Here is a 72,089-nt window from a genome sequence, read left to right on the forward strand (position 1 = left end):
CCATAAAACTCCACTCCCTGTGGGAACTAATGGGATTCAAGCAAGCATTCTCCTGGGGTGTGTTTTAGGGTGAGCACACAAGCATGTTTAGATTGGGAGCAAAGTGATGAGCCAAGCTATATATAGCAGAATATTGAGATTACAACAACATAGTAGCAAATGCTATAAATGAGATGGGCATTCCATTGCCTAACAGTTTCCACTGTAACCTTCAGAACAGATAGTTGTATGTGACCTGCTGCAAGCAGGTCTAAAACCTCCAAGATCCAGTTGTTTTCTAACTTGTCATTTTGGGTCAGATAGCCTTTTCAATGCAACTTGGACTCACTGAAGCACTCTGTTTTAGGAATGTGGTTTTAGCATTCCTAACACTCTTAATCAGTAAGTCAGATATGGTCAGACATAAGGGTTAGCTATGTAGTAATTTTAGTTTTCCTAACTGGCTTTACTCAGCTCCCTCATTTATAAAGAGAGGCAGACAATTTTAAAATTGTCTACACCATATAAATAAGTAGCAGAGGACATAAGAAATGGTAAACAACTCTTTCCTATTTTTTTCCCTTTCGATACAAACAAATATAGGTCAAGGATTTGTCAAGCTATTTTTGACATACCTTACAAAATGCCTGTTGCCAATTGGCTAGGAAAGGACAGCAAGCTATCTTTGGCAGGGTTATTTGCACAGACAAAGTTGCATATTGGGCTAAATACCAGCTGTTTGTGTGTTAGAACTGCAGTGGCTAAAGATGACATTTTATAGAGAATATATTAAACACAGATTGAAATGAACTCTGGTACCCGGGGGTAATTACTCCTATTTTATACCATGTGCACTTGGAACACTGCCATAACAATATCACTAAATCAACCAGATCTTGCCTGGCTGGAGCTCTTCAGTATGTTCATTCTACACTCCCCACTAGAAATGGGACTGAAGCACTTTAGGTCATTACGGCAGGGCTTCTGCATGACTGCAGTAAGTAAGGCAGAACAGCTCCTGAAATCAAGAGTTTTTCTGTATAGCCAAGAAAATGGAGCTTACTGTTGAAAAATGGTCTTCTTGAGTTTTCTGGCTTAGCCCACGGGTTTGATGCCAGAGCAGAGAGCTGGGTCTTAGAAAAGCCAGCTGTCAGGAGCAACTTTGTTTCTGTGCAAGAGGCATCCTTCCACCTTCTCTCTACTTCCAGACTTGACAGAGCATCAGTTTGTGACCTTCTTGGAACCAGTCAGTCAACCAACCTTCATGGGAGGGAGCAAAGGATAGTGATGGTAGCTTCTATGCAAGTAGATGCCTAGCTAGCCCACCCCAACACAGGCCAGGATTTCTATCAAGAGCACAAGGAACAGTACACATATCTTTGCCAGCACAGGTCCCTTACAGACTTGAGAGTTAAGGCATCTATTTCCATCTAGCCTGGTGAGTCACTTAACAGCCAAGTTGCAATGCTTGCAGGATCCCAAATACCTTGGGCTAGGCTTTCCCTGCTGAGTGGGAGTAGAGAGGGTTTAATATTCTCCCACGGCACGTTAAGTGGAGAGGGAAACAAAGATCCCATGTGGACTGATGTATAGCCAAGGCTAATTGCAAAGAAAGAAGCCCATTCTCAGATGGTGGAAGGACAAGGTGACAGACATGTATGAGCGCCCTCTATTATGCATAATTTTCTCATATCCTTCCTGAAACAGCCTTCCCCCCACATGACTTATTCATTACCCTAATGTGAATGGATATTCCCCTACAGCAGTAACTGCTGATGTGCTGCTTTAGTTACATGAAGTGGGTGAAGAGTCTTGGGCAACAAGGATTGTTATCCTGTTAGAAGAGCAGAGAACTTCACACCCTCCTTTGCTGGAACATTATACATCACAGCAGTTTTGGTGCAATTGTTGTAAGAGACACATGGGAGCTAGTCATTACTTCCTCAGTAGGAGCACTCTTCCCCAATACAAGTTAGGCAAGGCTGGGAACAAGAAAACTGACTGGCTTAGTTTCCGCTTTCCTACCCACAAATAAGCTTGATTTCAAGTCTAAAGCATGTGATCAGTTTGATTGTCTGTAGTGTAGCCTCTTTAGGGCTTGGGGGGGGGGGGGGGAAGAAGTCTATTCTATTGGAAAATGTATGTGTGACACTTACTAAAGTCTTTTGTTTAATCTGTTTTATTACCTGTGCAGACTGATTTTTCCTGCCATTTAGAAACCTGCATTTTTATTGCAGAGGAGTTTGAGGTGCAGGTAGTGAAACAGTAACCTTATAGCATGCAGGGTTGTCACATTTACACTGAAAGTACAATTATAGCGGCTGGATTTGAAGAGTAACCCATTCTATATCAGCTACCTTCCAACAGCAGCAATAGATTGTCAGTTTTATGCTGAAAAGTAGTGCATCTCTGGAGCCATACTAGAAACAGGACATTTTGGTCCCTCCTCCTATGCCTAAACACCTGTTGGTAATTTAAAAGCAAGTACTTGCCAGAACTGCATTTAAGAGATTACAAATAATCCCTTTCCTTTACATCTACAGACCCTTTAAATTGAGGTTCTCTGGTTTAGGTGCTTGCACTGCAAATTTTCACCATAGCAGCATGTTAGGAGCTTTATTCCCTGCAATTGTTTCAGCTCCTTAAAGTATCATAGCTCTTGCTGGAGAAAGCCTAATTTGGATCTTGGCAGGTATATAAAAACACATTTTTATAGTTTTAAGTCTTTGTGTTACTAGTTTAAAATCTTACAGGTTTTTGGCACTTGTTTAAAAGTAGAATTCTTCTTTCCATCTCCCTTCCCCCATGAACTACATTAGTTACCTACATTTCATCTGATATTTATGCCAATAGTAAATTAATGGGAACTGTCCCAACCACCACAAAGTAGGATTATAGCAACTAACTACAGTTTCTTTTCAGGCCTTCTTTCCTTCCTCCCACTGCTTAAGCAAGGTCACAAGCCATGACATCCTACAAGCAGCAATGGTCAATCAATCAATATACCATATGAACCAGGGGTCCCACTCTAAAGCCTTTCTTCACACAAGTAATCCTGATGAAGTCAGTATCATTGCTCTCCTAAGCTTGTCAAGTCACATATGGAACAGGTCTGATGGGACAGCTACAGAAGACATCTTTATATTGTAGTAGTGCATTTCCTTCTATGGGATATCTGATTTTCTTAAAACAAAAACAAACAAAAAAGACCAACTTTGTTTTAGGATTCAGTGTTTGTGATGGCTTTCACTAAAAAGTGAGATTGAGTTTGTTCACCACCCTAGATTTGGTCTAGTAACCGCTGATAGCAAGACTGCTATACTTCTGTATCTGTTAAAAGGATACTAGCTTAAAATAAAAGGGAATGTAAGAATTATTAGCTTTCATTTAGGATCAATAACTGACAGATTGTTCTCCTGCTAGGAAACCCTTTGGTTGTGTAGGAGAAGCTGAGCCGCCATCTGCAGTAGTATGAAGTGTAACACATGCTTCTAGAAGAGTGTATCCAAGTTAACATCGGCTCTAATAGTTTCCTCTTCATGTTCATTAGAGGACCGCTCTCGTGGGAGTATATGGGAAATATTTATGTAGAGTTCCTGATGAACAACTGAAAAAAGGCTTTTTTTTTAAAACCTATGGCATTTTTCTGTAGGTGGGATATACAAGTTAGAGCCATGGTTGCACAACAGCAGAGTGCTAGAATAGATGAAGTGGGTGGGGAGGAGGGGGCATGGGGAAGAAAGACCTATAGTACTCTTACCAGCGAGGTTGTGAATTTGAGCTTGCCTATACCATTAGCCATCTTAAATGGCCCTTTAGCAGAAGTGCTGCTATTGATGGTTTGAATGCTTAAAGCCAACTCCCTTCAGCCTTCCCACATATGGCTGGCAGTTGCACATGCAGCTGTAGGGTTTTCCTACTCCAACATGCTCCTGGTTTGAAGGAGGCAGTGGTGTGTACTGTGTTCTGTTCTTGACTACTAGAGTGTGTAGAAGTGATGGAGAGGCAGTGCTCCAAGATGCACTGAATGACTTACAGCAGAAGATGTTCTGCTAGTTCTTTTGGTAGCTTCCAGTAGTTGAGTTTCACCTTCACTTAGTTCTGCTTAGTTTACATAGCTTCACTTTTGGGAAAGACCCATGAAAGACTGCATCACAGTATTAAGCTAGGCTGCCTCTTACAGGACAACTGAAGTACAGTAAAGGACACAAGTCTAGGCACTTCTTGAAGCCTGTGACTAAGTTTGTTCCCAAGATGAGAATGGACAAACAAATCCATCTAAACTTTGTATAGCAGAAAGACCGGAGGAATAAGAAGTTTAGGGCACTGTGTTCATAACATAAAGTTAATGTCACACGGGGCTTGCAAGACACACTCTGCAAGGGGTGGAAGAACTGTCAGATACTTGTATTTTCCTCATTCACCCCTCAGCACATCTACAGTGGGAAGGTACAGTGTAAGTATTCTTAGTCCAAAGTGCTCTGAACCTACTACAGTGCAGGCAATGTAGAGGGGAGGGCAGTGATCAAATGCCTAGTCTAGCTTGACAGTTGCTAGTTTGGTACCATCACTGTTGGTAGATACAACTCCCCCTGCCAAAAAAATATCAAGACTACAACCACTGTACACCAGTTTTACATTTATAATTGGACTTTTATAATATTCATGATTAGCACAAAGTTCATAACCATAAGTTATACATTGTTATCTAATTTCAGTACATAAAACATTAATGATATATGTATTTGAAGAGTGGCACAAAGTAATACAGCCCTGTTGGCATTCTCAAAGAAAAAAGGTGTGCGGTGGATGCGCCATTTATACTACTACAGCACAGCAAAACCAAGGAGTTGCCGAACCCTGTCAGATCAGATGACACTGCCTCTAGTTGCCAGTCAGGGTCAGGAATTTGAGTCAGCCCAACATGGTGGAGCAGAAAACCTTGACTCCAGCATCAGAGTTAATAAAGGTGCAAAACCAGGATTATATCCCTCTCCACTACCTCAAATATTTCAGCAATATATCCCTCCCCGATCCGGACACTGCACTCTGAATCATTGTTACCTTAGCATATGCTCATAGTACTTTGGCAGCCTCCCCACACACATTCCTGCTGCGTTCAACTTGCCATACATATAGCCGAGATTTCCTTTTGTACCATTTAATGTCAATGAGTAACATGCTCTCCCCTCTTGTTAAACAAAAAAGCATCTGGGAAGTTTGCTCGCTCTCTGGTATGATCAGATTTATTCTCTTTCAGTAATTAAGTCTCAAACCTACTCCATAAGGTACAGAACAGGCTCAATCTGCCCCCCACCCCCCCAAATAACTTTCTGCAAAAAATTTCCCCAATATTCCTCCAAACAATTTGCAGAGTACTTTAAGAAATATTTGAAAGCCCATTCTCCTGTTTGCATACAACGTTGCAAATAAAGTGGGGTAGTCAGATTTAAGCAAACTTCTAACAGTCCACCAGTAAGAAGATGCTGAACTCAATTCTGAACATCCATGCTACCTACTTAGTAGCTTCAGCTACAGTACTTTAAAGCTTTAACGACTTGGTGCCAGGTGATTCCCCAGCACAACCACTGCCGGCAATGGGTTTGCAGCAAGGAATATGCACTCCCTCTTCCCCCTGGCCTCAAGCAGTTATTGCTATATTCTGAGTTTTAGATAAATAGTGCCTCAACTTCAGTCAAGAGTCTTGCAACATAATTAACAAAAGCTGCCTTTGAGGTTGAAATGTAACCGGACAATAGCAATAAATAACGGTAACAGGTATCCTCTGGAAATCTCCTCACTGAGTGGGACAGCAAGTATTCAACCAACCGAGGGGTCATCTGTGCCTTTAGGACCATTGTAAACTTCTCCAAGAAGTTAGCGGGACAGGAAGGGAGGGGAAAAAAAAAAAACAAAACAAAAAAAACCCACACAGACTGTAGATCTGTCAAAGAGCTAGTTACATATTGAAACCATAAACAGGCGGCTGGGTGAATCCTGGAGCTGTGTATCCATACTGGAAGTTGGCCTGGGGAGGTACTGCACTGGGGCCTGCTGTTAACATTAGCTGCTGGCCTGGAAAGGGAAGAAGGAATTTGTTTAAACAAAGCTTTGCAAATGGCTGAAATAAAAAGTGATGAGGTGGTGTTAAACTGCCAGCATTTAGAATGGCTATCTAGCTGGTTAACAAGCATGTTTGTATTTTAATATAAACTATGGGAGAACCTAAACTACACCTCTTTCACTGAGGAGAGAGGATAGCCTATTTTGTTCACATCATTGTATCTAGCTTTTGCTGCCAGACAGATTTAAGAGCAATTCACAGTATCGAAAGCTGGGTGAAGTTTTGACTAAAAACTCAAACCCACCCCCCGCCCCACAAAACAAAAAACCTTAATGACACCAAAATGTTTCATGAATATGTCCATTTGTTCATTTAGAAAAAGCCTACAAGAATTCCAAAAAAACCCCAAAAGTGTTTTGTTTCAACATTTCAGAAGGAAATGTTTAAAAATGGAAAAACCAAACAAAAAGTTTCAAAATTTGCTTTTTAAAATAAAATTAAAATGTTTATTCTGATTGAGCATTTTTAAAGCATCTTGTTTTGGGTCAAAGTGTTGTTAGACCTGAAAAGAATTTTGGGTTTTTGAAATTGCCAATGTAATGAAAAATCCACTATCTGCCCACCTCTGACAGGACAAGGTGATATAGAAAGTGTGGGTGGAAAAAAAAAAAAAAAAGGATCCATTGAGCTTGAGACAGCTACATAGCCTCCCAATAAAACAGATTAACATTGATTCCTTGAAACAAACAATGGATATGGTTAGGATTCATGCATGGTCAAAATTTTGACCAAAGCAATTCAAGCTATTGAATTTCCAGCAGCTTGTGTACATGTAATAAATCCACAGATTGCAAATGCATCTTATGAACCAATAGCACACATGCCTCATGCAGACAATCAACTCAGGGATAACCTTTCCATTAGAGAGTGGACCACAGAGTCATGTATTTCTCTGCCTCAGAGCTGCTGCAAGATGTGCTAGTGAGCAGAATCTGCCTGGTCACAAAACAATCTATGAAGCAGCCTTCTGCAGAGTCCATTGTGAAAGAGACCTTCCATTTACCTGCTCAACACAAGGTCTTTCTAAGACAGGCCATTAAAAAAAAAAAAAAAAAAAAAATCCATTCACTGCTTGATTTGTTAAGTGGAAAGGCAGACTTCCAATCTTTGAAAGGTAGCAAGGTATCAGACAGGAAGTACAAGGAGGAATGTGTTTCTTCTGGAAATCCAGAAGAGACTCTGGTAACCCAAAAGCTCCTTCTCCTCCCTTCCCCCACCACTGAAAGACTTGGGATTTATGATTTGTCTAAGGGAGTGGTACAGTAAAGGAGGAATAAGCCAAGTTGGATTGTTTCAGCTAAAGACTGCTACTCATTCAAATGTTTAAAATTTAAGTGTTGCACAAAACTTTCAAGCATATTAATAAGTATAACTGGTTATACTTATCCAGGATAAGGGCCTCAAGTAGTGATCACTAGCTGGGAGAAGACAAACTGCTTCATTGACTAGAGGTGGAGGATATCCATACTACAGATAGTCACTTTCCTGTGGCCTATTTAAAGCCCAACATGGTGAGCCCTAACTGATAAGATTATCTTGCTAGAAATAAAAAAAAATAATAATTAAAAAAAAAATACACCAAGTCTTTCACCTACCAAATACTATTGGAGTGGGTTCAGCTACTTGTTCCTCTTCTTTCCTTAGGCTTTCAGAAGCATCAAGTTTATCCACCTATGTTATAAAGTGAACAGGAGAAGTGTATGAAGGCCTTGCCTAAGAGTCATGTCCTCTTAGTGGTATGTCTCATACCAAATGCTTCAAGTATTTAAGTGTTGCCCTTGCAAGTCTGATTTTGAAGCCATAGAACATATTTGTGTGTTCCAAGTTGTCCAAAACCCAAAAGGAGAGGGGAGACTAATTCTGAAATAAGCATCAATTTTTGCTTAGCTGGATACAAAGAGGTCCACTACCTGAAATACAAGTGTAATACTTAGCACTTGCTCTCCATCCATTGATAACATTATGTCCTACAACACAAGCTGCCAATTTCCATTTCAGAGCTTCAGGGTCAAGTCTGCATGAAGAACTGTTTGGCAGACAGCTACTACCTAACCACATCTTCAATAAGAAATTCTGAAAACACATGCCTACAGTATGTTTGACTCTGGAAACCATACATACCAGACAGCATGAAACATGGTTTGACTACTAATCAATGTTGTATCCTATGTAAAGTGAATAGATCTAAAACAGCAAATAGTAAGCTCTGTTCACTCGTACTGGCACACCAGATAAGGTCAGCTAACTTTTAGTAATGGGCTACAGAGCCAGTACTATAGGTATATTGCTTTAAAATATTTTCACTTTAATTTAGAGGTAGTATGAGTTTATTTTCTACTAGATAGTAATGCAAGCTCCTGGGACTTCAACGGGAAGATAGTTTGAGGAGGTCCTATAGGGGGAATTGGCTGAAGCTAAGGGTATAGCTCAAATTGTTTATTTTGCTCTATACACACCTAGTTTAGTCTTTGATATCTTAGGCCTGGTCTACACGTGTGGGGGGGGAGGGGAGGGGGGGAGGAGAAGAGACGGGACTGCCACCGCTCCCCCGTTGACTCCGCTTCCGCCTCTTGCTGCAGTGGAGTACAGGAGTCGATGGCAGAGCGATCAGGGATTGATTTATCGCGTCTACACTAGATGTGATAAATCAATCCCTGATAGATCGATCACTACCCGCCGATCTGGTGGCTAGTGTAGACGCACCCTTAGACAGCCACTACTTATCACCACAATACAACTGCTAGCACTAAAATCCCTAGCTATGAATTAAATGGCCTGGTCAGTTAGCACCCATGCCCCCCCAAAATTTGATGCCTACTGAAGTATCACACCTTCAGAGTTTCCAACTCTCTGGACTGAAAAAGGACCTTTGTTAAATAAGATAGAGGCTTACAACTTTAGTGTAGTCCATAGCATAACTAACATCTATCCAAAAATAGGGCATACTACTCCCTCTAGAGGGAAGCAGCAACAGTGTTCAGCCTACATGACAGGAAGTACAGAACATATCAAATTTAAGTAAAGGAAGCCCATTTTCGAATTCCAGACTAAATTAGTTTCACTGCACATCAGACTCATCATGCATATTTCACTTTAGGAAAAAAAATTCTAGTATTTAGTAGATATTGTCACCTGTAAATCCAGCCAGTTTAAAGTTAGTATCTAAAGCTCATTTTTTATTTGAGAAATCCACTGCCCCACTCTTATATGCAAGTGGCTTAGACTTAGATTTATTTGAAGCTACTGTATTGTGCTGAAATTCTGAAGATTCTGCATACAGGATCAGTCCAAAGCAGTTTCTGAGCATGCAGACAAGAGCGTCTGCTGGGAAGCTTTATCTTGCCAAGTCAGGGGCCATCACTTCTCCAAAGATGTCATACTACTTTGTATGTAAGCTGCTAGACTTGTTTACATGTAGACTGTGGGTAAGGCAGAACACTTGGGAGTATCAGTTATCTAGAGATTTCCTCCCTCTTCACAACTGATCCTGCGACCTTGTGGTTTACTATGCTGCAAGGTTCTGATAATGGGCTATCTGCTACAAAAAAGAATATGTAGTACACCAGACAGGAGTTAAGGATGATGGACTCAAGGCAAAAAATGCAGTTATTTCTTTTTTGAATCATTAGCCCAAATGCTTGTTAACAGTGTTCTTCAGTGAATAGTTTTCCCCAGCTGAAAGTGAGCTAAGTCTGGCTGGATTCTCAAGTTGTGTGCAAGAAGCGGTCTTTCTACAGCATTAGAAGTTAATAGGAAACAGAGTTAGACAAAAAGCTAGATTATGCTGCTCTTCTGGCGGAAGCTACAGCTAGGTTCTAGTAACAGAATCCTAGGAGATATATATTAAGGGACACAAATGAACACAAAGTTTAAAATCAGAGACTGTCACCTTATTAAACAGCCCATCAACCTGCAAGAAAGTTCAGAAGGGAATACTTATCAAGTGACTATTCAAAAAACAAATCTGAAGCAAAAAACCGTATCTAAACATTGGGACAATAAAGGCAAGAGTATTTAGTGCTAAGAGAAAATCATTTGGTCACTATTTTACAGTGCACAAGTTATGTCTAATCATGTACATTACAGCTTACTTAGAATTGCAGACAGCTAATTATTTTGGCAGATTACTTGGTAATTAAACAGCATATACAGATTTACCATATATAACCTGCTATGGTTTAAGACATGCCATTTACATGATAAATGCAACTCCTCCACCAGTACATAGTATTTGCCATGTACTTAAATCATGAATTTCTATGCGTGTACAGTATTTGCATATTTGTGCACTGTAAAGTAAATCGTTACCCATGTTAAGGAGGTAGAAAAGTGACTTCCACCTTGTTGTGACTGTATCTACAGGAAAGTAGCACTTTTCTTCTAGCTTTACATTTGTGATAAGTCAGTTTTGTTTGATGCTGTGGGATTTAGCAGCTCCAGATTTGCAGACAGATGGTTAAAACTACTATGGGCAAGATCCCCCCCACAGCTTGTGTAAGTCAGCATAGCTCTATTGAAGTGGTGCAACTATGAGTTGCATCAGCTGAGGATCTTGCCCTAAGGAGATAACACGAACACAACTTCAGGCTTTAACAGTAGCTCCTTCCCCCTCCTGACATTGGTCACACAAACATGACCTGAACTACTGAATGTCTCAGTAAATACTGATGCTACAATTTCAGCAAAATGCAGAAAGCTTAAAAGATTAGCAATGAAACATTTAAAATAGGAATCCACTGTGTATATATGTATTAGCCTGACAAAGGTTCTGTAGTCCCATAGGTCTACAACTATGGAGTCTATGCATATGTATTCCCATAGCTGCTGATGTGGGAGGGCTTCAGAAGGCTAGCTGCTTCACAAAGTACTGTCCCCCACTATTCCCATGAAGAGTGCTAGTTATGTCTCAGGCAAGATGACTGTGGCCTCCTAAAATTAAATTGGTAAAAGGCAGAGGAATGGTAAGAGACATCACATCTTGAAAGCTCATGAGCCCAAGTTTTAGAGAAAAAGAAAAAAAAAAAAAAGTTTTTATGTATAAACTGGAAGGCAAAAGCATGACAGTTACCTAAGGAGTCAAATGGTTAGAGTACCATAGAGAAATAGACTGCCCTTGTATTCAAGAAAGCAGCATGCACAGTATTAGCCCTTTTTGCTTGGAGTCTAGATTCACCAGTTCCCAGAAGAACAGATAGCAGCTAGAGAAACAGTTCAGTCTTTTCAGCAATTAACAGTTATAGCCTCTAAGCATCAGGTTTAATTGTGATTGGTTCATTGTTATGTACTATGTAGCATGTTCACTGAGGTGTGCTGAAGTTTATGTACCTCCACCTCAAACTGGTATTTCTGGAACAGAGGTTCAGTATCTCAACAATCCATGAGCACGGTCTTACCTAGCTCAGTTTGGACAATGCTAAACATGTGCAAGAATCTAGTACAAAGTAGCGAGTCTTTCAACAGAAGCAATACTCACTTTGGTAAGGTACTCCCTCATCACCTGGATGAAATAAGGCATTGCAAAGTCCATGATGTTATGCCTCCATGCCAGCTCAAGGACCACATCTGGGTGCAGCAAGTCATAGCATGCGAAGAGAGATGCTGCAAAACACTCCTGTTTGCCTTCCTCCAGGAACCACTGGAGCAGTTTCTCTGCCAGCTCTGCATCTTTGGACTCTGCAGCATACTGCATGGCATCCTACAAGTGAAATGCCACATACTTTAAGAGTTACCACCTGGCCCCTTCAAACTATTTATTTTTCCCCCTTAGTGAATTCTGCAGACAGGTTTCCCCCAAGCGAGGTAGTTTGGCTGATCCTAAGGCAGGAGAATGCCAAATGCTGCAAAGCCAAATGTAATTGGTTTCCGAGTATTTTTAAATTGAGGCCACTGGTTCCGTGCACTAGTGGTCATAACGCCTGCAGTAATTATCTATCATCAGCTTATGTCAGTTAAACTAAAGCAGTGGCTCAACTTTTCCAGACTACTGTACTCCTTTCAGGAGGCTATTTTGTGAAACATGAGGGTATGCAAGACTTCACTTAAGTACTTGCTTACAAAACAAAAACAAAACCAAACACACCCACCCACAAATACACAAGTGTCACAGCACACTATTACTGAAAAATTGCTCATTTTTAATCATAAAAATGATTGGAATATATATTGAACTTATTTTTCAGGGTATAGTATATAGAGCAGCATAAACAAGTCATTTTCTGTATGAAATTTTAGTTTGTACTGACTTGTCTAGTGCTTTTTATGTAGCCTGTTGCAAAAAGAGGCAAAAATATCAAGATGAGTTATGTACCCTGGAAGACCTCTGCATACCCCCAGGGTTACATGTATCCCTGGTTGAGAACCACTGAACTAAAGCATTTACAGGAGAAGCCAAGAATGGACAGCACAGCTTCTGCACGTATTCCATGACTATACAAAAGCATTAGAGTGTCATGGAGATGCTCTATTCTACCTAGAATAGGATCATAGAATGCGCTTATAGATTAGCTAAAGAGTTATTGTCTATCAGTATTCATTTTAAAATCAGATTTGGTTTGTCAGCTTGACCTTTCAGTTAATGGGATTTAGAACAATAAAATACCAGTTGCTGGCATTAAAGGAAGCCAGTCAGATGAGATTAAAAGACTTCCTCCAAGAACTACAAATGAGGTCTCTGTCCAAAACAGATGGTGTTTGGGTGAGAGCAAAGGTGTTTTAAAAAAGCAGTAAGCCTCAGTTTCTAGCATCTCACTGCAGTCTCTGTACTGACATTTTAAAATAGGGATGACTCCAATATGCAAAGTCACTAATATCAGAGAGTCTTCAACACAAAACCAGAAGTGGCTTAGGCTAGTCTATCATTAGGGTTGATAGGTTTACAGGGTCTTCAAGTGCCTCCATCTAGAATGTTCTGCCCCAAAGAAGTTGGCAAAGGCGTAACCATTAGTTCCACCTTTGGTTCAAGTATCAGAAGACAAAGCTGTGTTCAGACTTGTGTATGAGACAAGCTAGTGTTTTTTGCTTAAGGTTTACAGGGCCTTCAAGTGCCTCCATCTAGAATGTTCTGCCCCAAAGAAGTTGGCAAAGGCGTAACCATTAGTTCCACCTTTGGTTCAAGTATCAGAAGACAAAGCTGTGTTCAGACTTGTGTATGAGACAAGCTAGTGTTTTTTGCTTAAGGTTTACAGGGCCTTCAAGTGCCTCCATCTAGAATGTTCTGCCCCAAAGAAGTTGGCAAAGGCGTAACCATTAGTTCCACCTTTGGTTCAAGTATCAGAAGACAAAGCTGTGTTCAGACTTGTGTATGAGACAAGCTAGTGTTTTTTGCTTAAGATATATCTATATATAGTGCTTGTGTTGTACCTCCACATCACATACTGTTTTGCACTTAAGTTTTAATGGAGGCTAGAGCCTCAGTAATGGCACATTGTATCATACTTCAGATGTGGAGCCCTGATTCAGCTGAATCAGGGCTCCACATCTGAAGTATGATACAATGCACCTTTTAAAAAAAAAAAAAAAAAAAAAAAAAAGTAAAATTAAAAACCACAGAAAGTGAGACCTACTCCTGTCAAGTGAGCATCCTAATTAGCACTAGTTTGTTATAAGACAACCTATTGGGGGGGGGGGGGGGGGGAGGAGAGAGAAGATACATGTGAAAAGGAATTTACTTTTAATGTCATTGCCTCTATGATTAGTTCTAATCCTAAATTTGTAGCAGGTTGTGAAGGGAGGTGCAATCCACGCTGCAGTGACAGCGCAGAAAGCTCACTGCAGTTTGTTTTGGAGAGGTCTTCTTAGAATTGCCTCTTCCATACCATTAAAAAAGGAAAAGTTCAACGTTAACTGACCTTGTAGAGACGATCCTTCTTGCAGAGCTCCACACTCTGTTTCCAACGATTATTACCTTTGTACAAGTAGGCTGCGATACGCCTAAATTCAATCAATTCATGTTTCTCCAAGCGCTGAGCTAGTGTGATGTTATCAAAGTTATCATATGCATCAATAGATGCTCTCAAGCCCTATTTAGAGAAAAATTCTGTTAGCTATCAGAACAGCAAGTAAGTTTCTAAATGCCACTGGAGAAACAAGGCTATAGAGAAGTATGGCTAGCATGAATTAATTTTGGTTTTGGGGGCTGCCAGTTCTAGGTTACTGTAGTATGGACTTGGCTGCTTTCTAGCTGCTCCGATTAGAAAATTCAGAAGAGACGTGTTTGCTCCAAAGGAGCCAGTCCCCCACACTTAAGCCACAATGCTGGCTTTGCCTATAGAGGGATTGCTGAAGTACAGAAACACTGATACAAGTGTCCCATTAGCAGTGGACAAGTTATGCAAACTTGAAGTAACTGGTCTGTTTGCCTCCCTAGTGCACTTGACACAGAAGCCTGCAACCTCTTACATACACAAGGCATTTTATTTTTAAAGAGATCCCCATACAGCGGCACATATAGCGTGCCAAGATATAGCGACTCTGTATTAGAATACAGTCTAGAGAAATAACTTTAGAAGGAATCTGCTATTTATGTGTGGGGTGCTTTAGGGTATTTCTACCTATCACTACTTTATCCTGACCTTTGAAATCTTTGGTCATAGCTGCTATTCCTCCAGAAGAGGTAGACTTATCCCCACTCCACCCCACCTTTACATTCCAGCCAATACTTTTCAGTCAATTTGAGACCAAGTGAATAATTCTTACAATGCATGAAGCGTGGCTGATTAACAAATAGCAGGCATGTGAAGAGAAGTGTGCAAATGCAAGTGTGTCTGCTCTACTCAGATGTTGTAGGCCTGCTGTAACTCCACTGTATGGGAGACTCACCTGATAATCCTCCTCCTCTGTCAGGAGATTGTTTAGAGCCTCATTGACTCCTTTGTTGTTGTGGTTCTGGACTGAACGCAGGTAAGGCTTAACTAGAGGCAGCTGATTAACCTGGAAGCAAAACAGCAGTAAGGACATGTTAGATTAAGAGTACTGCTTTGAAGGAAATTAAATACTCTAGAGAAGCAGGCTCTCCAGTTTAGCACTATAGACTTATTTTTAAACCAGCCCAAGAAAGTCTATTATAGCTGCCAGCAGCTCAGATATTTAGGAAAAATTTATCCTTTAATTGCTGGCATGAAAGAGCTAGACACAGTCAGGATTTAAATTTACAGAAGATATTTGGACCTATTTCCCATCACCATGTGGTGGGACTGTGGAACAGCCCTATTCCAAGTGATTTGATGAGCACTAGCAGCATGCTTGCTACTGCAAGAGGCAGAGATCTTCTAGACCCCAGAGTCTTCGTCTCAGAGGGCAAGGACAAGAACGCACTAAAAAATCCTGAGGAACAGAGTTTAGTTTCTATACCTGATCCATTTATAATGACTACAGCTCACCTTTGAGAAAAAGCTGACTGTCCTGGTATGATCCAGCCGTGGAGATAATACCAGCAGAAGATCATTGATCAACAGAGGTTTGTAGTCCAAATAGAACTGCAGGGCTTTGTAATACAGCTCCACATTGGCCACCTGGATAGAGGAAACACTGATTAGATCAAAGGCTGCCTCTGCACCTGAAAGTTTAACTTTGTTGCAAGGAAAGTGAAGTATAACACCAGATTAAAAAAAGTGTCAACTCTGCAAAAGTCTAAATGTCAGATATCTGTTTGAATGCTGGCCATGTACACAGCTGCAATTTGAAATTAAACTTCTCACTTAGATGGCTAGTACTTGTCAGCTTCCTGCTCTGCCTGATTCCAAGAATCTATACAAGATTCAGATCCCAGCCTGACTGTACAAAACATTTTACTAGCACAGCTTCAGCCTTGAGTTAAGAGGGGGGGGGGGGGGGAGGGAAAAGAGAGGGAGAGAGAAGAGAAGCTAGGCACAGGAAGCCCAGAAGAAGAGAGTTCAGCAGCTTCCTGTTTATTATTTCAGGAGTTTGTTGAACAGGTACTTGAACCTTGTAGCTGTAAGATTAAAGCTCTATCACTTCAATTTTTGCTCTGTAGTAACAATTTTCACAAAGCTAGCTGGGTCCAGTAATTAGATCATAGCTATTTACCTTAGCAATTATGTCTTTGAACTGCCCTTCTTTCCAGGCATCAGTGGGATGGTTCATCATTGTAATTATTGCATTGTCATACTCTTCATACTTGTCATAAAGGAAGACCAGTTCTCCCCAGAGGTGAGCTTGTTCTGCAGCTCTGAGCACCTAGAGATAGGAAAAGGATAATATTAGGAGTTGCATGTTGCTCAACACTTGCCTAGCTGCGTAACAGTTTAATGCAGCAAGATACCTACCTTTGGAATGTTGACTCTGGACCAGAAGAGCTCCAGATGTTCCCTCATCTTCTGAGGTTTGAATTTGGAGTACAAGATAGCAAGTTCTGTGAACATTCCCATGTGAGCACGCTCCAGGCCCAAAGCAGCTTCCAAGAGGGCGATCAGTTCTTCAAAGTAGCCGCGATCCTAAGATGAAGATGGCCAAGGTTACTGATTGAAAAGGGATGATGTTCAAAGTTCCCTTAGCAGCACAGTAGGGAAAAACAGTGATTTGAAGTTTTAAAGTCTAAGACAGGGGTTTCAAAGTTGAGGTTTCTGAGAAGTACTGGCCCTTTTACTTACTCCATTGCACAGTGAAGATGGGTCTCCAGTTTAAACACAGCTCCTTGTTTAAAATGAGCTTGTTTCACTAGTGGTTTAAAAAAAAAAATCCTCAAAGGGATGTGTTAAAGTTCCGGGAATGCCAACTGTTACCATGGCACTGAAGGGTAGCGTAGTTGCTGCCATCTCAGATTTTAAGGATCACTATTAATAAATCCTGCAAACAGGGAGCAGACAATTATTCCCTTAGATCATTAAAACAATTTAACCTGATAATAGCTAATCAGCTCTTCAAGTTCATCTGCATGGATTACTATGTGCAAGCCGCATATCTGTGCAAGGCGGAACTCCTTTCCATCCACACAGGCAAAGCACACCTGTAACAAAAGAACATTTTAGTCAAACTGATGTTAGACACCCAGACTAGTACACCACATTACCCAAAATGAATTGGATAACTGCAAGACTAAAAAAAGTTCCTTCTATACATTAGAAAGAAGACACTATCAGATGTAGGACAAATAATCAAGGCGCTTGGAAGTATAGACTGGAAGCAGTATCCTCATGCTCCATTAGGAGTAAGAATTCTCATTTAAGACAAAGGTTCTAAAATGGCCTTTGAGGCTCTGACTTCCAAAGTGTGGACCATATCTTGTATATATGGCTCTTGTGAAACCTCATCCCCTATTTGTGACTGCATAACATAGCAACTAAGAAATTGCTCATATGGAAGAATAATATTAGGAAAGCATGTTTGAGTATCTTGATATGATCTAGTAGCTGGAAGCATGGCAAGCCAGCATTACATGACCAGCAAGTGCTCTGAAGACTAGTAGTCCAGATTTGTTTAGGAATAAGATACCATTTCAAGCTAATATGAATGTGACACCTGGGAGAAGGAGCACATATTTTCTATAAGCAGCACCACATACTAAAAGGGTTCTACAGACTGGGTTGACAGTGTTAAAGATGAGGCAAGATGAACTACCTCCTTCCAGGTCCTGGTGCTGTTGGCTTTGCGGCCACTGTCTACTGCTGCCTGGTACTCTCCAAGATGCACCAAGGTAGATGCCAGGCGGGCAAAGTTAGATACATTGTTGTAGAGCAGCTTTGCTGCATCATACATTCCCTCCTCATAGCAGCGATCTCCAACCTAGAGAGAAAACCAGAATAAACTGAGTTGGACTGATGGGGGCAGGAAAGGGTAATGAGCGAACTTTGAAAGCTTGTCCTGTTTTCTTTGAGAGAGTGTCAGGAAATTTCTGACCTGACAAGGCTATTTGTAAAGGCCTTCCTATTTTATTAGGAACATAAAAGACATACCTGCTGAATGTGGGCATTGTTAGGGCCACTCACAAACTCTTCCAGCTCTGAGAGGCGGTTGGTTTTTGCCAAAGCAAAGATAAGTTCAGTCTCTACATAGGACTCTCTGGCCTTTTTTCTGGCCATTTGCAAGAATTTAACCAGATCCTCCCAGTTACCTTAAATAAACAGAGAAGAAAAACAAACAAAGTTTCCTATTCCACTCCTTTCATTCTGAATTATTTCCCATTGTCTAAACTATGTTCAAGAGAACAGTCAGTTAATGAGCTAATCTGCAGAAACTGACACACTGAAGAGCCATACTGCCCAGCTGGGACTAGCTGACCCCACATCCAAACAAAATGCACTAGGTACCATTCCTTGAGCTGATCAACTCTTAACATCCAGACATCTCTTCTGGATCATGATTACTCGAGAATGAGTTGTGTGCTGTTAGTATTTATAGTTCTAATTTTATGTAGAGATTTGAGAATTTAAGTCAGTGAAAGCACTTTAAAATGGATCCCATGCTGAAACACTGGAACTGAAGACTTCATATATTAGTCATTGGGAACACTAATCAGTACTGTTATATATATTAACTTTGAACTCCTTTGTTAATCTGGCTCAGTCTTCCTATGTTCTCATTAACAAGCCATGTTTAACTACAGAACTGATAAGGACTTAGCTTACTGTTTCTACTAGCTGCTTGAACAACTTCCATGTAAGCAGAGGGATCATCAGCCTTGATATAGGAGTCAATGGCTTCCTTCACCAAGTCCTTCTGGAGCTGTGCTCTAGCCAGTTGGCTCCATACAGCTGGTTCATTACATCTCTCTGCAAATTCATAGGCACGGTCCAGGTTGCCAATGTGCTCTATCAGCACCTATGATATTAAAAGATAATATTTTTCAAGTGAGACATTCTAGTCCTTTAATCTTCAAATGCCTAGAGCTCTTCCCCATACCAGAGGATGAGCAGCAAAAGAACCCCATAGTGATATGAAAGCATGCAACCACATTCTGGATTTAAAGCAGCCCTTTCAAACTCATCTATAAATAGTTGTGTTTCAGGGTGGGAATGTCTTCCTCTTACTAAGGAGGAACAATCTCCTTGGGGCAAAAAGACAACACTGACTGATGTTAAATTTAACTCACGTAAACTCCCAAGAGATTGGTGTCTGAATTACTTCATTTGGATGCTGAACAATTATGTTACCTACATTCAGATTCATGATTTGTCTTCCCTTCTGCCCCATTCCCAACTTTCAAGTGCTTGAAAAGCAGCTTTTTCCACAGAATATTTTTAACATTGTATTGGTGGTAGGTTGACTGTAGTTTTATCTACATGTACAGTAGGACTTTTCTAGAAAAGTCTACCGGCCACCCTGGAGTTACCTTTTTTTTCTACCTGTTCCTATGAACTGTACACCCTTAGGAAACATGAGCTGGTAGCCATGACTGCATCTCACCTGTATTGCAGAAGTATTAACATCAAATTTCCTGAAGATAGCAAAGGCTTCTTCATATAGCTCATTACTGATGGCTATGTTTGCAATATCTGGGGCATCATAGTTATCCAGACGATTGATATACTCCATTACACGAGTGCGATCAGCTTTAATGGCAGTCAGGATCAGAAGATTCTGCAGGTTCCTGTAAATGGGATAAGCAGGACAAAAATGGTCTATAAAAAGGAGGTATTAGGTGCTACCCACTATTTGACCTAAAAATGCCACCGTCAGGCAGTGAAGTCCAAAATTAAGGTTTTAAAATGAGTTTTACAGAAGTCTAGTAGATTAGATGGCTTTAGACACTGTCTCCTGCAATAGCAAACTGACTAGCCCATTTTTATAGCCAAAATGGAGAGAAGTACAAGATTAAGTTACTTGTTACACTATCAATTCACTTTCTAATAAAAGAGTCAGCATTCCTTTGTATTAGTACACTGGCTGCACTACTTCCGTTGTATTCAAAAGTTAAAGTTAAAATTAAAATCCTTGAATACCACCATTTAATCACTTCAGTGGCTGCTCACCTTCTCTAGTACACATCACCTAATGCTGCTAGATCAAATTTTGCGCAGCCAAAAAGAGGATATCCATTTAAAGACCGTATAGAGTGCAGAGCAGTCAGGTATTTCAGAAGTTTAGGGGACAACCTAAAACATCACAAAACACTTCTACTTTTCTTCCAACAGAGGGGTATCACCTTCCACCTACCTATGCTCGCTGAACACAGAGTTGTCCAAGACTATCTTCTCAAGAAGCTCAATTAGTTCATTGGGCAGATCAGCAGTCATGAAAGCTTTCACAGTAACAGAAACCTCTTCAGGATCCTGCGTTTCAGATAAGGCTGTCTGGACAACCTAATTTTGAAAACATTTGGAAGGAGCAGTTGAAAGGGCTTTTCCTAGCCTTAACCCCTTGTTTATGAATCTAAATTATCAGCCCACTGAGGTAGGACACACATTAAGTCAGGAACCTCACAAGGTTCTGAAACATCAAGCTGAACAAACACTGCAACTTCTCGTTAGAAGATTCTGGCTACCAAAGATTCTTTTCAATCGGTCATGTAGATGGCTTTGAAATATTGATTCACCAGTATTAGTGTGTGATACTGGGCATTTCACAGCCATTTAATAAAGCATACCACGGCACTAGCCTTACAGTATGAGCAGTCTCCCTTAGTTTTAACTATCCTAGATAAGATTCAATTACTTTTACAGATAGTATTGCATTAAAGAGACCAGACAAGTGCTAGTTATACTGGCCCCTGTCCGTGATGAAACAATCTGGATACTATAGAACAGGGTGGGCAAAATACGGCCCGCCTAACATTTGTCTGGTCCAGAGAGAACAGCCAAAGTCCTGCGGCACAGCGAGGTGCTCCTGGCTGGCTGCTGCTGGCATGTCTCGGTGCACCCCTGGTGGGGGGGACCACACAGGGGAGGAGGGGGAAGGCAGCTCCATGTGCTGCCCGTCCCCAGCACTGTTCTCACTGTGGGGGTGGTGCTTGCAGTTGCAGGCAGCACATGGAGACCCGCTGCCCCCCTCCCCACGAGGGGTATGTAGAGATGTGCTATGGTGCCAGCAGCCAGCTGCTTCTGGGAGTGGTGTGGGGCGATGGCAGGTAGCCTGCTTGAGCGCCCCACTGAGCTGCCGGCTGGGAGCTGCGTGTGGTAAGCGCCTCCTGGCCAGAGCCTGCACTTGGCACCCCAATCTCCTTCCCCAGGTCAGAACCCCCTCCTGCACCCAAACTCCCTCCCAGACCCTGCACCCCCTCCATTAATATAGTAGAAAATGTGCGACCTGTAACAACTTACCTGAAATTGGGCCAGCTAGTAAGCTTAGGGAGGACTAATGACCCACCAGAGTTTGGCAGAAAGCAACACATTTATTATACTGATAGCTAAGCTCAAAAGAAGGGAGAGGGGTCACACTCACAAGTCCCAGACACCTTGGCCTGGTCTACACTGGGACGGGGGGGGGGGGGGGGGGGTGTCGATAAGATACACAACTTCAGCTACAGGAATAGCATAGCTGAAGTCAACGCATCTTATTTTGACTTACCTCCTGTCCTTACAGCATGGGATCGACGGCCACGGCTCCCCGTCGACTCCACTACTGCCGCTCACCCTGGTGGAGTTCCGGAGTCGACGGGAGCGTGTTCGGGGATCGATATATTGCGTCTGGACATATCCCTTGTCTACCTGGGAGCGCTTCTGATCTTCCAGCTGTTCAAGCAGCCCATTCATTCCACAAGCATTCCAGGAGGGAGGGGGAAAGCCACTTCACAGGTATTCAAGGGAGGGGAGGTGGTGTAACACACCTTTTGAACATACAGGTTCTACAGAGCATACAGATCACTGCTGCTCCCACAACAGCCCCCCCACCCAGCAAAAGTTATTGCCCACCCCTCGGACAGAAGATTAATTAAACTGAAGTAGAGGGGCTGATAGGGTTGGCACAAGTATTGGGGGGGTGCGAGCAAGGGATTCTGGAGTCATTCTGAAGTCATAAGATACTGGATAACAGCTTTCATTTCTAATTGTAGAGCCAGTTACTTTACTGTACCTGATCAATGAGCTGTCGCCTGAATGGACTGTTTTCCTCAAGGACATTTGCCCAAAGTTCTGGATCCTTTCTGCGTACCAAATAGCGAGCCTCACTCTTGAACAAGGAGTTCTCATTGCAAACCTGAAAAAGAGAGAAAGCCATGAACACTGAACACATGTATAGTTAAGGGAACACTTACAATGAGATCCCACCCAACACAAGTTTGGCTTTTTGACATTAATAATGAGCCATACTCAACGGACAATAGTTTCTGAATACAACTAGTTGTTGGCCATCACTAAGTGCCACACAGACTCAAGTTTGGATTCTTACCTAGCCTCTAATCTAAAAGGCTCTCAGCAGACAGGATCTCTTGCAAAGTTACAAGCTTTTCTTGCTTTTGCCCAATAGAAATATTATGACAATTTCTCATGGTAATATTTCTACTGCTGTCAGAAGCCATGAACTACACAGGCTTCTGACAAATTTCAGACCTAGAAGGGGATTCATTTTGGAGTGGAGAAAATTTAGGTCAGTTTTATTTTATCTGAAGCCTTCACTCAGCTTCATAGTCAAGCAGCACCAGAATGTTTCTATTTTGTAAAATCTTTTGAATTTCACAGAATGTTTCCACAACTATAAGCTTTTAAGTAACTGTTTGTGGGCTACAGTTTTACCTAATGGAAACATTGTGCAGAAGCTTATCAATGATACAGCAGAGGAAGTAAATTCTCACAATGGCTTTGTATTTTTCTACTGATTCTAATTGCAGTTTGAATCTTGTGACTCAATGTAACCTGGTTACATTTTATCAGCACCAGCTTCAATGGACAGCAAGGTATGTTTTGTTTTCCAAGGCATTTTAATAGGAGCCTAGAGTCCAATCCTTCCTTCCATTACTGCTTAATGCCTAGGCTGGGTACCAAGGTTAGCACTTCCTGACTTTATGGAGTGCCTATAACACCAACTGTTATAATTAAAATGGTTCTGTGACTGAAGGCTGACCAGAGCTGGTCTCAAATCATGTAAGTGCAGATAGGAGGGGATGTTGCCAGGCTCTATCAAGAGGATATGTGCACAGTAGTTAAAGGTTACATTTCATTGCTATGCAGTTCTCACAGCAGTGAGCTGCACAGGAAACAGGTGGCCAAAGTAAGATTCCCAGTTCACCCTAGGAAAGGGCCTATGCCCAGAGGAGAGCCTTCGATTCTTTTTCTTTTCTTTTTTTTTGGGGGGGGGGGGGTTGCAGAGGGGAGGAGGGGGGAGAAGAGATCAGTTTCTGTAGTAGAAAATTTGGCTGTTGGAAGACAAAAAGCCCTTTGCAGAGCACCATGGTTAGGAGAAAGCAAGTGTACCACAGAATTCACAACCCAAGAAGGGAGCATGGAACAATCCAAGAAGGGAGCATGGAATAGTCACAATCCATGTCTGTCCACTTTCAAGAGCTGAACCTGGAAAACTGTTTCTAAATAAAAACTTCAGAGTAAACTACTCTTGATTCAGATATTGAATTAATCTATTAAGACCACCACTTTTGTGGCTATATTCTCCCTTCCACACTTCCATAAGACAGCATGTAAAAACTGGACTCAACTGCTACACAGCGGACACAGCCAAGCCTTTCATGCTGAACCATTAAATTAGTGTACACCTATAGGAAGGGTAATCCCTTAAGGAACCACACCACATTCCAGCAGGCAGTGATTCCAGGCTGGGACAGGTTATGGAAGTGTGGACTAGAGGATGCTCCATATGCGGATACTACTCAGCTGTTTCCGCCACAGACTTGGCTTGTGCACTGGAACAAGTGATCAACTGTTGATGAAGTTGAGTTTGTTGAGGCTTATGTTGACCAATTGGCAGAAGCAATGGGAAGAGCTGGCAAGGGATACATGGTAGAGGGAGTCCATTCCCATTTGGGACTCTGGAAACCAAGACAATCTATCCAAGACTACTAATACTAGAATGAAACGTGTTCAGGGTCCTTTTTCCAATTGCACCTGGTACCTTCTTTTTACTGTGGACCCTAAGACTACTGTAATAGCCTTTACTTAGGGCTATTTAAACATAAATCCCACCTCAGCCGTTCCATAACTTAACGTTACATAGCCAAATCTTGCTAGCTTCAATGGGATTTTAAGTTAAGGCATGTAGGACTTGGCCAGTGTTAGAAAGACTCATGGTTAAAAATCTAATCAGAACGTTGGTTACACCAATATTGACATTTGAAAACCCACCACCACTCAAACCTCTTAACATTAGACTACAGCAGATTTGTAAATACAAAAGCAAGTTTTGCTAACCTTGATGAGTTCAAGGTCACACTGCCCCCTCTCATAAGCAACACAGGCCAAATGAGGGTCCCTTTTTTCACAGTATTTGCCTACAACACAGCTGTCATAGTATGGGTTCTCCCGGAGAAACCGCTCAGGATTATTGTTACTGTCAATGTAGATTTTAGCCAGAGCATTGTGGGTGGCAGGTTCTTCACAGCCTTCATGAATTCTAGATTCCAGCCATGGCAGCAGCAACTTAAGCCTTTTGGGGAAAATAAAGTTTGTTAAGTTTGCAGACCAAATGTGCTACTAAAGTTTTCAATTCAATTCCTTAACTTGAGAGGAGAGCCAGCAAACTTTAAGGTCAAGGTTGTTCCCCAGAAAGGCTGTGGTCCCAGTATATTGGTCTCCTGGATCAAATCATTCTAACCTTAACTGATCTACAAAATAACCCATTTAAGATTTAAAATGCCCCTAAGCTTTTCATTGAGGGGCATGCATACAGACTATTTGGAGTTTCTCTAATCCTTTTAAAGGAAAAAAATCTTGATAGGAAGGACAGAGGGGAGAGACTGGAAGAAACCTAGTCATAGCTCAAATAAAGATAGTGCTTCTGGAGCCATAGGTGCCTCAAGAATGCTTGTTTAGAGTAAAACCTAACTGATGAAAGCTGTGTCAGGGTACAGGTGATCTGTGCACAGTAAGTCCCTCAGAGGAGAGTTCACTTTAAAAATACTGTACTCATTTAACAAGTTGAGAGTAGGGCATATGGAACATGCTATACATCAACTGGGAACCTGCTGCAAGCAAAGTGTAATGTTAAAGCGGCTGTACTGGGAAGAGGACAGAGTCAGAAAAGGATTGATAACTCAGGAAGCAGCAACGGTAGATGAACACAAGTACATCAGAATAGTTTAAACCCAAAGTTTAAAATAGGGGAAGCTAGAGCAAATACTTGAGGTAGTAGGAAAAAAATTAAAAGCAATAGGATAAGAGCTTTAGTAACTGACTTTTGGGTTAATGACTACTGTAACCTTCTGCTTAGGTTAAGGACAGAATTAACCAGACCACAGGTATTTTCAGTAGGGTAAGATAGGAACAAAATGAATTTTGCAAGTGTTAAGAATGGCAAGGTTTATTAGGAGAGAAGAGAGTGATTTAGGCTTTAAGTTTAAATGATATAGTGAAAGGATACTTCATGGATTCCATACTTCTAGTATTGTAGAAATAGTTTGTGGAAGTTTTCAGAACAAGATGTTTTAGCAAATTCTTGCTTGTGATTAGGATTTGAGCCCGGTGGACACTTATATTTATAGCTAGTGCACCCTGTATGATATTAGTTTCCTGGTCCCACTACTTACAGAAAAAAAAAAAAAAATGCAGCAAAAACAAGTCCTTCAGCTGACAGACAATGCTCTGCGATGGCTTTTTAGGCTTTCCTGTTAGAAAGATTTCTTTTCTTCCCTGAATTTGAGGAAGTGGGAGAGAGGAACCACATTGTCTCAACATTTGCAATATCTTGCCCCTTCTCCATTCCAGTTCTACTAAGCTAGTCAAAGTCATTGTGTGTTTTTACTCACATACATTCTCCTGATGTCTACATGTATACTTCCCTACAATTAGCTATTTGTTCTAGTCAAGCACTGTGTGTCAAAACTCAAGTCTAGACATGGGGTTGTTTCTTTTCTCCCATTACACAAGGCTGAGTGATCTTCCCGATCCCATATTCGTGAATGGGACACACACAAAAAAAAAAGTGAGCTATTCAGATTTGAAGACTGCCATACATGGTCTGAATTATCAATGAATGTGATACTGTGATACCCTCTTACATGCTGTACTCATGTGTCTTTGAAACTCCACATGCAGAATTCCTTTGCTTACTCAAGAGAACTGCCCCACATTAGCGAGCACCATATTAATTCCTTTCATGATTTTTACTTCGATCTTTCAAAATGGGATTGACTTAGAGCAACAGATGCAACTCCTGTATACCAAGGAGGAAGCCTTTTACAGGAGCAAAATGGAATGACTGTTTATACCAAGTACCTTTATATTCTATTCTTACCTATTTCTTTTTTCCACTTCAGCTACCAGCTCATCAGTTGAGAACTGGCCTCGAACCACCATGATCAAGTTCTTAATAACATCTTCAGAACAATCCACATCAAGAAGCCCTCCAATCACTGCTGGTATACGGCTTGGATTCACCTAGAATAAACCACCATAAGAATGGTTTCTGGACTGTGCCATAACTGGAGGGATTTTTAAAAAAACAATTCTTTAATGTTTAGAAATGTAGGAAACAGGACTACCTTAATTAGTTGTCTGATGTGTTCTTAAGTGAGACTTAGCAAGTACAAGTTAATCCATCACTAAATTGGTGTTAACCAGCAATATTCTACGAAGCCCACCAAAAGACTAGTCACAGTTACCTGCGACTGACCCCTTCTCCCCCCAAAATCGAATCAGGAACATACTTTAGTGACAAACTTCCCCAGCCTAAGTGCTGGGGAAATAGCATTCCTTGGTTTCATATATCAGAGTGATAAGCCTAAATTGCTATAGCAATGGGGGGGGGGGGGGGGGGAGAAAAGAGAGAGAGAGTGTGTGCGCGTGACAATTAGGCAACACTTCATTGAAATCTTGGTGTTTCATTCTGCTCTACTAGCCAATAAGAAGGTTTAAGTCTTATGGGGCTGAACCACTTCTGAACTACAGAGCCTCAGGTAAACCAAAGCTCCCACTATACAGGCTGGACCCTTTCTCGGAGTTTATTCTTTAGAAGAGATTGTATTTTACCTTCTGAACATAGATCTCTATGTACTTCTGCAGGTTGTTGCGGTATAAGTAGAGAACCAGGTCATGAACAAAGTCAAATCTATCACAAACAATGATCAGAGGAAGCTGGTCTGTGAGCTTGGCCTCCTGTATGTTTGGGGGGAGGGAAATGGAAAGGAGTTGAAAAGGAAGAGAAAAACATAAAAGTCACTATCTTTACCAATTATGCGGGGATGTGAGCAGATAGCCTTAACTGTTTTCCTAATTTAGGACCAGCAAAAGGCTACGATTCAGAAAAATGCTGACTCTAAATTGACTGCAGTCTGATCCTTTGATACAAATATTAAAGAGCTCATCATAGACAGCCAAATGAGGTGCATTTCTACTTTAAAGGGCAAGGGTTTTTTTGGTTTTTAAAGTAAAGTAGTGACTAGCAAATCCTGGATGCACTTCGATATCTACCTTTAGAGGTCTTGGCTGAGAGTGGATGCTCAGCACTTTGAGAGTCAGGCCCCTTAAAAGGAGTCTCAAGTTGGACACCCAGAATCACTTAAACCAGGGTTAAGAATCTGGAAGCCAAAAGTTCAAGCAAGAAAGAACATGCACCTGGGCCAAGCTGCATAAATGTCACTTCCCCCCCCCCCCCCCCCAACTCTTGTAGAATGGCCAGTAAAAAGCCTGATTTGATTAATAAGGTGAGTCACTGGAAGGAATGCTTGCCTCCCCAAACCCAGAGTTGGAAGTAAGTTCCCCCTGAAACTTGGGAAAGCATAACACAAACATCCTTGAGTTCTGCTAAAAAGGATCTGGGGGTTATAACGGATCACAAATTGAATATGAGCTAACTTGATGCAATTGCAAAAAAATGAATGCCATTCTTGGGTGTAATGACAGGAGAGTGGCATGTAAGACATGGAGATAGTTGTCCTGCTATACTTGGCACTGGTGAAGCCTGGGCTGGAAGACAGTGCCCAAAATTGGACAGTGAACTTTAGGAAAGGTGGACAAATCAGAGAAAGTCCAGGGGCAAGCAAAAATATAGTCAGGAGGTCTAGAAGACCTGGACTTCTGAGGAAAGGTTACTTTTCTACTATTACTATTCTAGCCAACAGTCGGGAAAATTACCTTGAGAAAATTCTTCACTCGTTCAGGGTTATAGCAGTTACTTTCACGGCAGATCCTTTCTACCTCCTTAATTTGACCCGTCTTGCAGGCTGCCTGGATATATTTGAAGTGGACATCTGGATCCTGGCTGAAGTTCACAATAGAGCCCAGGAAATAAAACAATCCTAGAAAGAAGCAGAGGTTACCTACTTATAGCTATGAACATTTAGAGTTCAACTCATCACCTAGATGAGGAGTTATATGCTTTGATAATTTACTATGAATAAGGAAGGAAGCCACTGATCAGTGGTGAGACAGGACAGGTGAATTTAAATAGTCCCACAATAGTCTCAAAGGAAAGCTGCCAACAGGAACACTCAGACTGTCAGCTACGCATATGGTTGCCTTCCTCCACCCAGATATGTATGTCTCCAGGAGAGCATCATAGTAACTATGTGTCTTCTGCAAAACAGTTGCAAGCACCAGACTACAGTAAACCTAATGCTTGGTTCAAACTGAAAGACTGAGTACTAGTAAGCCAGTCAACTCTCCTTCCATCTCAAAACAGATTGAAAGCAAGTACCTCCCTCAGAACATAAGGGCACCTCACCTTCATAACTTTTAAAAGATTCAAAAAGCTCCACGAGAGACTGGGTGCCAAGCTGCTCATGGTATTTAGAAGCTACTTGCACACAGAGCTGTAGGTTTTGTCGGATGTTGGCTGATAGCATAGCACGCAGACATTCCACAGAGTCCTCAACTGACAGAGAGCCAAAGAAGTTTACAAGCCACTAAGAACAAAAGTTAAAATGGTTTTAGTAGTTGTATACACCTCGCTGAAGTTCAGCAGGGGAAGTAGTAATTACATTCTGCATGGTTGGCAGGTGGAAACATATGTACTTGTCCCAGATGTGCAACAGGAAGAATTTGGGAATGACAATAGGGCTATCTGATATCTGTTTAACCCTCCTAAAAATTAAGGATAGCAACAAGGACTCTGCTACACACGACCTCATATAGTTCATTAAGTCAAATACTCTGTTTTGAACACCCATGTGATTTTGTTGTGGGCAAGAATTAGTTCACCAGGTAGGCATTTTTGCTGCCAAGAGATTGATTTCAGGTTTAGAATGGCTACTGGCAATGTAGACTGAGTTTGAATGATTAAGGTTTTCCCTCAAGTTAATTACAGATGTATGGCTGAACACCTACTGGCCAGTCACTGAAGCTACTCATTTGAGCTCGTCTAGGGCAGTGGCTCCCAACCTTTCCAGACTACTGTGCCCCTTTCAGGAGTCTGATTTGTCTTGCACACTCCAAGTTTCACCTCACTTAAAAGCTACTTACTTAACCCCCCCCGAAAAAATCAGACAAAAAAATATAGAAGTGTCACAGCACACTATTACTGAAAAATTGCTTACTTTTTCATTTTTACCATATTATAATAAGTCAATTGGAATGTAAATATTGTACTTACATTTCAGTGTATAGTATACAGAGCAGTACAAACAAGCCATTGTCTGTATGAAATTTTAGTTTGTACTGACATTGCTATTGCTTTTTGTGTAGCCTGTTGTAATACTAGGCAAATATCTAGAGGAGTTGCTGTACCCTGTGGAAGACCTCTATCTCCAGGGATACATGTACCCCTGGTTGAGAACCATGGGTCTAGGGGATTTCATTACATGTGCTTGCAATGTTTAATGTATTACTTTAAGCTTTCCCACTGAAAAGGGAATTAGTTTATGCAGGGCCAGCTCCAGGGTTTTGGCCGCCCCAAGCAGCAAAAAAAAAAAAAAAAAAAAAAAAAAAAAAAAAAGCTCGCTCCGAGGAGTGAGGGACCGTCCGCCGAATAGCTGGACATGCCGCCCCCCTCCGGAGTAGCCGCCCCAAGCACCTGCTTGCCAAGCTGGTGCCTGGAGCCGGCCCTGAGTTTATGGATAGGTAAGTGACAGCAGGAGAAATTTAGTTACATTTAACCCACAAAGTAAAATTCAGCTGAAACTAGTCTTACCTCAGGGTTTAAGAGGTGAGTATGAACTACAGCTCGTTTTATATCATAAAGATCAGTGTAGTGCTCCAATGCTCTCTGTAGCAAGCCTGCCTTTTCACATAACTGGGCAATATGAGCACGATCATAGAGTGTAAACATCTGGTTTCCAAGGATGGCATCTGCAACCTAAGAGGATACGATTTGTTGTTGAACTTTAAGCTTCCAGTTTCCATCCACAATCAAGCTGTAACATTATCATGCAAGGAAACTACATAAAAGGAGAGTTTCCGGGAAACAGACCACATTGACTAACAATTAAAGTCAGTTACACTGCACTTCTACAGATGTTTATTCTAAAATATCACTTTACAACACCCTTACAATAGGTATCTGCACATCCACCCTTTCACTCTCCACAGTAATGCTTTGTCTCAACTATGCCTGTAGCTGGAGACTGCTACCATCAAAAGCATTGTTTTCTAAATGGCTGGAGTTCTAAAAATGCGCTTGTTTTTTTCAAGAAGGGATGAAGGAGACTTATTTTAAGGAGACTAGATTGAGGAATCTTACCTGTGGTGCATGAATCAGATTCATTTCCAACAGACGTGTCTGAAGGTGTCCTTCAGCAGGGCGATTATTCTTCAAAGCATCCAACAAGAAGGAAGTGCACTGCTGAATGAGACTGTTCTCCATGAATACATCTACGATCTGAAGCGGACAGTAATCAAATCAGTCATTCACCCACGTAAGTTCTTATACAATTTTGAGTACAAGTCAGGAGTATTGCAGCTGATCCTCAAAAGGAGCCATCTCAAAACATATGCAGCACCTCTATGTAACCAACTGGTTAAGTTATGTTAAAGCTTCCAGCATTGTACTACAGTAGTAGTGTTTCTACTTACATTTTACCTTTTGAGAGTGTTCTCAAACTGACTTCCCTTAAAATGTTTTTATTCACTGTATCAGGGAGAGTTCAGACTTGTACTTTTAGTGTCTGAATTTGATGACAGAGGTCATTTTGGCTGATTGTCAAACAAGTATTTGGTAACCGGTAAGTGAAGCAAGTTTGATAGATTTATGTACAAGTTATAGTATTCTACTTCATAAGAAGAAGACTATTTCCCCAAAGAAAAAGGATTTCAATATCAAGTGCCCATTTGTTTTTACAATAAAAACCTCAAAAAGTTATAATCTAGATCAGTCTCTGGGGACTAGTTTACCTACTGAATGGAAGTCTTCCCCCCCTTCTCCCCCACAATTAGGGCTAACAGCAGCAGCCTTCTTGACTCTGAAGCTTGGCAGTCTCCATCAGTCAGCATAACAAACTTGCAATGTAGGAGGTGCTGTTCTCCTTGTGAAAGCCAAGAAGATCTGCAGAACTCTAGCTTCAGAATTGGCTGTAGATTGTTTGGTAGTTGGGTTAGCAGATTAACAGCATGCCAGATTACAGGAACTATTACTAGAAATACTGTATGGCCATAGGCCAGCCCAATCAAGCTAATTCAAATACTAGGAGTATAGCAAAGTTCACTGGATTGGACTATTTTACAAACACCATTAGTTTCAGCTGGGACTACATGTCCATTAAACTAAGTCCTTACCAGTTGCAAGTTTTTACCTGGTTAATATTAGCCAGGGGCTCCTCATCCTGCACCAACATCTGAGAGAACTGTAGTCCCTGTTCTGGGCTGACTCTCATCACGCTTCTCAACAAGAAGATCCAGTCCGGCGTATATCCAACCTAGAACAATTACACAATTTTAGCAGTCAAAGCTCCCTGGAAATGCTTAGGAATTTACAAGATTTTGCTCTCAAGTTCATACTGTAGTTCAGTGACACCTGCTGCAGACATATTTATTCCCAGCACAATGCAACCTACTCACACAAGACTATCCCATCCCAAGCTGTGAAAATAGTGAGTTTAAAGTTTCCACATACACTGATAATTAAGTTATAACAGTGTAGACTAGCCCTATGTTTCCAGCTGGGGAAGACACAGATGCTCAGTCTCTACACTTGAAGACTAGTTTGTGGGGAATGCTTTAGACCAACTGCTGTCCAAAGTTTAAGGTGGGGAGACAAAGGACAAGTTACTGTATTTGTGACAACACAAATGAAACTGCAGATCTTATCTATCAAGTTCAGTCTCCATTATATGGCTGGTCTAAGACCATGTTCTCCAGTGTTCCAAAATTGAGAGTTTTGGGAGTTCAGATTCTTTGTGAGCTAAGCTGATGCTTAGTCCTGCCACGGGACAGAACTGCATCATGGTTCATTTAGAAAGGAGTGTCATGACATGACAAATTGAGCAAGGCAGCTCTCAACTGATTATCAGCTTTACAGACTCTGGCATGTTTAAGGCCTTGTCTTATCTCATGGAAGATACCCAGAGTATGTACAGCTTAGAGTACTGCACACAGATGTGTACTGGGAGTCTAGCAGTAGAGAGGTATTACACAATCTTACACCTTTAACAAAAACATTTACCTTTTTGGCATAGAGCACTATTTTCTGGAATTGACCAGTTTCTGCAAAGCACTGAATGACTTTGTTTGGCACATTAGCACGAAGGTAAACACTGAGTGCAAGGGTCGGATCAGCTGTCTTCACCAGGTCTCCTAGTTCCTCAGAGCACTCCAGCTGAAAGCAGAAGTAGCATTTGATGATCAGGCAGAACAGAAGAGACAGATAGTTGGTTCATCTCCACTAAGTACATAAACATGTGCCAGTAGACTGCTACAAGACACACACTGCAGCATTAAGTTTAACCAAAACATTTGCCTACCTTATCTTCCTTCAGCCATTTCTCCAGGAGCTGCTTGCGCCCTTGTTGCAGGACAGGACGGCAGAGTTCTAAAGATTCAAATTTGTTAAGTTGTCCTTGATCAAGCAAGATACCAAAGTACTGCAGCAAGGGAGAGGCCTGCCCAGGCTGGGCTGGTACACTCTGGAACTTCCTGATAGTATCACTGGTACGCAGGATTCCCTGAAAGATACCGGGAAGGGGAAGAGACCCAAGATTTAAAAAAAAAAAAAAAAAAAAAGGTTTCAGTTACATCCATTTGAATAATCCTTGCCTTTTTCCTGTACCTGAACTATTTGCTTAGTAGCCAACTCAAAACATGCCGATGTGTTGGGTATTTTTAATTTGTAGTCAGTTCTTTGATCCAACAACAAGGGCAGCTTTTGATTGTGCTCTTCTCTGTATACTATGCCCAACCTAGAATGTAGCTGTTAGTGAAAAGCTATTCCTCTTCTGTAGGGTCCACAACAAGCTAGATTCTTCAACCAGAAACATATCTTTACCAGTTTACTCTTTGTACATCAAGTTTAACTCAAAGATGATAATTTGGTTAAGATAAAGACACATTTGACTGAAAGTGCAGTAACTGCCAAGTGGCAGAGTTAGTTGTGTATTTAGGATGTTAGAATAAGCATCACCTTAAATCCTTAGTCTTCATCTTTGAAAGCACTCACCTTTGGTGCAGATGCTGCCACTTTAGCAGCTTCTGCATAGCTTCCTTGTGCAAAGAGTGTATTGAACTTTCTGGCAAATAGTTCCTCGGCCCCAGCCAGGTTACTGCGGATAGCCATACGCAGACCCAGGTCTGGATTCTGGAGAACGTTAGTAGCATAGTTCACAATGTTATCTTCTTCAACACAAACTGAAAGCACCTGGAAAGGATAAAAAAAGCCTTAACAGAAGCATCCTGCTGAAAACAGCTGCTCAAAGTAATAGAGCAAAGGAATTAAGAGTCCAAGAAGCTCATCAATAAAGTAGATAAAGCTATAGTTCCTCTATTGCTGTTGTTTTGGGTCTTAGAACTCAGCTTGTCAGTCTACCCATTGTCTAAAAGTGCAACCTATAACTGAGGGCCATTTCATCACATTGTTTCTTCCTACTATTCTAAAGTTTTGTATGCCTTTTAAGGCTATATAAGCTCTTTGAGGAAAGGGCCATCTGTTATGTTTGTACAGTGCCCATCACAATTGGGCCGAGGCCTCTAGTATTACACACTGCAGTATGTAATGCTAATCTGAAGTTTGCTGAGTGCCTAATGGCTCACTTTGAGGTATGCATTGCTGGCATACCTTAATATATCCAATAATCAGCAACATTATAGTGGCAAATAAGTGTTAAAACCGTTTCAGGTGCTAGGTTTCCACTAAGATTTAATTAAGAGAAGTTTTACATCATAAGTCTGGAGATGCATGTTCTCTAAGCAGCTATTCAGTGGCACACCTTTTGCACATTAAAAGGAACTTTTCCATTCCAAGTACATGCTAGTGTTGCAAGTTGGCATGCTGAGTGTCTTGGATTGTGGTAACAATTTTCTACATGGTCTAAATACAGTCAAGTCACAGCACGTTTCCTTGCCATTTCCCATCAGACTAAAAGGAGAGGAAGGCTGAGAAGTTATTGTCAAACCACTGCAAGAAAATAAGTGGCCAGATACAGGGAAGCCAGGCATTGCATTCACTAAATAAACAATGAACAAACCATGACAACCTTGAGCTGCCTGCCATATGCACTATAGTTGCCTTGTAAAACAATTTTGCTCAAAACTGGGAGAGCAGTTCGCCCAAGTTCAGTAAGGAGTTGTGGGAACAGAATGTTCTCCTGTGTGTTCCTCCTTACACTACAAAATATTACTGCACACTTTTTCCTGTACAGTTGTGGCAGTGTAAACCAAAGGTCTGAGATCTTGTTATCTAAAGTAGTATGGTAATCTTGATTAGATAATGGTACTGACTATGCCTTTAGCTGTCCTGCGCAAAAGTCACTAGGGTATTCCTATGCTCCGTTAGAGGCTCAAGAGCAGACAGGACTCAATTTACCTGTCCTTTTTTATTCACACCAATAATGCCAGAGGAAGGTTCATGAGGAGCAGTTACAAAGATTGTGTCAGCACTAATACGGTTCATGTAAATACACACTCCAGATTCCAAGTCATACATGTGAATGTATCCATACTTTGTAATCAGGTAGATAACGCCATGCTTAGTTCCAATCTGCCAAAAGGGAAAGACAATTAGGAACATTTGAATATAGTTTAAGTGAAATGTCAAAATACAAGCTACTAGAAACTTAAGGCAGTGCTGTGTAGCAGGAGAATATTCTCACTACATGGTTTAGTTGGCAAAAGGTGAAGATGCAGCTGTAAGCTCTCAGGTTGCAAGGAAGGAATGTAACAATCCTGTTGGTCACTTACAGAGCTGCAATTCCATACTAGTGGCAGGTAGAAGACAAGACATCAGTCTCCAGGGTAGAAGTTAAGATATCCCATGCATGGCTAAGCTAGGATGTTGATTATACAAGCTAGAATATCTGCATTAAGAGCTTCAGTTAACATGGAAACTAGTGCTACAATCCCGTTGTTCTTTTCTAGGAAGGCCAGCCAGATTGGAATAGCTAGAGAAGTCAGTCAACTAACCTAAAAATGTCAAATGTAGTTGTAAAATTATGCAAGTCTCACTTTGAGACATTAATTCAACTGAGACATGTTAAGCAGTGGTGTTGAGAGATGGCTTTATGACTGAAAGCCTCAACTGGAAGTAGTCACCAGTATACAACTGCTTGTGAAATTTTTTACTCCACTGATACTATTAGGTCAAGAGGCAGCTGTCTATTGTTACCCAAGATCAGAGTCAAAATTGCTCACTATAGCTAGTCATCTGAAATTAAACAAGTATCTTCTGCTAAAATTGGACTACTATGCTAGCTAGCAATTTCACATCCATGACAGCCAAAGATGTTATTTTAGCACTTTTGCCTCTGAACATATGTAGTTTTCCCACTATACTTTGCAAATCTGGTCAAAAGATGACTGACTCCCCTTATGCAAGTTCTCAAATCATGATGGGGAGACATGATGTGATCAAGGAGAAAGTCTGTCAGAGCCAGAATTAGGCTTCTGCAGTTCTTATTCCCAGCTCTATCCCCAAATCACAAAACTACAGCTCATTTCAGCAGACTTTAATAGTATATTTGTATTTGGACAGGTAGGAGAATTTCTGAAATAGAATGCTCATGTGTAACAGCAACTTGAGTTTTTGTATCCAGTGAGGTGCTTTTAATTGCTAGTTCAATTTTTACAGAAGTGGGTTGGAAGCAGTTTTGGAGTACTAAATTTGAGAAGTATCACCTATGTGGTGTGGTCTTCCCCGTGCTACACTTTGGATCTCTACCTTTAGAGTGAGCTATGCTTCCAGCATTGGTTGTGTTATGGAAGAATAAAATCCATGGCTGATTTGACAGCAACATCTACGAAGCAATGGTGAAGTCACACTCTTTACAGGGAAGGCTCTGACTGATACTATTTAAAGTGAGGTTTATGATTCCTAAAGGACTCAGTTCATAAAATGGAGAATTAGATTTTCCACAGACTTTGAAATTTTAGCCAAACAATCTTTATCAGGAGTGTTTGGTCAAAGTCAGTTCTCATTTTGGTCCAAATTCTCTTGTTTTTAGGAGACTGTTTTGGCTTTCAAATGCCCCAAACTTTGAATTCCCCATGAAAAGTGTTGGTATTTTTTTACTCAGCTGTCTCTATGTGCAAGTCTACATCAAAAAAGTAGATATCACCACTGAAAACATGGCCTGAAGTGAATGCACCTTCTTGGACAAGGAATAAGAACAGAGGTCACTTATTCTAGGATTCTATTCAGAGATGTGCCATATACATATTACATCCACATATCCTCCACCACAGAGTATGTGGAATGCTATTATACATGCCTATGTTGGCCAGTTCATGAGCAGCTTTACACGGGTTTAGTGTGCACTCTTGTATACCTTACCTGCATTGCCACAGGGAAGTCTGTCTGAGCCTCAGGAGGGAAAAACACATCAACAGCTTTCTTTACAAAGGGCTGGTTTCCAGTAGCAGGTTGACCTACTTCTATTATATGCAGCTGGGAAGAAGGAATTGCATGTCACCAAGACAAAGTTTGTAAGCAAAATCCTGCTAAGAAACAAGTTGATCCTCTACCCAACAAATGCTTCCTAAACAGGCAATTAGCTATTTCAATACCTTTTATGCAAACTTACCCATGAAGCTTTTCAGCCAATATTCATGATTCTAGAACTTAAGAGTTGTCCAAGATGCTTGTTTTAATAAAAACTCTTAAAGCGGGAGAGAACCTCTGTGCTTTTGATAAAACCATTTCTCACTTTCCAAATCATTAGTCATAAAGCACTGCCCAGACACATTAAAAAAAGTGCCAGCCTTGTTCTAAGACACCATCGCTGCCATCTCTTGGATTAGGCAGTTTCAGATGTACTCAACCTTGAACAGTTCAATATAAGAGCAAAAGGTTTGCCATGGACAAGTTGTCAAGATTTTAGTCCAAACGCAATTTTTTTGGGTCTTTCCAGGGATGTTGCATCTTGTAAGAAGCTATTGAAATATTATTCAGCCCATTAAACTCAAGTAGTTATTCTCCACACTACAGGGCAGCTTAGCAAGTGTGGCACATTGTATTTTGTGATCTTTTAGAACATTTGATCAGAACTCCATCAACTTTTAAAATTGAAGGCACAAGAATTTAACTTCTTCAGAGTCAATACTTGAGACTCAGTTAGGCTTTAACTTTTCAACAAGGCTGCTATATTACAATTGCCATCAATTTAAGGCCTACAAGAGGCAGAGTGAGCTTGTTCAGCTGAGAACCATGCTACAAGATGTGAGAGCTTTATTCAGATTGAGAGTCAAGGCACCTTTAGACTCAGGTATTTCACTGCCTTCAATATTTATTTACATTAATTTTATGAAGTTCCTTAAAAAAGGCAGAAGATTACTTCACAGTAAAACAAAGCCTTGACTGAACAAACAGCACCCACTTTTTTACAGCCACCATTCCTCAAAAACAAGGGGTCAACTTTGTTTAATTTAATCAGTGCAACCTTACTGAAGTCAATTGCATTAAATTAACACAATTAGAAGTATTTAACAACTGGTCTTAATTTGTAAAGCTTCTAGTGGTAACTGAAAGATTTAAGGTTACTGATAATTTACATTAGCTTGAAAGTAGTCAGTATGGTTTATAAATTTTACCTTGCCTCCTGCAGGGCTCCGTACAGCGAAACAGAAGAGCGTGGAAGGCTTGGAGTTTCCTTCAATTTTGAATTCTGCAAAGGCTGCTGCATGACCCTCTATAGGTTGGGAAACCTTCCTATCAACTGAGTACAACTGCATTGCACCAACCACACGATTTTGCTAAGGATATGGGCGGGGGAGAGAGGGGAAGAGGGAGAAGAAGTCAGCTTAAACTTTTGTTCTAAGTACTTAAGAGTTGCATATGCATCAAGAGCATAGGAATTGAACCACTAACACTTTCAGAACAGAGAAGCAAAAACAAAATTTTTTACTTTGCTGTACATCCTTCTGAAAGGAAAGGCTGGAAAACATTCTTATGGAAAAAGGTCTCCCACCTACTGCAGAACACTCTTGAAATAAGGGTTAAGTTTTGTTAAACAGAAGGAACTACAGTCAGTATGAAATGAAAACACGTGCTTGTTCCAATTTTGACCTATTTTCCTGCACAGTTCTCAGATTTATACCTGCATTCATAATGCACTTTTCCTGTATACTATTCTGAAGAGTCCCTTACCTGGGCTGAAATTCCTATTAGGAGTAGCCATTTTTGGTGTTCATCTGTCCTGTAGTTGATGATTTGGCAGCCTGCAAGACTAGCATGCCTGTCAAACATCTTTTGGGGCTGAGATTCTCCCTCCATGCTCCAATGAAAGACTGCTGTCTCTGTCACCAAGGCAACTGTGTTTACCGATATCCATTTCCAGAAGATCACTTCCTCTGCCATAGTATGGGCTTTCATTTTACTTTTCATCTCAATGTTAAAGATCTGAAGTGTCTTCCCTGCTGGTGTGGGAGATACAAAAGAATCACAGACCTCTGGACATTAAATTATACTCAGCCCTATAATTTGCATGTATTGGGAGGCACGTTTAGAATGTTTAGCTGCAATAAGCTAGTTTTCCAGTTTAAACATTCCAATAAAGATGAGCAGAATAAAGATAGGGCAAAACTATGGCAACTTAACTAACAGAATGACTTCAGCTACAGCTTAGGCCATTTCAATGATCTTGTAACAGATGCTGCACCACACAGATTTAACATTAATTTCTGCACAGGCAATGAACACTTTATGGCAACATGTTTTAAATATAAGTTTCCTCTTTACTGGGTCCTAGAGAAGTGAGTCAGTGGAGACAGACAAGTCCTGACTTATGAAGTAAGACTGGGCTGATCAGATAACACTTTACTCCAAGTCACAAGTAACTGCCTCATCAAGATTAAACTATAGTCAAGTGCCTACAGCTACACAGATACGAAGTTACACCCCTTTGTGTGTGCATATTTCCTTTTGAGTGTGGTATAATAATTAGTGAGCAAGTAGCACTGGCATATCAAGCTGACTATCTTGATAAGTGGTTCAATAGTGAAGATAGAGATCAAAGATATAGGTCATACTTCATAATCTCTAGTGAAAGTATGTACAGCATTCCAATCAGCATGCCTCTGCCTATTTTGGTATTTATTAGCTCACATTTGGAAAGTTCAAAGTTTACAGTAGTGTCAGAACCTAACATCTGCTTCAAAGGAATCTTACTTTAAGACAAGCGAGGCAGGCTCTCCATGTGCCATTTAAATGGTCTAATTAAATATACCCAGTTCCTTCAACTTGTATACTACACTAGTGTCTGCCCATATTCCCACTTTAAAGGAAAAGTTACAGGTTCCGTAGTCACTTACATCTTCCCTTGTTTATGGAGCAAAGCTGGATCTGTAAAAGTATCGGTTTGTAAGGGCATGTCTACTCATACCTCGGGAGCGACTGATCACTCCAGGGGTTGATTTATCATGTCTAGTGAAGATGCGATAAATTGACCGCCGAGCACTTCTCCCGTCAACTCCAGTACTCCACTTGAGTGAGAAGCATAGGTGAAGTCGACAGGGGAGCATCAGCGGTCGACCTACCACAGTGAAGACATTGTGGTAAGTAGATCTAAGTACGTCAACTTCAGCTACGTTATTCACGTAGCTGAAGTTGTGTAACTTAGATTGATCCCCCACAGTGCAGACCAGGCCTTAGAAAGCACAATAGTTGGATGGGCTGCAATTAGCAGTTTAGAGTGCAAATATTTTAGCTTCCACCAAGCAAGAACAAAAAAGCCACTGCCAGTTTAGGGGACAAGATTTCCAGGGATGAATCTACCATGCTAAATAGAGGGGGAGGGGCTTAGATTTTTATGAAAATGCCTTGCTACCTTCCATGCAGAAGCCCTGTAAGCTTAGTTTTAACTTCATTCCTTTCATCCAAGAGAAGCCAGATGAGAATTAATTTCACATTGTTTTAATTCCTAATGGCCTAGCCTGACTTGCAGTGGTTAGATATGATTATGGAGCTGCAAGCAGATTCCCATTCCAATAAGAGGTTAGTAATATTTAACTATGATATTAGCTAGTAGGCAGCAAACAAACAGTAATTTAGATAGAGATTTTCCTTTTATATGTGGGGTGGGAAAAGCGTAAACTGCAGCCAAGACAGCATTGTCTAAGATATGACTATTGCAGGAGTGTGGGTCTCTCGGGAACAGAATACCAGATAAACTATAACTGCTAGTTCCTGGATAGTCCTAATAATTGGTTGAGTTAGTTATTTTTCCCAAAAAGGGTAAAGTGGGTTTCCCTTTAATGAAGCAGATACTCAACAGAAGATTCCAGAACACACATTACCCAAATGGCAGCTTATAAATTGACAAAGCACCCCTAACCATCTATAAGGGAAGGTATTTGACAATCTTCTTTCAAACAAGGCATTACCCAGAAAGACTTGCCCTAACTTTACACTACAAAGCTTGAAGATTTGTTTCAAAGTCTTCTGCATAGCTACATACTAAAAGCCCTACACATGACACTAAGACGGAGTTAGCTTAAGTCACTATATCACTGAAGGTATCAGAAGCCATATGATTACAGAGACTTCAAGAAGCAGAACACTGCTACATTATCTTCTGTATATGTATGTTAGAGACCTCCTCTAGCAGAAGCTGCTAAGTGATTATGAAAGCATCCTACTCTCACCAGCCTCCTCTGGAAACTTTAGTTTCACATTTAGGAGGGCTACAGAGATTTATGAATTGCTATATCCTCAAATGAAGATATTAGCAGGATTAAGGCAAGCTAATTTTGATCATAGAGTCTTTATGTATCATGTATATAAAGGAAGGACACCCAGACTGTCTTCTGGGCTTTTAAGTTTCCAGCTCAAGTCATCCTGGCATCACTATTTCAGAATGGAGGATCTGGATCAGCTATGCCTAAAATGAATATTTAATGTTTATGTCTAGAAGCAATTCTAACTACTGTGCTCTAACATTTGAAACAGTACTTGTTTTAGAAGTGCAGAAGTGCAGAATACTCAGCTAAATGATCCCTGATCTAATGGACAAAATGAGCAGTGGCAATCATGATACCTTAAAATGAAAGAAAACTATACTCTAGGTCTGAATTTTACAGACCCTAATCACCGGGTAACAGACTTGTTTAGGAGAGCCTTCTCTTCTTATATCCAGCACTGCATTAAGGGGCAGGCTGTAGTGTGGTGTTATAGTTTCCATCTATTATCCAAGTAACATTTATTGGAATGGTTAATGTTCTGCTATAAGGAGTTAGGGTAGAGGCAAGTGTCACAAGATTTTTGCTCTTCTACCCCAATATCCCATTAGCTTACTTGTCTAAGACTTGCAACGGATGGTATCCTCAAAAGGATTAGGCCCAAACTCAAGTTTTAAACATTAAGTGACAAAACAAAAAACAAAAACAAAAACACACCCCCCACCAGCATTCAGTTGCCCTGTCAATGCAAGTCTGAATTTCCTTAGTCTACTTATAGGAAAAAGTTCTCTCCTCTACTAGAGATGGAAGAATGTAAGTTTCTGTAAGACTAGAGCATGAAATTGCATTTTTACATTCCCATGATTAATGTATGGAAATGCGGTCTGAAAACACTGCATTCCCCACTTGTTTTGTGCTTTTGTGGTACAGAACATAGCAAGAGAAAGAAATACATGGATACAAAGACAAAAAAAAGTGTCATACTTAGAACACTAGGGGAATGCTACATGCAATCCAGAAATGCAATTTTTATGCATTTATACCACACCCCATAACAGTTGCTAATTTTAGAAATATTTCATTTCCCATTGGAGATGAAGATTGTACATTCTGTTGCTCATAATTTGAGCATTAGTGAGCAACTCAGTCATGGTGCATACTTTTATAAAAAAGGTACAGTATGTAACAGCTTAGACTGCGGTCTTCACAATCCATCAGCAGGGAAAGTTTGGCTTGCTCCACCCTTTAGTCAGGGAGCCAAGTATTAAATGCTAGAGAAAGTCTGATCTAGTCTACATTTTTGGGAAACTGGATTTTTATGAAAAAGTCATATTGTTGTAATTCCATAATTTATGTACCATTGTCCAAGGATAGCTAAGCAAGTGACAGTATCCCTGGTCTTTAAACACCCCTTGCCCCCCGCCCCCCTTTCACCCACATCCATTCTGGAGATACTGTATCCCCCGTGTCACCCCACAGGTTTGTGGGAGCTTGACAAACATTTTTATTTAGTACTCTGACATCACACATTGTCTAATGACATCTCTGGGAAGACTACATTAGCTCATTCACACTGCAGTAGCAGGACAATATTGCTTTTGACTAAGTCTAATGTTGGTAAAAATAAAGCTAGATTGTTAGAAGCTGGATGACACTAAACCCATTTTATAGTTAGTAGGTTAGTTTCAGATCAGGGCAGGCTAACAGTTTTCCATTTAAGTGCTGGATGAAGTTTTACTAGTACACAGGATGCACTTTCCTTGCCAACAGGTTGCTTTACAGGGGTCCAAGACTATGATTAAGGAGAGTGGATGCCAATCAATGTGGTACCGAACCTCAAGGTAATACCAATTAAGAGATTAAGTGTATTGTTCAGCACCTCCGCCCACCTCTCATACATGGAGGCTGTTCACAGTAGTCTGAAGGAAATGCATGCAACAGCTGAAATACAATTTGAGTTGGAATCAAAACATTGACTGTTTATTTGCTTTAAAAAACAGCCTTGACCTCAAGTCTAGGCTGATAGAACCTATTCCAGTTTTCAAAACTAGATTTTAGACAGATTTCTTGGACCCCTAGATAATATCACCATGACTTTTCAGACTAAATAGCACACTTAGGCAGAAATGACTGGCACACAAGACGTCATGCTAGCAAAGGTCTCTCATAAAAGTATTGCGACTCACTTTTGTCTATCAACTGTACTATAATTGCATATATTAATATTGTCTTTAGTTGGTACAGTCAATAGTCAAAGCAACCAAATGGTCAATGGCACATCAATAAAGGGAGAAGGTTTTCTTCCCTCTGCAGTTACTAAGTTGAGGATTCAAATTCCCAATTAGCTGTAAAGTAAAAAGGATAGCAAATGGCTATTTGTAAATATTTCAGTACTTTTTATGAGATTAGACCATTTTGTACCACTAAAACATGAAATATCAGGACAAGTTAACTCACCATCTGTTTAAGACAAGAATGCAGGAAGAAAAGTACACAGTCAGTAACAGAGTGAAGCATTTATTTCAAAGATTAAACTAGCTTGCAAGTTATTCTGCTTTTCTGAAAGGCTGGGAAATCTTTATTCCATGGTGCTCCAGTAGCTCATGAAGTGGTACCCAGAAAGCCAAAAGCAACTTAACTAGCTTAAAGTTAATCACAAAAACCCCTTTTCCAAGTGTTTATTATATATTCTGCATTCAAAAGTTTTAGCACCAGAGACAATTTCCACTTTAAGTCTGACTTCTGCCAACTTTTAAGTATAAAATGTCTATTTAGACAAGTATTTCAGCTTACAATAAGCTACTGGCTGTCCTTATGTGATTTTAATATTAACATCTTTCCAGATACATTTTAAGTATCTTCTATTTTGAGGTTAAGGACATTAATACACAATCAGACTTAGATTACATTTTAAAAAGCCGTACAGTGGCCTTCATTTTCACATCTGTTACCCTGCAACAGTAGTCTGATGTGTTCTCTATACATATTCTGCAAAGTTCACTCAGCACGCTGGTCTTGGCACTTAGGTCTTTGAAAAGACCTTTTCAGCAAATTTGTTTAAATATGAGAGTCCAAAGTTTATGGACTCTCCATATCCAATGCCCTCCCAGTTTCAGGATGGAATGCAGTCATACATTTCTACAGGGGTTTGGCTTACTACCACTCTGTGTACGCAAGCTTAGCTCAACCTCTTAAATCCAAGACAGAGTGGATACTATAACCAAGACCATACAGTCAAGAAACTTATGAGAAACTCAAGTCCTGTGTAAAACTAAGGTTCACTACAGACTCAGAACTGCCTTTTGGCTGAATGTTGCCATATGTTTGGTTGCGTGTTAGATATTACTGAAAACAGCATCAACTCACCTTTCAGAGCAATGACTTTAGAAGCAGGATTCATGATGGCACTTTCTGCAGAAATTGGACGTCTGATGGGTGTAGTCGGATCACTCATATCAATTATCACGACCTGTGCTTGTTCCCCTACTTTCTCTCTGATGCAGATGAATTTATCAGATTCCATTGTTAGGGTGCTGAATCCAATGTTCGCTGGGTTAATTCCCAAGTTTTGGAGCTAAACAAAAGAGAAAGTTGTTTATGCTTTGACAAGTACTTGTTTAATAAGTTGATGGCTTGTATAATCTTCTCTGGAAGCGAGGCATTTGTCCTTACTCAAAGAATCTGAATGCAAGCACAAACTAAACAAATAGAACACTGGATATAGCAGGTTGAAGAGCATCCCCATTAGAAAGTGTGCTTTTGTTAGTCTTCCACAGGGAAGAGACTGATCAAACGGATTTTTTGAAATATGAGTAGTCTAAATTTGTTTCACTGTTTTTGCTATTTTGATTTTTCCATCCCAATTTGAGATAAAAAGATTGAGATGTTGGAATTTCCTGAGAGAGACGTTGTTTTATGAACAGTTCTATTGGATAATATGAACCAAGGCACCAGATATTTGGTAGTAATAGCTCAGTATTTTTAATTGGACTATGATTGTGCAATAGATAATTGTCAGTGTACCATGTCTGACATTCTCCAATACAATACTCAGACACACTGCTTCCTTCCCTAGACCTGAAGAGCTCTGTTTAGCTCAAAAGCTTGTAATTCCACCAACAGAAGTTGGCCCAATAAAAGATCTCTACCTACCTTGTCTCATTCTCTGATAGGTACAGAATTCATATTTTTTTAAAAATATGAAAGTCCAAAACAGAGCAACTACAACAAAAGAACAGAAGCAGCTAGACTGGGTGTCAAGTTGCCTGGTCTTAGTTCAGGATTCAGAAACTGGGATAAAATGCTAGTTAAGATGATGCAGTCTCACCTATAAGCTCTAGGCATTAAAGAAGGATACAGCCTATTTAACGGAGAGCTTCTACCAGCAACTTGATAACAGAGCTAGTAGTGCAATAATCTTGTGTACAAAAGGTCCATCCTTGACTAGATTTTGGGGACTGGCCTGTATCAAGGAAGTAATATTAGTATGGAGACTAAAGTTCCTACTAGCAGAGAGCTGTCATGTAGCTTTAGAGTCTTTTCCTGGAATACTATATTTGGTACTACGCTCCTTGTTACCAGAATGACAAATATGAAGGTGCTGAGAAGAGCAACAGAACTTAAGAATTGGAGAGAGACTTTTCTAAATAAGCAAAGGAGATAATACAAATTACTGAATATTTAAAGTGGAAGTTTAGAGTGGTAAAGATACAAGGTAGTACAAGAACAGGTTTGAGCCAAAGGGACATTTCAACTGGAGTTAGAGATCACTCAAATTTCCCCCTATCACCGAATAATCTAAGGGAATTAGAAGCCTCAGCACTTCTATTTCAACCTAGACTGAATAATGCACTTGGAACTGCACTGTACCTGGGCAAGACTGAATCACTGTCAATCAATAGACTGTGTGTCTGGGGCAAGACATGTGCGCTTCAGGAAAATCCCAGTCTAAGGCCTGGTTTACACTTGGGGGGAACTGATCTAAGTTACGCAACTTCAGCTACATGAATAACGTAGCTGAAGTTGACATATTTAGACCCACCCACCGCAGTGAAGACACCGCGGTGAGTCGACTACTGCCGCTCCCCTGTTGACTCCTATACTCCACCACCGTGAGAGGTGCAGGCAGAGTCGACAGGAGAGCACGTGGTGTGTGTCGATTTATCGTGTCTAGACTAGACACGATAAATCGACCCCCGCTGGATCAATCGCTGCCCGCCGGGTAGTGTAGACATACCCTAAGTCTGAAGAAAGGAACAGCTGCTCACTCCTGCTGCCCCCCTCCCATTCATTTTTAGGCAAGTATTAGCACTAAAAAGCTTATAGCCAGGCTCTGAAGTTAAGTTGCCAAACACAGGTAACAACTGTTTGGGTCACCGAAATTCAGTTATGCCCAGCTGTGGTTTAGTTTGAGAACATCCATAAAAACCTCCACCGGGGAAAGAATCAAATCCAGAAAAGCAATAACTGCAGTCATTCTGGTCAGTTACTTGATTACTACATACAAATTCATCACCATGCTACTTAGTCTCATATCACTCAAGTAAAGTACATAACTTAGGTTATCTATCTAGAGATCACAGAAGATCTTATCTTCTACTTAAAGTTGAACCTAGAGGCTGGGAGCCAAGAACTAGTGATGGCTTGGTTAAAGAAATTCCAATTTCAGTGGTTGTCCTAGCAGAGCAGAAAGCACCACCTAGAATTAATGTTTATCAATCATGGTGGAAAGGAGCCATTTCGATACTATATTTAATATTCCTTTTATGGTTCTCAGTCTAATGACTGGTTACTATAAACTTGAAGCATCTCCTGTAGATTTTAACCCTTTAGGGTTAGTTTAGAATTTGATTCCTTCTACCGTTTTCTACTTCAGAGCCCATCTTTTTGGGAGAGGTAGCCTTAAGCAAATTCTAATTTTTATGAATATGTAAATAAATAGTCAGATACAGAGCCAAATGCTTCTAAGTATAGCAAACTGCAAGTCTCACTGTCTCAACTAGTAGCTTCACTTATGGAGTTTTTGAATCTTATTGCTAATCTCTTAAAAGCGTCAATTAAACTAATATGATTCCCTTTCCGACTGAATGAGATTGACACTAACACCCCATTCTGATTGTACTAGAAGTGAATAAAAACTGCCCTAGAACCAAAACACCAGGGATATCACAACTGACATTATTCCAATCCATTCCAGCAGTGCTTTTAAAGGGGAGACTAAAGTCACCAAGGCAATGAACAGGTCATATTGTTGATGTCATGTATACGCTATTAAATATGTTTTGATCTGGTTGATCAGAGCTGGCTACAACTGAAGTGAGACACTCACTAAACCATACATTAGGTATGTAACAGATAACATATTACATTTGTTGTTGGTGGTCCAGTACTCTTAGCTGAGATCTCTAAAGATGCCTCAGGGATCACTTCTGTACTCCCAATTATTAAATTGTTACTAATGCAATGCTGAAATGCACTGCTGTAATTCTGGGCTAGTCCTGACAGACCCATGTTTGCTTCAAAAGACTGAAAATGTAAAGCAGAAAGCAAACAGGTGTGAAGACATCTGGGAAGTCATTGAGACAGAATGGCACTAGTGGCAATTCAAGGGAGGACCCTCCCACATCCCACGCTGTACATGAAAGCATAGTATCTAAATATGCCCAGGTAACAAACTAACATGTGCATTGTGGGTCATTCATTCATTCAAAAAGGTGTTCATGCCATGTTTAAGCACTGGCAGCCTCTTCACTATAGTGTTTTGGAAGTGAAGAGCTGTAAAAGTAGAGACTTTAATGCATACATAAATTGTATGCTAAAGTCAGATTTCAGGATTCTGAATTATGAGTTTTGATACGAGTTCTAACTGTGTATGCAGTCAGTATACTTTGCCAAGTATAAGATTGCCATTTACAATCAGCCCCCAGTGTAATATGCCAAGGCCATTTGCTACCTGTAGTAGAGATTTATAGCATTAACTATCTGAATTTTATATTTCCAATTCACATAATACTTCAAAGGGTTATTGTAAGAAGTGGTGTTTGAAGTACATGGAGTGTAAAGTATTACCACCCTTTAATAAGCAGTGAAGTTACATAGCTTGCCTAAGGCCACAAGTGGCCACAAGGGCAGGGATTAGGACTCAGGAGTTCTGCTCCTAGTCACATGCTCTGACTTGGGACTGAGCTCCCCTAGTGTATAGGGAGTGGGAAGGAAGGAATCATTTGTCATTCTACATAAATATCCAGTTAAGCACTTCCCTCATTTATAGTTTAGCCATCATATAGATTATGAAACTGACTATTTGTGCATACAGAGAATCTCCAAGACACACATGCTTATTTGGAAGTAAGTGTATATTCTCTTGGGCATTTTACCTCAAGCCTCCATATTTAGCCATACCAGAAGGGTTTAGGCCAAGTCAGGTGCCAACTTTAAAAAGAAGGGGGGCGGGGGGGAGGAACCTGTTTTGCTTGGACTTCATTTATCATTTCTATAATGTTCACTGTAGCAGTAAACCAGCACTGAACTTCATGTCCCCTATAATCCCCTTCTTCCCAGTCTCTTGATATTTGCTTTGTATCCTGTGAAATTACTGTTCACTTATATACCATTCTTCACAAGTGATTTCCCCACTGCTGCCCTCCTCCCCTGCCACTTTGAGCATATTCATGAGATGCCTCCTATTAACAGCATAACCTTCAAGAGTCACTTTTAGTACCTAGAATTATGCAGGCTTACATACGTTGCATATACCTCTGAGTCAGTAAAGAACCATTCCCATGGTGTTGACAGAATGCAGCACTTTACATGCTGATTTAACTACTGTTACTCAGTAATTGTATCACCAATTATGTATTCTCCCTTCCATACTGCATACTCCTGTACCTCATTTGTGTCCCAACAGCCCTCCCTTAAGCCACATACACCAGTAAGTGAGCTTCAAGACGTTTGTGTCAGTGTCAGAGTTCAATTAGTCACTTCCCCACTCTTTCAATAAGATATTTTATCCTCTAGATATGAGGAGATTATCCTGCAGACTCCCATGGAACCTGCAATGCTGAGTCATCATGGTATACCTTCCTTAAAATTTCACCAACATATAGTCCCCCAAGTCCAAGTTATTGATAATATTTTACAGAGCTTGGGAATCCAATTTGAGGTTTTATAACTTAAAAAATATAAATGTTTACTCTTCTCAAAAGAGGCTGGGAGGCCCTTATCTGGTATTTTGTCCATTTTATATCTACGCTTTATATACTTACTACCTAGCAATAAGTAACAGTCTCTTGGGACCTGCATCCCCTTTACAGTAGAGATAGCAGTGAACTACTGCTAGATCTGTCCCTTCTTTACCCAGGATATTCTACTTCCTAGGTATTTTAGCAATCCAGTTTTCATTTTAGTCTTATCAAGAATCTTGTTGAGATACTATTCAATTAGAAGTAGAACAAAAAATGCTATTTACCCCACTTATACTCTAAAAGAGGGTAAGAGCCCCTCCTGACTTATTACTCTTTCCTTTAGCATGTCACCCTCCTCCCTGATTAGACTTCAGTGATGTCATGTATATAGCTTATCAGTCACTCATTAGTATTGTTTCAGATATAGGATAAAGACTCCTGAAGACTTTGCTTACTTTTTCAAAGTCAGCTTTCTGACGTCCAGGTTTTGCCCCCCCAGTATCACTTTTCATTTGAAACTCAGAGGCGTGTTCTCCCCTGTTCCATGTGCAGGTGTCCCATTATTTCAATACACCTCTACCCCAATATAATACGAATTCGGATATAACGCGGTAAAGCAGCGCTCTGGGGCGAGGGGAGGGGGGGGGCAGGGCTGCGCGCTCCGGTGGATCAAAGCAAGTTGGATATAACGCGTTGTCTCCTATAACGCAGTAAGATTTTTTGGCTCCCGAGAACAGTGTTATATCGGGGTAGAGGTGTAGTTTCATGGTCAGATTAACTGATGCTCACTCTCTGCTATTAGGTTGCTTGGGACTGTCCAACTCAACTTTCCCATTCTATAAAGCATTGTTTAGTTGAGCTATAAAGTCAAGTTATTCTGCACCCAACTCTAGAAACAGTTTTCAGAAGTTTGTTTCACCTTCTGCCGCCCCCCCCGCCCCCCCCCCCCCCCCCAATTGATCAAGACAGTTAAAATCCCCAGGAAATCAAAACTTTGGCAAACCTTCTTAATGCTAAAGAGCCTTGTAGTCACCCTGATGGTCAGTCTATCATTTCAAGCACAACATAAATAAAGTTGTCTAAGCCAGAACTTTTCCCAAAGGTTCTCATTTGAATGCCCTTCCATATATTTTATCTTGCTTTAGCTGCCCAAGGGAGTCTAAACCGTTCTTCTCCAAGGATTACATTTAGGAACGTAATCCTCATGTCCCCAACCCACCCATAAGAAGAACTATGGAAGTAATCTTCCATTATCCAAGGCAGAGTGAAAAGCTGTTTCTTTAGGTATGCTAGACAGCTTTCAAAGTATTTTCTAGAGTATGACCTTGGTACTTCTACAGCCTTTTCCTCCTTCATCCAGTGTGATGTATGAGGCTAATGGGGCAGCTGCATCTTTCCAACACCTGCATTACTACAGTAGAACATCAGTTACAAACTGACTGGTCAACCACACCCCTCATTTGGTACTGGAAATATGCAATCAGACAGCAGAGAAAAAAAAAGTAAGCACAATACGGTGTTAAACAAAATACTAAAAAAGGGAAAGCTTAAAAAATTGGACAAGGTAAGGAAACTTGGTGCTTGTTTCGTTTAAATTAAAGTGGTTATAAGCAGCATTTTTCTTCTTTATAATAAAGCTTTGAAATGTTACTATGTAAATTTTCAATCATCAACTTTTGAAAGAACAAACAGAATCTTTTGTTCAGTGTTAAACCTCCATTCCTGAGGTTCTACTGTAACTAAGAGCTGATACAAAAAGTTTAGAGCAGAGACAATGTTCTGTTAGGACTCTTCACTAGCATATCTCCTCCCCCCGCCCCCCTGACCACCACATATTGTTCTCTAGCTAGCTAAATTATATCCCATGGGAAGAACAGCTAACTCACCAAAAGCTACCTGTCATAACTGACCCTATGCGCTGTCCACAATGTCAACTGAACAATTAAAATTTGTATGCAATATGCAGAGTATAAATAGTTATTTTTAGAACACTAGCATTTTAATGTTGCCGCCTTCAGAGCCGGATAAGTTTGGTAGAGAAGCCAGCAAGGACCTACAGTTCAGAGAGCTATCAAAACTACCATTCTGTTCTACATTTCTATTCTCAGGTCTTGTCTTCACAGGGGAAAAAAGTCTAACCTAAAAAGGTGTGAATTTAAGCCAATATAATTGGGATAATCTCTGTAAAGGCCCTTATTTCAGTACAAAAAGGGTTTGGGTTTAAACTACACTAAAAAATAATTATTGTACTGGAATATGTGTTTACACAGGGATTATACAGTATCGTTAACCTGCTGAACTGTCCCCCACATAGAAACCCTTTACCCCCTTTGTTTATACTATTTGTCAGCTCCTCTGTCAGAATAACCTCACAAATTTGCAGTTCAGTTTTCTAAGATCTTGTGGTGATGGCGGCGGCGGCAAGTGCCTCCAGTGGTGAATACTGTACAAGTTGCAGTTAATAAGCAATTCCTTTTTTGGATTTGTACAGAAGAGTTTAGCCTTTGCAGTTCACTTTTACCTGCCACCTGAAGTAAATCTGGAGAGACAAGATAAAGCATGGATTAAACAATTACTACATTAAATAAGAGGCAAGATAGCACAGTAGGCTCATTTGGCTCCTGAGAGATGGTGAAGTACATTGGTCTCATTGTAGCCTAGGAGCAAGTATCAGCAAATCAAGTCTGCAATTGCACATAATTGACCCAAATGGGAATGGCCAGAGATTTGAGGTATTTAATATTAGGACTTTAATACATTGTTATGAATAGGAAGTCTTGACAGCAGTCCTAACATATCCTATTTTAAAATTAGGATTAGCCCTCAGTGAACACCAAAGCCCACTGAATAAAGAGAAATAGATTATGTTTGTATGTCACATCTTTACAAGCTGATGTATTAAAGTACATCAATATCTGTTTTTGAGCATGCACCTCTGGAAAAAAAAAAGTAGACACATTAGCATTACTAATGGCTAGTTTGAATGCAGAATTTTGCTACACTGAAGTACAGGTCAACTCGCCACAAAAAGTTACACTTGTGTGCTATTTCCTGAAGTTGCCTTTATCCTTTTGGATAGCATTCTGGTAGAAATTTAGCAGTGAAACTTCTATACGAAGTTTTGTTTTTGGAGTGATGACAAGGACCTAGTAACAAATTTGTTACAAGACAAATACACAAAAGTTATGATTGGTATAATCTTCTCAATTCTGAAATTAGAAGAGCTTCCACATCTATTCAAGTTGGGAGGAAACTCCTAACCTGAGGCTATTTTGCAGAAGGCAAAGGACTTATGTTTTTATAGGCTTGGGAATATTTGAGCAGCCTTTATATAGTGCCAACAGGCCCAATGCAAGCCAGCCTACATCATTCTGCCATTGGCTCCAATCCACTATATATTCAATCCTAAACCTCTTCTGTAAGATGAGCAGTCTACAGAAATGCAACACTTGTTATAAGTTGATGCAAGAACTTCTACCTGCTAGTACAAAGTTTGCTACTTTACTTCACTTGGGTCAAGTGGGATGTTTTGCCACAATGTTTCAAGAAGCAAGGGTAAGCTTTATTCAGCAGAGCCCAGTTCTTCCATGGGACACCCAAATCTAATTCTCTAAATATCATTTTGCTCTACTAGCAAATCTTATTTCACCAGCAAGCAAACAAACTCAGATGTAAATTTCAGGGATACTGAAGTCATTAGAACAGAACTGTTCCTCTGATTAACAAAGAGCATTTTTTTTGCAGGAGTTCCTGCAGGACAGAATTATTATTCTAGATAACACTAGGATTATTCTCCATAGCTTTCTTTTAGAAGGGCAAAATTCAGCAGCTTCAGAAGTGATATATAGTCAACATGCAACAAGCCTTGAGATCAGCCCATAGTTACATTCTAGAGCTTTTTAAATGTAAGCCTTCCATCCCCATCCACAGCATAGATACAGAGTATCTTTTACAGTGTAGCTCTCAAGTTGATCATACCATTTTTAGTTTCAGGTGAAGTCAGTGAGGTAGTAGCCATCAGAACATGTTTAGCTGCTACATATAAGGAACACAGCTTCCTATTTTGTAGAAAAGTACATTAATATAGACAAGAAAAGGCTGATTATATACCAGTCAAATAGTGGCAGTTTGTGCATCTAAGTTACAAAGTTAGCTCCCCTCCCCTTGAGAGTGATTTGCACTACTCCACCTGGTAAGCTTCCTCTAACACTTCCTCCCCAATGACAATTCCATTTACAAAATATGGTACAAGTCATGCCATCTATATGCACCACCTAAGGCAGCATGCATTTAAAAAAAAAAAAAAAAAAAGTCACAGAACTGACATGGCTAAAAGGCACCACTTGGTAGACTTCATAAATGCTATAAAGTAATCCAGACACTAGACTAGGCTCTTAATGGTCCATCTTGCCAATTGTGAACCAAGTTACCTGGGGTTTTGAGTCAAATTCTGGGTTAAGGCTATACCCTGCACTAAGTTTCTGTAGACAGCTATTCGGTCTTAGAATGTAATATAGCTACAGGTGAATGCCTAGAGTTTCATTGAGAAATTATGTAGTTTATTTTGTGTAGTGAGATGTGTCAGGTTTGAAGAACTCACCTGCTAAGTTATATTAATTCAGCTTTTTCCTGCTTCTTACAGTGACAGCCCTGGAAGTTGTTTTTGTATGATCTGAGTACCTTTAGTCAATATTACTTCCCCTCTATTATGCTAAAACAGGATGAACACAGTTTAATAGCAAATCACATTTATCAAAAAAAAATCTGTCATAACCTAACTTCATGTAAGACATGTATTTCTATCATGCGGTGTCATGATATTTAGCTATGAAGTGTAGAGACAGGGGAAAAAAAACAAACACTATCTGTTGGGTCTATTCTTGCTTAATTTGATGTATGTAAAATGTTTGAGCTAAACTAGCCAGTATAAGCTAAAAACAAACAAAAATAAGAATTAGTTCCTAAAAGCAACAAGGTTACACTGGAGTGCTTGACTATGCTTTTTCCATCCTTATCTGTTTAAATAGTCTCAGCATGGTGTCAAAAATATCTGTCAAGTTTACCCAATACCTAGTTAATATTGCATCTGACTTGCAGAACACATGTAATTTCAGTCCTAGGTCACTATGTGCTCTGCCAAACATTACTTTTAATAGTCATTGGGTTTGATAATGTGGATTGAGGTCCCTTATTGGCAAAGTTGAGACCAACCACACAATAGCACCATATGTAGATCAGATTAGTCTGTCACCTAGAGACAAAAATGCAAGTGTTAGGTCCCAAAAGGGAAGTCTTGCAAACTTGTGGGTTACTCTGAGGCCTACGCATGTGCCATGAACTATTTAGTTCTACTTCCACACCTTTTGCACTACACTTTAATGTGAGGGGTGCATGTTGTTACAGAGTTGGGTGAAGGCACAGTATATGTGCATTCTTTTGTAATTAGTATTCAAAAAACCTTTTCAGTCCTTATTGACAAATCCATTTTTGTTAGCTTTATAATGGAATGGAATGAAATTATTGTATGCCATAGAACCAAAGCAGTTAGTATGAAGTGCAGAAAAATTACTTGATATTACTTCCTATTCTGTTGGCTCATCCTAATCAGGTCAGTTTATTTCCCCAGAGGATGTTCCTATCTAAATTAATGATAGTTTCTTGGGGCAAGTATTAGTCCTACCAGTAATAGTCAGCTAAATCTGAATGTCTACAGCCTTAAAGTTTTTAATCAGGTTATTGCCAAATGGTCTACTTGAGTGGAGGGTCAGAAAACAATAGTGTGGTGCAACTAAACTAAGAGCCTACAAGCATTTCAATTATAGCCTTTAGATACGGTGAACGGGTATAAAGTGACCAGTTTAGTTCATCAGACTGCACTCTATATACTTGCTTATTTCCTCCTCCTCCTAAATCCCTAAACATTGGAGTTTTAAGTGAGATTGGTCCAAGCAATTTTGACTATAGTAAAGTATCTCCTCTGCAGGCATAACTTACAGTATGGTGATTCAAGATTCTAAAACCCTTAAGTATTTGGACAATGGTGGGAGCGAGCGCTAAACAGCAGTTCTACAGAAGTGTACACACTGTAAATGTTTAGTACTGTTTGCATACAACAGGAGACTAGATTACAATAGAAGCTTAAGTCCATCCCCACCCTCTTGCCTCAAAAAAAAGAAGCTATACAGAACTGTCGGACTCCATCATGCTGTGCTCTGACAGCTTAAGGCAACAGCCCTATGAACCATCACCAAAATAGATAAGAATGCTGCCTCTTGATTTCTGAATCAAATCTCTGTACATTTATCATTGCTCAGTGTTAAGTGACAATTGCATAGGAGAGGAGACTGGGTTTTGGTTACAATTCAATGCTTATGCCAGAAAACTGAATCAGTTTACTTGTTTAGTAGAAAGATAAGTTCTCTTTATTATGCTTCATACTTTTCTATCCACTACAGAACAAGTCACTCACAGCAATCATGACCTCTTGGACAGCTCAAAGTGCTTAAGATCAGAAGTATGAAAGTGAGAACTACATTTACTAAAATTTAGGATACAGTAACATTTAGTTAAGTTGTCATGTTTCCAAGAAACATCGATTTACAACTTGCAAATATTCTATGAACACTTTCCTCAGAGGTCAAATATGTAGCTGCAGTAGATCCATGAAAGCCTTGCTCAGTCTAGTGCCGCTACTGTTCATCTTGAGTCACAGGCCTGTTGCACAACTCTGACAGTAATTCCTGCAGAGAGCTTGCAGACAGGCTCTGGTCAGACAATATAATTGTAATTTTCACCCTATTTGTTTAGAAAAGTGTGCAGGCATGTTGGTGTACTATTCTGCTTTATAATGAGAACAGGGGAACTTCAGAATCTTATAATGGTATGTGTCAAGATCCTCCAGCGTAAGAGTCCCACAAAGCTCATGTATAAGATTAGGTTCAGTTCTCTAGTAGAAAAAGATTTGTTACTAGCCAATAGGTTGACAGATCTAAAGTTAAACTTAAGCTACTATCCACTCCTTCCTTAGCAAACACTCAGCTTGCCAAGCCAATTTGTGGCAGCCCCATCACCTAAATACAGAGCTCTCAGACCACCATCAAATCTGCTCAAGGGCAGTTGTCAGTGTGATCTTTGACCACACTTACCATGTGGGAGCCTCTCACTGGCCTCAGGTGTGAAGGCCTGCTGCACATTGACCCTGCCCCCTTCAAAACTGAAGGGTCCACGAATAGCATGGCAAATCAAAGATGGGTATATGCATGGTTGGGTCAGCTGTAAAAGAGATTTCTGACACCAGATGCAAACCATTCTTCATGACATCTATGTTGCAGAGAGTTCTGGGTAGGGCATGAGTGCTCTTGGGTGATCAAAGAGGTCTGTATAGTGGTAGGCTTGGGGCCTGATCTTCTCAACCATTCTGGCTGTAGCAGCCTCACAACAGATGTGTGGAGGAGTGATGCTGCTTAACACAAGGAGCCATGTACTGGTGTGGGTTGAATCATCCCGGTTACAATGCACATCGTTAAGAACAGTTGTGTGCCAAACAACTTGACATGGGATAATGAAGCCAGAACAGAGCATAGTATTCTGCTGCAGAGTAACAGAGGGCTAAACCAGATGATCATGGGGAGCAAACTCTGAAGTACTACTGATTTGCTTAGAAGGTTGTTACGCGACAACCTTCGCCAGTTTTCACTATCCACTAAAATGGCTTTACATTGAAAACAAGTTTATCGGATGATCAGTTAATTTGTTCAGACAGTAACTCCTTGAAACAGAGCTCAAGTCTTTTTTTACTGCACTGATCATACCATTAATTCACTAAATATTGATTATTTTCTTCATTGCATTCACTCCCTCATGATTCCGTGTCAGTTTATACTACATTATGGGAACTACACTTGTGAACTATAGATATCTTTCACATTTAGTTTGCATTGTGTTGGTAGTTCAGCATTCACATGGGGTTTTAGACCAATGTAGGCTGTCAAGCAATATTAACTATTGTCTGAATGATCACTAGAATCCTCCATTAGATTGCTTTAGGTGCATCATATACATATAATAGATACATCTGGGTAATGGGATACAGAACCTCCTGCTGTCAACCAAAGATGTCACACAGCAGATTATTATTGTGTCAATGGCATTTTGGCATCTTCAGAGGCCTGTTTGGGCAGTAGGATATCTATGTGACAACTAAGATTTGAGTGTTCAAAGCAGCAGTGATGACAACTTACATGGAGCAGAAACATGGCAATTTAACAGCTCAGGAGAGGAAATTAAACCGTTCTCAGTGTCAAAAGTTAGAGAAATCCGATAAGTTTGATTTCATCACAAGTGAGAAGATACTTGTAAAACTGCAACTTGTTGGATTGTCGACCAGTTGAGAATAAGAATCACAATGGTGAGGTCATGTCTAATGTGCAGAAGGTGGTAGATATGCTTTTACAGAAAGCATAATAGACCTAAAGTTGAAGAAAGCAGTTCAGGAGGCAGATCACAAATGAGGTTGGAAGATGTTATTTTGAGGGATTTAAGAAGCCTTCCCCACTGATTCTTGAAGAAAGATGACTTGCAAGGTACTGTTTGATATGGAAGTCCATTCAAGACACCACCATGGCTACATCATAACCACTTGAATCTGCTGCTGCGTATGTTCAAAAGTCTAGTAGGTCTTCTGGTCAGTCTTTCTCCCCCACCCTCCTAAGGCAGCAGGCATATTGTTGAATTATTTTTGACTTGGCCCATTTACCCATTTCTAGATGCATACAATTCCCTTTTCAATGTTTTTAACTTTGATTAGCTAGTTTACACCATCTCTTACAGCTGGTAAGCTTTCAAGTTTCCCTAGAGAGAGCTTTTCACCTATATTTCATCACTATTCAAGAAAAATGTTTTCTTTAAGCAGGATTACTGTTATATAGATGAACCCCATACAGTATTAGAAATGCACTCAGGCAAGTTGAAGCTATGTTTTGCTAACATTAAGTATGGTTTAGTCATCTTTTAGAATTACTCATGCCTACATTAATCATTTAAATGGCCAAGTGTAAGAAGTCAGAAACATCTAGCAATAATGCAAAGTAAAATGTATAATTACAGATAGTGGTTTTTTTATGATAGGCTGGAAGAACATTCAGTATTATACAACAACTCTCTACAATTAAAAAAATTCAATAAGCTATCAAAATAGTATTTTACACCATGTCGTAATATCCACTGCCACAAGTCTTTCACACATTTTGTTTTGGCATTAGGGGACAGTTAGTGAATTGATTAGCCCCCCTCACTTCTTTCTCCAGAATTTGTAAATTTATGCATGTTCAGGATCAAACTTGGCGAAAGGATTTTAATCCAGTTTTGAGTGCAGTTAACAAAATAGGAGCAGAGGCTTCGTTTTCTCCAATGAAATTGACCCTTTTAATAGCCAATTTTACTTCAAATATTTAAAATGCTACTCAGTAAGCTCTTTCAAATTAACACCTCTTTAACAACCCCTTCCCCTTTATAAACCATATATGAAGTTACACCTACAATACACTTCAAAGTTTAAATGGTTGATTATTCAGAAACAGTTTAGTATTGTTTGCACTCCATCCTGTCCCCACAGAAACAATTGGTTATCTAAAAAGGGCTGGCAATAACAGAAAGGGAGCCAGAATCAGACAGGAAGAAGAGGTAATTTGAGACAAGTGTGCTTGCACAAATTTTAAACACTTTCCTCCTGAACTAAAAAAAGTAAGCCATTCAGGAGGACCTTCTAGTTTAGCTTTCTCAAATAGTTAAGTAACAGCAGACAAGATGCTACATATAGAGGCACACAAGTGTCCCTAATTTAGGGAAAGTTGTGTTTAATCATAATTTTTGTCCATACCAGCCAGTTCCCGCTTCCTGCCTCAGTATTATGTTCAAGTGTTCATGAACACAAACCATGAGGAGCTGGTTGGGATAGAAAGGGTTTGCTCCCCTAATGTTAAGCAAGAAGGAAAAGAGATTGTCTGAATGAAGTTTGTCAGTTTCTGAGCCATCCTTCCCATTTTAAAAAGAAGGCACAACATTAATAGTAAATAGAGTTTCTAAAGCTCAGTAGGGGAAAACAAAATGCAAGTTTCAACACAAGTAGACAGGGGGAGTGGCATGTAATAAAGTCAAAAGATGCTGTAGAGAACATTTAAAGTCAATAAACCTGCACTGTGACAGACAACTGACATTTTGAAATGGATGCTAATTTGACAGACAGTGCAAAGACAAGAGCACTTGCCAAGTCCATTTCCTGTTCTCTCATTCATTTAGTGAATTCATTTAATTCCTGCCTTGAACTGCCTGTTCAGAAGCAGCTATTTCCCCTCACTTTTAGTTTACAAACACCATCCTCCCCAATCACCAATTCATAGAAAAATATGTTAGTCTATACATCACTGCTGTAGCTTGTTTCCATCATTCAAGCACATTTGCCCTGTTATATTCATGGATATTTTCCAATGCTGCCATTATTCCTTACACAGGAAAAAGAAAATCGCTACAGATCATTTTTAGGGAGGGTTTTAGTGTTCTTTGTAGGAAAGTGGGCAGCTTCCAAGTCCAGATTTTTTTTTATTTTTTGCTCCTTATCTTGCAAAATCCCTCCCAATTTGCAGCACAGGCTGCAAGGTCCCCCAGGAATCCCTGCAATCTGGAGACTGATGGGCATTTATGAAACACAGCACTGTAAAATTAGGGAGCTCACCTAAACTAAAGCTCCTGCCCACAGCCCCAGAGACAAATAATGCCAATCCCTGTTCCTCATACACTCCCTTGCTGGAGTGAAGCCGACAAGCAGCTCTGAGACCTCCCCCTTCAGCCCTAAAAAGAGAGTCACTCAGGCAGGGAGTGACTCTGCACAAATAGCACAGGCTGTAACAAAAAGAGAGATAGCAATGAATGAGGGGGCCAGTTCCAGACCCCGCACCTTAAGCTGACTTGATTCCCACTCCCCACAAGCGAGCTTCAACCCAAGCCCTCCCCTGCATTAGTCTAAAGCAGGGATATTTGTGCAACGACGTGGGAAAGTCAAGCCAAGAGGCAGGCACAGTCTGTGTGTATCATGCACATGATCCCTCCTGCAGAGGGGGAGCCCGAGGGAATGGCAGAAAGGCCACCCCACGCACACCCTAACAGTTACTGGCCCCTCCACCGGGGGTCTCCGCTCCCCATTCCCTCCTCCCCCCCGCTACACTGGCCCCTCCACCGGGGGTGGGGGGGTCTCCGCTCCCCCTTCCCTCCTCCCCCCCGCTACACTGGCCCCTCCACCGGGGGTGGGGGGGGTCTCCGCTCCCCCTTCCCTCCTCCCCCCCGCTACACTGGCCCCTCCACCGGGGGTCTCCGCTCCCCATTCCCTCCTCCCCCCCGCTACACTGGCCCCTCCAGGGGGGTCTCCGCTCCCCATTCCCCCCCCCCCACACGGATCTGCTCCCCGACACAGGCTTCCCACAGCCCTGACCCCTGAGAGCAGCCTCGGCCGCCGCCCCACCTCTCCGGCCCGCAGCCCCCACCCCAGGCGCCGGGCAGACGGAGCTCGGGCGCTCCCAACCCTAGCCCCGCAGGCCCCGCCGCTCACCTGGAAGTGCTCCTGGAAGCGAATGGGCAGGATCTGGGCCATGGCTGCGCGCAGCCCGTGCAGGGTGCCCAGGGCAGAGGCGCAGGACCCGGCCGCGGCAGGCTGAGGGGCAGGCGCTGCTGTACCCCGCACGCACACAGGCAGGGAGGAGACGGGGGGCGGCGCAGGCGCAGAACGGCGCTCAAGAATCTTGTCCCCAGCCCCCTCGGCTCCTTTTCTGACTCAGACCTCGGGCCCACTCACCCTGTTCGGAATCACTCCGCTCCTCAGCCTGCCGGGGTCTCCAAACAAATAGTCCCTTCACTAGCCTCACACCTCCGCCACCTTTCTCCCTCCATCTCCCATTCCCACTGGAGGGGGGAGAAGGCATCACCGCGTTCATAACGGGACTTTGGAGGGGCTTCATCCTCTAAAGAGATGCACAACCCAGAAGAGAGACAGAGTCACTTGACAAGACCTAGGTATCCTTCCGCAAGAGCCTGGGTCCGGTCCTGCCCCAAGGTGTCACGTGACTTGACCCCCACCCTCTCATCCTCCACCTAGCTGGTCCAGGATCCCTGCAGTGGGGCCAGGCTCAGGGATGCTGCCCAGGGCAGAGCTCTCACTCCAGCAGAGCTGCCAAGGCTTCCTCGTTTGGGGGGTGGAGAGGCTCCCTTCTTTTCCATTAATATTGATTGCCTCTATGGTAGGGCACAGATAGCATTTGCCTTTATTGTAAGAAGAACAGGAGTACTTGTGGCACCTTAGAGACTAACACATTTATTTCAGCATAAGCTTTCGTGAAGCTTATGCTGAAATAAATGTGTTAGTCTCTAAGGTGCCACAAGTACTCCTGTTCTTTTTGCGGATACAGACTAACACGGCTGCTACTTAGAAACCTTTATTGTAAGGCGGTTTTCAGAAGCTGCCCCTCTCCCTGTCCCACTCCATCCCTATGTATTTCATGGAGACCTTTAAAATCTTACTGGCGCCTTTCTCTTTAAATCTCCCTTATTGTCAAAGCTGATCTGTCAGCAGCAGCAAGAGGGTTTCCCTTGTGATTTAATACTAAGGCAGTTAATTTCACACACACACACACACTGCCAAAAAGAAAGGAAAAGCTTGGGGTTGGCAAAACGCGCCCCCATCCCGATCATATTCTACAGAGTGGGTGGTCAAATTGTTAATAAGCAGAATTCCCTCCGCTACCCCATCAATCTTTCTCGTAATATCTACATCCGGTGCATTACAAAGGCCAAAACAAAAATCCCTGCCAGCAAACTGTTAATTTCTACCAGCCCCTATTTTTTTCAGAATTCAAGCAAATAGCTTGTTTTTCAAAGATACTGACCCCAACGCTGATTGAAGTCAATGTGTACTAATGGCACTTAATGTCTGTGAAAATCATGCCAAAAACTGGGTGTATCCCATTCAGTGTGGCACAGTGTTCCCTTTTTGTGGTGGCTAGGCCACAGACAATGTTTTATGAGCTTGGCACAGCGTTAGCTAACACAGCTAGTAGTGGCTTTGGCTATTAAAAGCAGAGGTTGAGTCATAGTTGGAATCCCTGGTAACCCCAACCTATCTTGGGGCAGAGTAATTACATTGGTAACATGCTATGTCAAATAATGATGCTGCATTAAAAATGTGGCTCAGTAGTTTTATGACCAATTATTATTTATGTTAAGCACTGGGTGCATAAACATTTCCTTTCTCTTTCCCTTTCTCCCTCAGTTGGTGAATTATCATTATTGGGTAGAGAGGTGAATAATAACATTGATAGTTGTAGTATTCATGCTCAACTGCAATAATCTATTATTCTTTGGGATGAAAGCTGATCATTTAAGGATTCTAAACTGATGCAGTTAAATAGGTCCAAAAACTGTGTGTAGACAAATCCACATGCAGGACATAGTCTATTGATTCACATAAATCATATATTCCTACTTGTATCTGTCTGACCACCTCCCGCACATTCAAACTGATGATCGTGATTGCCAAAATCTAAGGGCTGGTGCTCCCACCTCTGTTCCCTACATGGCAATTTTGGAGGGTACCCACTCCTGTCCCCTAAATTTGAAGCTAGCCAGCTCTGGTAAAAAATGATTTTTTTTTAATAGGAATTATTTAGTTCACTAAAGTGGCACAGTCATGGCTGCTGCATGATCAGCAAGTTTAATTTCTTTTGGACTCCCTGATTGTACAGTAAAGCTTAATGGAATCAAGGGACCTATGATTTATCATTTACAGAGAACAATATTTGAAATCTTCAGGGTTGGAATCATAGGCTTGCAAAATCAGCCATTTTACAAATAGAGTAGGGACTTGACTCATTTTAAATGTTACATTTTAAATAAATTAGTAATAAAGACAAATTTGATGAAATTTGTCTTTGGGAGCTTTATAAATACGCTCCAAAATGCAAACAAGTCCAAAATATGCATTAATGTAATTTCTTCTAGAGTCTACTTTTAAAACTGCATACTATACACAACCCTGATTATGGTGCTATGACTCCTGAGGACTGATATAAGGAATGTAAATCAGGGGCTCAAAAATTTGGGGAAGCTCAAAGTTTTGGCAGGATACAGAATCTCAAGCTTTACAGGCAGAAATAACTTTATTAGCAAAGATTACAAATAAGCAAATATTTACATGTTTAATGACAAAGACTCTTAAAATAAATGGGCTCTTTTAGTCTCTTTCTGCTCTCCAATCCAGCTTCCTAAATCCAGCAATTACCTAATGCCCAATACCGATAGACTCTACCAATTAGCCAAGTCCTCCTGATTCCTGCATTCCATTCTTTTTCTTGTTAAATGGACACCACTCAAAACATCGTGCTCAGTGTTTAATAGTCAAGAGAAAAACCATCTTTCTTCATGTGGGCTCTGTTGCACATCTCTCTGTGAGTCTATTACCCTTCCTACTGGGTTACTGCTTTGTTGGGGGTACTGAATAGTCTAAGCATCTGATTTTTTATTTACATAGACACTCTAGCTACAGGGATTTGATCCTTGACAGAATTGACCCAGCTCTTCTTCCTTCCAGGTAGAACTGTTTGAAAGTTTCTGAAATTTTAACAAAACTAAACAAAAAATAATCTTGACTTTTTGTGAAATTTTCCTAAATTTTTCAACTTCCTGGACTTTTCTCAGGTAGCTACATTGAGTTCCACACAGTCTACTGTATATGGGCATTTCAGATGAGACTTTGCAAATTGAGGTCCGGTCTGCTCTTTGTGGACATTAGAGATCCTATGCTACTTTTTATAAGGGTAAGGATTTACCCTGGTGTCTCTGGCTAGAATTTCCTGTCCTCCCAACCCCTGTGCATTATGCTGTTGTGATGGTGGTCTGCCTAGTGCCCTTCCACTCTGGAGATGGTGGCACTTCAGAGATGGGGACAGCTTGTGTGTATGTAATTTGGGATCCTTTAGGAGAAAGGCATTATTGGCATGATCCAAAGTCTATTGAAGTTTGTGGGAGACTTTCCATTTACTACAATGCAATGGGGTAGCCTTGCCTATCATTCACCAAACTGCTTCCCCCCTCAGTTTTGGGACATCTGCTCTCCTCTGGATGCTGCTTGTTCTTTGGCCTGTAGGGTGCCAATCTTTCACAGCTCTTAGAAGAACAGCATTTATGCCTTGGAAGAGCTTTTATTTAAATGGAGAAGCTAATAGCACTACAAAACACCTCACCGTCCTTCCCAACAAAATCAGCCATCTAAGTCTCTCTTCAGAAGATTCATATACCCCTTTAAAGTGCTCCTTCTTGAGTCCCCACTTTACCACAACTCTTCAGGGTTGCTTTGTAGCTAGGAACTGTTTAATTTGCAGATCTCTAGTCCCCTTTTCTAGTTTGATGACAAATATAGCACTCATAAATGTCCTGGGTAGTGTGTATGATTGCCAGTGCCTTCTACTGGACAGAATGTTAGACTTCCTTGACCGTGAAGTCCTAATACTGACTCAAGTGGTAGGAAACTACACTTCAGAAGCTGAGGATCCTACATACTCTTTTTGCTTATGAGCACAAAGTTCTAGGAAACTGCAGCATGCGGTACAGTGAGGACTACTGAATCTTTGGTGGCTGTGGATCTGTTTCCATTCACATTATAACTGATCTTTTGGAGTCGATATGATTGTCAGGATTTTAACAAACAGAAACGTCAAAATCTCAGGAAAGTAAAGTGTGCCAGTGCTTCATGGTACGCACATGTTATGATATAGCAAGACTCAATAACATCATAATAGTGCCAAAGTTCCTGTTCTAGCACATGCAAGAAACATGACACCCTGTCCCACATAAAGAGGTCCACCATTGCTTTCAGGATCCACTTCAAAATTGCTTTGCTTGTTCTTAAAATCACCTCCCTCTCTGCAAAGACTTATTTCCAGCCTATGTCCGAGACTTGGGAGCCCTCCCCTTTTCTTCCGCTTGTCTAGCATTTGCCTCTTCTCTCTCCTTCTCCAGAAAGTCATTACTGCTGGTTCAAGAACTTTCTCCTCTGTATATCTCCTGCTATCTAGAAACTTCTTGCCTATTTTTTCCCTTATTGGCTCTCCAATTAATTGCAAACCTCCACTGGAAACTTATTTTTCTCCCTTGCTTCTAATCCTCCTCTGCTCTTATTTGTTACTATTATTGAATGCTATAATTTTGTCTTACCCTTGAAGGCAGTAATACTCAAGCCATGGCTCTGGAGACCTGTAAGGGATTTCAGGAGCCTGTGAGGGTCTCTTCTGAGGTTTCTAGAAAGCACTGTGCACAATCCTGACAACTAACTGTTAGTTTAATGCTCTAAAAACAATTTGGAAATTAAAGATACTCTGATAGAGAGAGAATGCATGTCTGCTTTTATCCTCTCTCTGTCATACATACACTCACACACACATATATATATATGTTTAAAGAAATAAATTACAAACAAACATATGCTAGTGTGCTCGCTCTTTAAGTTTAATTCCAAGCATAATAAATTGGTACAGCTCACTTTATGAATTGATACTATTACATTTTTTCAGGTGCACTCCTTACTCAGTCAGGCAAAGCTCCAGCTCAAAAATGTTCATAACTATCACTGTCCTATTTGACAAACTTTGATGGCATTTAAAGTCTAAGCAAATAGCCATATCTCAAGAGCCAGTCACAAAGCAGGCAGCAGCTATGCAAGCATCCCCCACAGAGCAGGCTACATGATGGTATGTAATTCACTCATGACTTGCAAGCAATATCCCTGACTTTTCTCCCAGAAGCGTTACCACTTAATGAACACATCTTCATCCTGCTTTGTACAATGCACTGACATGCAGGCTCTCTGTAGTATTTGCACTATAGTTTGGTAATTTGTCACTAGACACTAAACTACTTACATTCTCGAGGGCTTGCAGTACAGATCCTGAATTACTTGCATGACTGCGTATTAGGCTGCTGAAATTGCAGCTTCTGTGTCCTGGCCTTATAAAACAGAGGTCTACTGAACAGTGATGCAAAACAGAGTGAAGGGCAGGCATGGGAGTCAGTGTCTGTGTTCAAAATCACAACAGATGGGTCATGGCCGCTCACTACGTCAATCCTTTTAGAAACTGGATTCCTCCAGAGTGTTTGCTGTGGCAACCCATCCCTCAAAAGGATAGCTGTTAAACCTGCCCTTTGAAAATATAACTAATGAAAAAATATGAACTAAACTAATATATCTCAAACATGCCTCTCTAGCTAATTCTTCTAGATCTGGAATGGCAGAATGCCAGCTACAGTTATAATAGGCTAGGTGAAGAGCCAGCAAAACGCTGAGCAGTTAAATACAGCTCAGGAAAAAAAGGGGAAGTGTGCCTTGAAGGAGTCAGTTTTCTACCATAGATAAATAGATGATTTGTGAAATAATATATATTAGGAGTTCGGCTCATGGGAGCCTGGGTGTGGCTGGTGTTTGCTAACAGGATGTTGGAATCAGAGGTTCTGGACAGGGCTGTGGCTGCACACAGACTCGGGGAGTGAATTACATGCCAGCAGGCTGTTTGTGAGCAATTCAGGGGAGAGCTGCAAACAGCAAGGCATCGTAAGGCACCCCGCCTTGCAGGGCAGGTGGTGACAGCACCTCACTGTTCTGGATTGCACCCTGGAAGGTCACAAGTACATCTTCTATCTTCCATTATAAGATACATAAAAAATTGTGATGGGTAAAAAAACCTGGGTGACATTTTGCCATGTCTCCAAACAGGATGGAACCCTCCAAGCTAATGGGAAGAAACAAGACCTCACCATAAGTGGAGTCCACATTTCTTTTCCCTTTCTCCAACATCATTTGTGGAATAGCATTCAGTGTCACTTCTCACTAAACCTCCTCCATACCATGCATCTTAATGAAACACACTGTCTCGCTATAGTACGGAATCTCTTTTCTAGAACTTAGCTCCGAGCTGGGATTCTCAAGACAAGCATCTCTCACGCAGATTATTCTCAAGGAGGCTCAGCAGTTAGGAAACTGTTACTGAGTTTTGATTTTGAAGAAGTTTCAAGCCAAACTGCCAAGCAAGAATAAAATCGAGTTAAGCACAGATGTGTGATGAACCTCCCCACACAGGCCTGGCCTATGCACTCTTTAAAAAAGTGCCCCACTGATTCTCACACCAGTGATAGAGATACAATGGACAAGGCATAAGTGTTTTAGCTACTGTGCATCTAGAGCTGCTTTGAGCACATATGGATGACAGTGATTAAAATGTCTGTGCCTCATCGATACTAGTGATTTCAGTATTAACAACATTGCTGGTAGCAGTGGCACAAAAAGGAAAAAAAAAAAAAATTTAGTGCAGACACAGCCTAACCAAGATATCGGGGCAATTTGCTACAGAAGTCTCTTTAAAAATATTTTTCCCTTCTAAAAGAGTTCTTGGCAGTTCCTGCTTTTTGAAGAAATCACAGAAGGTATCATTCTGTGACATCAGACATGCAAGAAGTCTTACTGCAAACCTCGGTATTTGGGATGTTTCAGAATGGGCAGGGCTTCAGCAAGCGAGGATGTGCAATGCTAATTTCAGAAAGGGGAAAACATTTTTAAAAGGCTAGTTAAAACATTTATTTGATGAATACCCTCCAAAGCCTGGTGAATGGAGCTGTACAGAAATCTGTACTTACCTCAGTCTTCATTTTTGCTTTGTAGTTCACCTTTAAGGATGTGGTCTGGCTGTTGCATGAGCTAGCTCATCCTTACTTTTCCAACTCTCCCACTCAAGATGTCCAGGTAGGTGGCTACAAGGCCAGGGTTTCATGCTTATTTCCACTCTCCCTCATGGAAGATGGATCTGAGAATTATTTGTTTCAAAAGATTTTTAGGGCTGTCAAGCGATTAAAAAAAATTAATTGCAATGAATTGCACTGTTAATATTAGAATACCATTTATGTAAAGATTTTTGGACGTTTTCTACATTTTCAAATACGTTGATATCAATTACAACACAGAATACAAAGTATACAGTGCTCAGATTATATTTGTTTTTTATTACAAATATTTGCACGGTATAAAACAAAAGAAATAGTATTTTTCAGTTCACCTAATACAAGTACTATAGTGCAATCTCTATCATTAAAGTTGAATTTACAAATGTAGAATTATGTTAAAAAAATCTGCATTAAAAAATAACACAATGTAAAACTTTAGAGCCTCCAGGTCCTCTCAGTCCTACTCCTTGTTAAGCCAATCGCTCAGACAAACAAGTTTGTTTACGTTTGCAGGAGATAATGCTGTCCACTTCTTGTTTACAATGTCACCTGAAAGTGAGATCAGGCGTTCACATGGCAGTGTTGTAGCCAGCGTTACAAGATATTTACGTGCCAAATGCACTAAAGATTCATATGTCCTTTCATGGTTCAACCACCATTCCAGAGGACATGCATCCATGCTGCTCCTGGGTTCAGCTCGATAACAATCCAAAGCAGTACGGACCAATGCATGTTCATTTTCATCATCTGAGTCAGATGCCACCCAGTAGAAGGTTTTTCTTTTTTGGTGGTTCGGGTTCTGTAGTTTCTGTATTGAAGTGTTGCTCTTAAGACTTCTGAAAGCATACTCCACACCTCGTCCGTCTGATTTTAGAAGGCTAATCAGATTCTTAAACCTTGGGTCGAGTGCTATAGCTATCTTTAGAAATCTCACATTGGTACCTTCTTTGCGTTTTGTCAGATCTGCAGTGAAAGTGTTCTTAAAAACAAACAACATGTGCTGGGTCATCATCCGAGACTGCTATAACATGAAATATATTGTAGAATGCAGGTAAAACAGAGCAGGAGACATAAAATTCTCTCCCAAAGAGTTCACAAATTTAATTAACGCATTTTTTTTTTAAACAAGCATCATCAGCATGGAAGCATGTGTCTAGAATGGTGGCCGAAACATGAAGGTGCATACGAATATTTAGCATATCTGGCATATAAATACCTTGCAATGCCGGCTACAAAAGTGCCATGCGAACGCCTGTTCTCACTTTCAGGTGACATTGCAAATAATAAGCAGACAGCATTATGTCCGTAAATGTAAACAAACTTGTTAGTCTTAGGCTAGGTCTACACTGGGAGGGGGGGGGGGATCGACCTAAGATACGCAACTTCAGCTACACATCTTAGGACGATTTACCTGGCCATGAGAATGGTGGCAAGTCGACCGCTGCTGCTCTCCCGTCGACTCTGCTTCCGCCTCTCGCCGCGGTGGAGTTCTGGAGTCGACGGCAGAGCGATCGGGGATCGATCACTACCCGCCGATCCGGGTAGTGTAGACGTACCCTTAGTGATTGGCTGAATGAGAAGTAGTACTGAGTGGACTTTTAGGCTCTAAAGTTTTACATTGTTTTGTTTTCAAGTGCAGTTTGTAACCAAAAAAAAATAAAATCTACATTTGTAAGTTGCACTTTCACGATAAAGAGATTTCACCTCATACAAGTACTGTAGTGCAATGAGAAATACTATTTCTTTTGTTTATCATTTTTAGAGAGCAAATATTAGTAATAAAAAATAATAATATAAAGTGAGCACTGGACACTTTGTATTCTGTGTTGTAATTGAAATCAATATATTTGAAAATGTAGAAAAACATCCAAAAATATTTAATAAATTTCAATTGGTATTCTATTGCTTAACAGTGCAATTAAAACTGCGATTAATTGCAATTAAATTTTTTTGTGTTAATTGTGAGAGTTAACTGCGATTAATCGACAGCCCTAAAGATTTTATGTAGGTCCTCTGGTGAAGCGGCTTGCAGCTGAGCCACGATCTGTCAGCATTGAGCAGTACCGCACTCAAGAGAAAAAGGAACGAGGGGAGAAAATGTTCTTGAGTCCTACTTGGACCTTTCAGAATTCCATCTATTCTTTTGTGACCACCCACACATCACTCTCTGATTCAACAATGTCCTAATGTGAGCATATGAAAAAACCCTGCATCAAGTGAAATTGTGTAGCCAGTGTCAGAAATAAATCTGCTCCTTTTTGTATCAGGCTCTCCCTATTTTCATTTTATGAAGGCTGAAATTTAACTGTTAGAATAGGAAGAATTGTTAACTACTAATAGGGAGCCTCAGTCCTTAAACTGATTTTTGGTTGCCTTTGAAGAGGAGAAGGGGTGCGTGAAAGGAGGAAATTAATTTTGACATGAATAGTTATTTTTAAAATAAATTATTTTAATGGGTCCTCCCAAAGATGCCTCAATAACATCCAGATCTTCTTCTAGCAACCCTGAACATGAATGGCCCAGCTTAAGATGTGGCTCCTGAGAGTTTGACTGCTACTTTTAGTTACTACATACTGGTAAGCCTTGATTAGGTGATGAAGTGAGCAAAGCCTGGGCTGTGATTGACCATACTCATTCACAAAGAGAAAGAATATAGGTAATTTTCTGGGAATTGGGGAGGGGAAGTTTATTGCGCTTTAAAAAAAAAAAAAAGGAGATATACCTATCTCATAGAATTGGAAGGGACTCTGAAAGGTCATCAAGTCCAGCCCCCTGCCATCACTAGCAGGACCAAGTACTGATTTTGCCCCAGATCCCTAAATGGCCCCCTCAAGGATTGAACTCACAACCCTGGGTTTAAGCAGGCCAATGCTCAAACCACTGAGCTATCCCTCCAACCCCATTATACCCTTGGATTAAAACAGGGATGGCCAAATACAGCCCACAGACTTACAACAGAGCCTGAGTTTATCCTTGTATTACAAATGAGGGTGGTCAGTCAAGGCTACAGATCCCAGAATGCTCTGCTCCATCCTGACCAACCATAAACAACATCTTAAAAATGAGGCAGATGCAATATAATCCATTCTGCACAACTTGCGGGGCCCTCACGATCCTGGCAAATTGCCAATGTGGCCCTCAGTTGACTAGCCTCATGGGAATGGTATCCTTTCACTTACTAGGTTAGGGAAGAAATAAGCTAGTACGTACTGAAGTGCTTGTCTGCTCATATTTACTCACCATCACATAATACAAGCAAAATTGCTTTCAGTTATATTTGACCTACACTGAGGCTAACTTTCCAGCTATTCTCTGTATTATAAAAATATGATAGTGCAGGGAAGCTATTTATCTCCTTATTTTAGGGAAAAGATATTATGAACATCAATATGGACAAGTTTCTGAAGATCAGACTCCAATTTGTCAGTCTGCTCACACATTTCACAGTCCATCTGTTTTCTTTCGATGATAGCTGTGCAAAGCACCAGGGAAATTTACTTCAGAGACAACGGTTGCTGATGTTTATTTTGATACTTCTGGCGAGTTTCAATATTTTCCATCTTTCACTATATCCCAACATTGCCTTTAATTGCTTCTTGTCAGCAGATTTTCAAGTTATCCCTCCCGGCTGTTTTCTCCCAGCTCCTTCATTATTTGACAACATTCCAGTCATGATATACTGCAGAAAGAGGTATCAAAATGGGAAAGCAGTTGATGAAATTCAAAATAAAAGTCAGGTAGGGCTGTTATAGTACATGG

The 72,089-nt window shown here is 40.8% G+C and overlaps 1 protein-coding gene across 1 annotated transcript; it reads right to left on the reverse strand.

Annotated features, from left to right (window-relative positions):
* Positions 1-5,938: 5,938 nt before the first annotated feature.
* On the reverse strand, positions 5,939-50,038 carry LOC135890201 (clathrin heavy chain 2). Its single transcript, XM_065417525.1, has 34 exons — positions 49,982-50,038; positions 44,710-44,917; positions 43,801-43,803; positions 38,816-39,084; positions 38,260-38,421; positions 37,004-37,117; positions 35,042-35,215; positions 33,680-33,877; positions 32,988-33,188; positions 32,690-32,842; positions 31,821-31,943; positions 30,773-30,910; positions 30,224-30,388; positions 28,820-29,000; positions 28,231-28,394; positions 27,127-27,252; positions 26,393-26,535; positions 24,352-24,586; positions 22,067-22,189; positions 20,213-20,358; positions 19,463-19,646; positions 18,685-18,877; positions 18,013-18,170; positions 17,678-17,842; positions 16,959-17,066; positions 16,387-16,554; positions 16,148-16,297; positions 15,481-15,612; positions 14,921-15,031; positions 13,951-14,121; positions 11,577-11,798; positions 9,993-10,013; positions 7,699-7,774; positions 5,939-6,054 (listed from the first exon to the last, which is right to left on the reverse strand). Exons 1-34 carry the CDS (start codon positions 50,036-50,038, stop codon positions 5,939-5,941), a joined length of 5,058 nt encoding a protein of 1,685 aa, XP_065273597.1.
* Positions 50,039-72,089: the final 22,051 nt, after the last annotated feature.

This window comes from Emys orbicularis, chromosome 16, assembly GCF_028017835.1.
Source record: "Emys orbicularis isolate rEmyOrb1 chromosome 16, rEmyOrb1.hap1, whole genome shotgun sequence".
In the NCBI taxonomy this organism is placed as follows: Eukaryota; Metazoa; Chordata; order Testudines; family Emydidae; genus Emys; species Emys orbicularis.

What these genes read in the sequence shown, in the direction of transcription:
- LOC135890201 (XM_065417525.1), bottom strand. Translation starts at nt 50,038, where the DNA reads ATGAAAAGTGATACTGGGGGGGCAAAACCTGGACGTCAGAAAGCTGAC. An exon ending in GGCGACAGCTCATTGATCAG is followed by an intron (nt 20,359 to 22,066) that starts GTACAGTAAAGT and finishes TTTCAAAATTAG; the next exon opens with GTTGTCCAGACAGCCTTATC. An exon ending in TCAAGCAGCTAGTAGAAACA is followed by an intron (nt 18,171 to 18,684) that starts GTAAGCTAAGTC and finishes TGTTTATTTAAG; the next exon opens with GTAACTGGGAGGATCTGGTT.